This window comes from Salvia hispanica, chromosome 2, assembly GCF_029641045.1.
Source record: "Salvia hispanica isolate PSC_SH4W2 chromosome 2, Shi_PSC_v1, whole genome shotgun sequence".
Classification (NCBI taxonomy): domain Eukaryota; kingdom Viridiplantae; phylum Streptophyta; class Magnoliopsida; order Lamiales; family Lamiaceae; genus Salvia; species Salvia hispanica.
Window position 1 is genome coordinate 5,518,439 of NC_142693.1, and position 69,907 is coordinate 5,588,345.

The 69,907-nt window shown below is 35.4% G+C and overlaps 9 protein-coding genes and 1 pseudogene across 12 annotated transcripts; 5 read left to right on the forward strand and 5 right to left on the reverse strand.

Moving 5' to 3' along the window:
- Positions 1–6,688: 6,688 nt before the first annotated feature.
- LOC125200683 (serine/threonine receptor-like kinase NFP) lies at positions 6,689–9,392 on the reverse strand. Its single transcript, XM_048098417.2, has 2 exons — positions 8,125–9,392; positions 6,689–7,619 (listed from the first exon to the last, which is right to left on the reverse strand). Exons 1-2 carry the CDS (start codon positions 9,223–9,225, stop codon positions 6,882–6,884), a joined length of 1,839 nt encoding a protein of 612 aa, XP_047954374.2. The 5' UTR covers positions 9,226–9,392; the 3' UTR covers positions 6,689–6,881.
- Positions 9,393–11,419: 2,027 nt separating this feature from the next.
- Positions 11,420–13,572, reverse strand: PNSB5 (NAD(P)H dehydrogenase 18). Its single transcript, XM_048106472.2, has 5 exons — positions 13,284–13,572; positions 13,105–13,165; positions 12,153–12,215; positions 12,013–12,071; positions 11,420–11,903 (listed from the first exon to the last, which is right to left on the reverse strand). Exons 1-5 carry the CDS (start codon positions 13,521–13,523, stop codon positions 11,673–11,675), a joined length of 654 nt encoding a protein of 217 aa, XP_047962429.1. The 5' UTR covers positions 13,524–13,572; the 3' UTR covers positions 11,420–11,672.
- A 1,989-nt stretch (positions 13,573–15,561) lies between these two features.
- Positions 15,562–21,972, forward strand: LOC125201938 (acylamino-acid-releasing enzyme 1-like). The gene is made up of 18 exons (XM_048100238.2): positions 15,562–15,723; positions 16,307–16,479; positions 16,600–16,909; positions 17,220–17,441; positions 17,521–17,730; positions 17,858–17,932; positions 18,056–18,191; positions 18,679–18,830; positions 18,922–19,004; positions 19,093–19,214; positions 19,309–19,387; positions 20,146–20,323; positions 20,411–20,471; positions 20,577–20,699; positions 20,886–21,083; positions 21,248–21,316; positions 21,581–21,657; positions 21,752–21,972. The coding sequence occupies exons 1-18, from the start codon at positions 15,566–15,568 to the stop codon at positions 21,816–21,818; spliced, it is 2,493 nt and encodes an 830-aa protein (XP_047956195.1). The 5' UTR covers positions 15,562–15,565; the 3' UTR covers positions 21,819–21,972.
- Positions 21,973–22,535: 563 nt separating this feature from the next.
- LOC125200609 (uncharacterized) lies at positions 22,536–24,914 on the reverse strand. Its single transcript, XM_048098325.2, has 3 exons — positions 24,787–24,914; positions 23,376–24,061; positions 22,536–23,111 (listed from the first exon to the last, which is right to left on the reverse strand). The coding sequence occupies exons 2-3, from the start codon at positions 24,048–24,050 to the stop codon at positions 23,058–23,060; spliced, it is 729 nt and encodes a 242-aa protein (XP_047954282.2). The 5' UTR covers positions 24,051–24,061; positions 24,787–24,914; the 3' UTR covers positions 22,536–23,057.
- Positions 24,915–25,415: 501 nt separating this feature from the next.
- On the forward strand, positions 25,416–29,479 carry LOC125201514 (acylamino-acid-releasing enzyme-like). 2 transcript variants are annotated; one of them, XM_048099662.2, is made up of 17 exons: positions 25,416–25,514; positions 25,611–25,729; positions 25,824–26,136; positions 26,299–26,505; positions 26,577–26,798; positions 26,880–26,954; positions 27,042–27,177; positions 27,242–27,393; positions 27,474–27,556; positions 27,646–27,825; positions 27,913–28,093; positions 28,162–28,222; positions 28,293–28,415; positions 28,513–28,710; positions 28,817–28,885; positions 29,122–29,198; positions 29,273–29,479. In XM_048099662.2, exons 2-17 carry the CDS (start codon positions 25,621–25,623, stop codon positions 29,334–29,336), a joined length of 2,250 nt encoding a protein of 749 aa, XP_047955619.1. In that variant the 5' UTR covers positions 25,416–25,514; positions 25,611–25,620; the 3' UTR covers positions 29,337–29,479. The 2 variants fall into 2 exon arrangements, with proteins under 2 accessions (XP_047955619.1, XP_047955620.1); XM_048099663.2 differs by lacking the exon at positions 25,416–25,514 and having other exon boundaries at positions 25,558–25,729.
- A 157-nt stretch (positions 29,480–29,636) lies between these two features.
- Positions 29,637–31,157, reverse strand: LOC125201515 (uncharacterized protein At5g64816 pseudogene; annotated as a pseudogene). 2 transcript variants are annotated; one of them, XR_016135799.1, is made up of 2 exons: positions 31,034–31,157; positions 29,637–30,217 (listed from the first exon to the last, which is right to left on the reverse strand). The product of XR_016135799.1 is annotated as an uncharacterized protein At5g64816 pseudogene, transcript variant X2 (transcript). The 2 variants fall into 2 exon arrangements; XR_016135798.1 differs by having other exon boundaries at positions 29,637–30,251.
- Positions 31,158–34,904: 3,747 nt separating this feature from the next.
- Positions 34,905–36,433, reverse strand: LOC125185372 (CBL-interacting serine/threonine-protein kinase 7-like). The gene has a single exon (XM_048081902.2). The coding sequence runs from the start codon at positions 36,416–36,418 to the stop codon at positions 35,105–35,107; it is 1,314 nt and encodes a 437-aa protein (XP_047937859.2). The 5' UTR covers positions 36,419–36,433; the 3' UTR covers positions 34,905–35,104.
- Positions 36,434–52,414: 15,981 nt separating this feature from the next.
- LOC148931472 (uncharacterized) lies at positions 52,415–53,803 on the forward strand. Its single transcript, XM_089063936.1, has 3 exons — positions 52,415–52,469; positions 52,561–52,913; positions 53,195–53,803. Exons 1-3 carry the CDS (start codon positions 52,415–52,417, stop codon positions 53,801–53,803), a joined length of 1,017 nt encoding a protein of 338 aa, XP_088920062.1.
- Positions 53,804–58,915: 5,112 nt separating this feature from the next.
- LOC148931473 (pre-mRNA-processing factor 19 homolog 2-like) lies at positions 58,916–62,497 on the forward strand. The gene is made up of 9 exons (XM_089064795.1): positions 58,916–58,982; positions 60,137–60,219; positions 60,522–60,746; positions 60,902–61,018; positions 61,262–61,357; positions 61,461–61,520; positions 61,965–62,039; positions 62,151–62,255; positions 62,369–62,497. Exons 1-9 carry the CDS (start codon positions 58,916–58,918, stop codon positions 62,495–62,497), a joined length of 957 nt encoding a protein of 318 aa, XP_088920921.1.
- Positions 62,498–62,530: 33 nt separating this feature from the next.
- On the forward strand, positions 62,531–63,822 carry LOC148931474 (pre-mRNA-processing factor 19-like). Its single transcript, XM_089064437.1, has 5 exons — positions 62,531–62,646; positions 62,717–62,813; positions 62,939–62,990; positions 63,279–63,373; positions 63,507–63,822. The coding sequence occupies exons 2-5, from the start codon at positions 62,750–62,752 to the stop codon at positions 63,623–63,625; spliced, it is 330 nt and encodes a 109-aa protein (XP_088920563.1). The 5' UTR covers positions 62,531–62,646; positions 62,717–62,749; the 3' UTR covers positions 63,626–63,822.
- Positions 63,823–69,907: the final 6,085 nt, after the last annotated feature.

The following is a 69,907-nucleotide window of genomic DNA, read 5'->3' on the forward strand; positions in this document are numbered from 1 at the left end:
TTTTAGGTAGAGAGCTACCTATATTCTATTTGTGCTTCCATTTGTAGCACTATAACATTTGAGAATTTTGGATGAGTGCAAAAAAAATAGTGGAGTAAATGAAAATGAGAATAACTTGTTAGAACCAATGAGATAAAATTCCCAAGCCGTTACAGGCGGTACTCTAACTATTACAATCGAAGGAAGATAATAACAATAAATGTAATGAAAATTACAACGGAAATAGTAAAACAAACCGAACTATAAGTCGAGTCGAGGGAAACCCTCTTTCCGCAAGACAAATTACGCCCCGGCTAGTGCTCACGGAATGACGTATTGCCCCCAAAGATAAAACGACTTCCTCCTAGCGTGTAGAAGCACCTCAAACCCGCTAGGCACCGGCGAACTTGATGGAGTTCCGAGAATCGAGCTATGCAATGCTCCTAAGATGCACACTATGATGTAGAGCTTGAGAGAAGATGTAATGCTTTTGTTGGTGTATTTTTCCTCTTCCAAACTCCACCTATTTATAGGATAGGGGTGTTGCTAATTTCCTCAAGGAGGATGCTCCAACTGTACCGGAGGAGGAGACGGACTTAAATGTCCGGGCTGCCTATGATGTTTGGCATCAAGGAGATTTCTTGTGCAAGAACTATATCTTGAACGGCTTGGGGGATAGTCTCTATTCCATCTTTGCCGGGGCTAAGACCTCCAAAGCTTTGTGGGAGGCTCTTGACAAGAAGTATCGCGTCGAGGACGCCGGTACAAAGAAATTTGTAGTCGCAAAATTTCTGGACTACATGATGGTGGACTCTCGCTCTGTGGTAGAGCAAGCTGAAGAATTGCAAATCATTATCCATGATGTCCACGCTGAAGGGATGGCCTTGCCAGACCAGTTTGTTGTTGCATCAATGGTCGAGAAGCTTCCTCCGTGCTGTACAGATTTCAAGAACTATCTAAAGCACAAGAGAAAGGAGATGAAGCCAGAAGACCTGACTGTCCGTCTTCGTGTAGAAGAGGATAATAGGCGGTACCATCAGAAGTCAGGAGGTCCTGAACATGCCAAGGCAAATCTGATGGAGAAGGGGGAGGATCTTCCAAGCGTCCCCGCCCAAGGGAAAATGACAAGGGCAAGAGGAAGGTAGCTGCTGTCCGAAAGTTTGAAGGCAACTGCTTCAACTGTGATAAGCCGGGCCACATGGCGAAGGACTGCCGAAAGCCTAAAAGGATGAAATTCAAGAAGAGTGCTAACATGGTCGAGAGAGACTTCAACGATGATGACTTGGCTGCTGTGGTTTCTGAAGTGAACCATGTTGACAATCCGAAGGCTTGGTTTGTTGACACCGGAGTTACTGTGCATGTGTGCTCTGATCGTAGCCAATTTTCGACCTACAAGCAAGTCGAAGGGAATAAGCTCCACATGGGAAACCAAGACTCGTCTGAAGTCGTTGGCATGGGAGAAGTGAAGCTCTTAATGACATCTGGTCGTGAGCTGAAGCTGAAGGATGTGCTGCATGTCCCAGACATCCGCAAAAATCTTGTTTCTGGTAGTTTGCTTGTTAGTCATGGCTTTAAGCTAGTGTTTGATTCTGACAAGTTTATGTTATCCAAGTTTGGTACTTTCCTTGGAAAAGGTTATCTTTCCAATGGCTTGTTCAAACTTAATGTAATGGCCACTGGTCGTGTACCGAATCAAGTGAATGATAATAAGAATGCTTCTTCGTCTTACTTGCTTGAGTGCTCTGATTTATGGCATAAAAGATTGGGACATGTTAATCTAAATGTTATAAAAAGATTAGTAAATCTTGATTTACTAAAAGTTGATGAATTTAATTCACAAAAGAAATGTGAAGTTTGTGTTGAAGCAAAAATGACCAAGCTGCCGTTCCACTCGGTAGAACGGAGCACCAAACCTCTAGAGTTGATCCATACAGATATATGTGATTTAAAATTTGTGCAAACTAGAGGTGGTAAAAAGTATTTCATCACATTCATTGATGATTGCACAAGGTATTGTTATATTTACTTATTAAGAAGTAAAGATAAGGCAATTGAAGCGTTTAAAGACTTAAAAAATGAAGCCGAAAATCAACTTAATTGTCGAATTAAGTGTGTTCGAAGTGATAGAGGTGGTGAATATGTGGCGCCGTTTGCAGAATTATGTCATGCAAGTGGTATAATTCACCAAACCACGGCCCCATATTCTCCTCAGTCGAATGGTGTTGCTGAACGCAAAAATCGAACACTGAAAGAGATGATGAATGCTCTGTTGATTAATTCAGGTTTACCCCAGAACATGTGGGGGGAAGCTTTGCTAACCGGAAATTACATCTTGAACAAGATTCCACTCAAAAATAGGGACGTGACTCCTTATGAATTGTGGAAGGGAAAGAAACCTTCATATACATACCTCAAAGTGTGGGGGTGTTTAGCAAAGGTACAAGTGCCGCCTCCAAAACAAGTTGCAATTGGCCCTTAAACAGTCGATTGTATCTTTATTGGATATGCATTGAACAGTAGCGCATGTCGCTTCTTAGTTCATAAGTCAGCTATACCTGATGTAGCTGAAGGAACAATAATTGAATCAAGGAATGTTGTATTCTTTGAGAATGTGTTTCCTTGCAAGAAACAAGATGATCATTCTAGTGAAAGAATGATGGATGAAACCACTAGTTCTAATTCTCCAAAAGTGACGAGGACAAGTCCCGAGGATGTAGAACCAAGACGTGGTAAAAGAGTTAGAGTTGCTAAGACTTTTGGTCCAGACTTCATAACTTTTATGTTGGATGGTGAACCAAAGTCACTATCAGAAGCACTGTCTGGCCCAGACGCAGTGCGGTAGCTAGAAGCTATCAACAGTGAAATGGAATCCATCATGCTAAATAACACATGGGTGTTAGTAGACTTGCCGGAAGGTTGTAAGGCCTTAGGATGCAAGTGGATTTTGAAAAAGATATATAAACCAGATGGTACTGTAGATAAGTACAAAGCTCGCCTAGTGGTGAAAGGCTTCAAGCAGAAAGAAGGGCATGACTTCTTTGATACTTACTCACCTGTTACGAGAATAGCTTCCATCCGGGTGCTTCTTGCGATTGCTGCGTTGCACAATCTTGAGATTCACCAAATGGATGTGAAAACTGCATTCCTGAATGGTGATTTGGAAGAAGAGATATACATGGAGCAACCTGAAGGGTTTGTTGTGCCCGGGCAAGAACGCAAGGTATGCAAATTGGTAAAGTCTCTTTATGGACTGAAGCAAGCGCCGTTGCAATGACACTTGAAGTTCGACAATGTGATGTTGTCAAATGGATTCACTATCAACGAGTGTGATAAGTGTGTTTATATTAAGAACACAGATAACGGGTTTGTTATTGTGTGTCTGTATGTTGATGATATGTTGATAATGGGCAGCAATAGTGCCATTATTAACGAGACAAAAAACATGTTGAAAAGAGATTTCGATATGAAAGATATGGGTCTAGCTGATGTGATTCTCGGAATCAAAATAGTGAGAACTAATGAGGGAATTGCTTTAACGCAATCTCATTATGTTGAGAAAATGCTTAAGAAATTCAACTCGTTTGATTGTAAGCCAGCAAAGACTCCCTTGGAGCTCAATGTCCATCTAAGCAAGAATATGGGTGAGCCTGTTGCTCAAGAAGAGTATGCAAAGGTCATAGGAAGTCTGATGTTTATCACGAACTGTACTAGACCAGATCTTGCTTGTACGGTGAACAAGTTGAGCCGATTCACGAGCAATCCAAGCAAGGAACATTGGAAAGCTCTGTGCAGAGTTTTGAGATACTTGAAGTACACTATTGACTTTGGACTGCACTACACAAGATATCCCCAAGTACTTGAAGGGTATTGTGACGCAAATTGGATCTCTGATTCTAAAGACTCATTTTCAACGAGTGGGTATGTGTTCACTGTGGGGGGTGGTGTTGTTTCGTGGAAGTCAACGAAACAGACGTGTATTGCTCGCTCCACCATGGAATCCGAGTTTATCGCATTGGATAAAGCAGGGGAAGAAGCCGAGTGGCTCAGAAATTTCCTAGAATGTATTCCATGTTGGAAGAAGCCAGTGCCCACAGTAGTGATACATTGTGATAGCAAAGCAGCTATAGGTAGAGCACAAAGTGGCTTCTATAATGGTAAGTCTCGACACATTCGTCGTAGACATAATACCGTAAGGCAGTTGATCACAAGTGGTGTTATCGCAGTTGACTATATTAAGTCAGTGGATAACATAGCGGATCCATTAACAAAAGGTTTAAACCGTGATCAAATGCATAAATTGCTAAAAGGAATGGGACTGAAAACCACATCTTAAAAGATGAGTATAGTGGTAACCCAACCATACGATTGGAGATCCCATGGGATTGGTTCAATGGGAAACAAAGCTATACAAATCTAGTTGTAACACTCAGAAGATTTTAATCTTCGCCCATTCTTCAGAAAGCGTTGAGTGTTGTAACCTGCACGTGGTAAGAGGTTAAGTCTTTTAACTTTTAATGATTCTTGAAATCTCAGGGAGATGAAGTATGGCAGGATACTCATGAAAGAATCACCTATGTAAGTGAGAAGTAGGGCCGCTTCGTGTGTGTGAATCACTTATGAATTCCAAAGAGGTGTTCCACGGCCGAAACGGACACAAACGTGAGAACTGATGGAGTTGAAACAATATTGTGTTGATGCTATTGACTAGGCATACACCAAGGAGGAATAGTTCAAGGCATCGTGTCCACTAGTCCGCCGGTATGTCCGATAGTGTTGACTATGGAAGGTTCAAAACCACAAGTTACCTTTCCAAATACAGTATCGTTTCTCGAGAACTGAGCAAAGAGTCTGCATACATGCATTTGTGTCTGGTGTTGGTTTGAGCTTGCGGCGCTCTAACCAATGTGGGGGATTGTAGGAAAACATGTAACATGTGGGAAATTCCTAAAGGCTAGGCCTTTGGCCTTTCATATGGTGTAACCTCCAAAATGTTTATGGAGTGCCTTAATACCAAGACCTTTCATGTAGGCTCCCCTATCCTATAAATAGGTGTGGCTTTGAGAGATGAGAACACACCAACAATCATTCTCTCTTCTCTTTAAGCTCAAGCATTCTAGTTCGCATCTTAGGAGCACTACATTGCTCGGTTCTCGCCTCCAATTCAAGTTCGCCGGAGCCTACGAGTTTGAGGTGCTTCTACTCGGTAGGAGGAAAGTCGTTTCATCTTTGGGGACGTTGCGCCAATCTGTGAGCACTAGCTGGGGCGTATCTCGTCTTGCGATTGTTTGAAATAGTGTAGCCTTTACACAGACAACTCTTGCTATTACAAAAGAACCAAAAACTAGAGGTAAATAAAACAAAAGAAATACAATAAAAGAACAAGATGCAAACTATTGTCTTCTTCAAGTTCAAAGGTCTTAACATTAAGGGACATTATAAACCAAATGGAGGTTACAAGAACATGAAAGGCCAAAGGACTTAGCCACATGAAAGGCCAAAAGCCTCTCCTTATTTCACACGTTTTCAACATAACTACATTCCGAAAATATGTAGTATGAATTGAAAATATTGATATGTTCAAATCGACATTCCCAAATTGTGTGATGTAAAGATGATGGGCTGGAATAATATATTTTAAAAAAAAATTCTTTCTACCTCTTTTTTACTTTTCCGATTATGCATTAAAATTCGTGTCGAACTAAATTTTCTTACTCTTTAAAGACGGGGGAATACTATATCAAGAAACAAAAAAATAATAATTTCACATATAGAATTATAGAACACGTTCAAAAGTTACTTGTCCTCATAGATAAAATCGAAACCAAAAGTGGCTAATTTACAACATAGGGTCGCGACATAAGAAAAAAAATCTATAGGAAGACGAACTAATTGTAGATTACCAATGGTAAAATAAAAGTGAAAGGGGAACGGGTCCATTGTAGACCATCCTCCTATCTAACAAAGGGATGACACATTGTGTTACGAGAGGATGAGTTTATCATGCGCATCTCTCAAACCTAACCAAACTTTAAGCAATTTACAAATGTTCTCAATTTTCTTTTACTACTTAGTACTACTACTTGATACCATGTACTAATTGAGAGCAATACTAGAAAAATGTTCGGATTTAAAATCAAACTCTGAATCCAAATTTTCTCAAGTCAATAGTTTAAGTTTTATAGCCAACATACATAATTTGAATTCCAAATTTCCAAGTAGTTGAACACGATATACCAATTACTTAATTTGATCAAACTAAATAAGTGGAGTATAAAATTATACTACTATTAAGTATCCGAATTTGAAATTCAGTTCCATAAAAATCGACATTAGAGCACTATTACAATTTCAGTATATCCAACAACGTGTCAAACTTGTAAATCCGATAATAAAAAAAAAATCAATACATTGCGTCATATTCCACCAGTGTAAACCAGAGGATTTTTGTCAAGCTTTTGCATGGAATATCTGAATAAATGCTTAAGCATGTGTTATTTGATCCCAAGTTTTTTAAAATTAATCGCAAGTTTAAAATAATTCATAACCTTAATTCTAAACCACATTCTAAAACTCAAAACATCAGAATTTCTTCAACACAAGGATTAATGCAAAAAAAATACTATTATTAATCTTTCTTACGAAATTTGATACGTATATTATAGGTAAGACCTCAGTTGCATACACTCGGCATAGATAAAAAATTTACAGATTTACTCACCACACAATACTACAAAAATTACATAAACAACTCCAAACAAAATGCCATATATTTACACAGCCTCAAATTAAAAAAAAACTAGACCTCATCTTCTCAACATTTCACTAATATTGAAACACATCATAAATATACACAACACGAAAACAGAAGAAAAAACCCCGTAAGCAACGACCACCGCATCGCCTCACCTAGCAACAACAGCCCTCGGAGAGAGTCCATTCTCCTCAGACATATCAAAGAAGAGATCATCGCTCTTCGACAATGCATACACTATGTCCACCATGCTCGGCCTCCTCGCAGGATCCTTATGCAGGCAAGCTACCGCCACTGCCATCACGCTCGACACACTATCTGTCGAGCACGACTCTCTCAGAAGACACTCATCCATCCATTCCATAAGCTTCCTCAACTTCCTCTCCTCTTTGCCATCCATAACTCCACTAGCACTGGCCCAAAGCACATTCCCCTGCTCATCCCGGGCCTCCCTCCCCGAGATGAGCTCAAGCAGCACTACACCGAAGGAGAACACATCCATCTTGGTGGAGACAACGCCATCAGCAAGGTACTCGGGGGCAATGTACCCCTGCGTGCCCACAATGTGCATTGTTATGGCGTTACACCCCGACTTTGCAAGCCCAAAGTTCGCGATCTTGGCCCTCATGTTCGAGTCCAAGAGGATGTTGCTGCTCTTTATGTCCTTGTGCACGACTTTAGGCCTCGTGTGCTCGTGGATGTATTGAAGGCCGTTTGCTACATCAATGGCGATCCTCAGCCTTGTTTTCCAACTCAATTTCTCAGCTTCGTTTTCATGAAGCCACGGATGGAGAGAGCCGTTTTCAGCGTATTCGTACACTAAGTAGCAGTTTCCTTCCTCTTGATCTATGCAGAACCCTTCTAGCCTCACTAGGTTCCCATGGTTCACCTGCAATTCAAGAATTCAAACCTTTCTTAGTAGAGACAAACTACAAAAGATAATCTATTGATCAAGACTTCATTTTTTTAGGATTGATTCAATCATGACATATGAACTACCAATCATCTTGCTTGGACCCCTTATTCCAGCTTGAATGGAATAATCCAACGGATATGATTTTTTAATAAGAATACAATCAAAATGCGTTTGCCGTTATTATGCTTCTAAAAATTAAAAGAACCTGTCCTTCTCCTTGAACAAAAACAAATAACAATAAGCCAAGTTGCATAAACTACTCCGAAAATTCATATGATTCTAAACAAGACTAAGACGTATCACATCACCAAATCACTATTTTATTCATTGATTCATTCAAATTACTTGTCTTCCTTCTGCATCACTTCTTCATACTGTATTCACTATGTGAACATAATCCAATTTTAACAAGTGGTTAAACTGAAAACAAAGCTGCACAGATATTAAACAAGAATCAAATTCAAGTAATTTTTTTTACCTTCTGCAAGATCTTGAGTTCTTCATAGGCATTCCACTTCATTTTCTTAATAGCATACAATTCTCCATCAATCTTTCCTTTGTAGACAGAGCCTTGAATAATGCATCTCTCATCAAATCCATCTGTTGCATCGCTCAAATCCTCGACTTGAAAAACTTTATACTTATCCAAACATCCAGAAACATCAGCCATCAAACTCACCTTCTCAGCCTTCAACAATCCATCTCCCTTTCTCTGCTGCTGCTTCTCCACATCCTTAAACCCTCCCCCTCTCTCTCTATACCACCAAGCCGCACACACCAAAATCAGCAGCGCCCCACACACTCCAAGCCCTACCCCAAGCCCGATCACCGCCCCCTTCCTCTCTCTCTCCGGAGGAGAGAGCGGAGGCACCACAGGCTGCGTCAAATTAGGCAAATTCGACACCGGCACAAAAACCGTATCATAAGGATTAATGTCAGCGCCGTTAATTTCAGTTATCATCTGCTCCGACGCTCCGAGCTTCGACGCGACGGAATTGAGGCTATCGGAGGGTTGGAAAACGTAGGTGATTAAGTAATTGACGCCGCTCCGCCGCTGCGCTGAGGTAGGGCACCGGCAGAAAATGGGGAAAACGACGACGTCGCCGACGTCGAGCTGCGTGGGGACTGAATTAGGGTTAACGACCTCCACGGACTGGTAAGTGGTGAGACTCTGATAGCTGATTGTGGAGACTAGGAAGAAGGTGTCGCCGCTTCTGATGGTGTAGTTTTGGGGGGAGTAGGAGATGGTGACGGAGGTGTTGACGGCGTTGCAGGAGCATTTGATCGGGACGAAGAGAGTCTGGTCGGGGAGGAGGCGCGAGGAGGGGGAGGAGATGTTGCTAGGGCTGGCGATCTCGGGGCGGCTGAGGGAGAAGAGGTCGCCGACGGCGGCGAGGTCGAGGAAGGAGGGCGCCGCAGCTCGGTAGAAGACGAAGGTGTCGCAGGGGGAGGAGGATTGGTTGGCGGTGCAGTTGTAGCCGATGGTGGTGGGGAGCTGGGCTTGTACGTTGTGGTGGTGGGGGTTGTACCATAGGAGGAGGAGGAGCAATGGAGGGAGATGGTGGAATTTGATTTTCATTGTTGATCAAAATGGGGAGTGATTAGGATTTGTTTTTCTGTTAAATCAAATGGTTAAAAAGATGCTTAATTTAATTGGTTGTTTAAGTACCTAACAATTTAAATAAGAGAAGCTTTTTATCTTGGTTGGGTCCCACATTTGTAGAAATTCATAGTCAACTTATTTTTCATAATTTAACAATTTTAAGGATTAGATAAGCTTAGTTAAATGATTAATGAAATATAGTTTCATTTCAAAAATAAATATCTTTATTTTACTTTCTTTTTTTAATTTTTGGCAAATGGACTGTTGGAAAATAAACACGCTAAGTAATCACTTATTTAAACAATAGATATATGAATTGTCCGTTCAATTTAATATGTATTTATATCGATTTTAAGGCAGAGATTTCACTATAATTCTTTGATACACTTGCAATGTGAAAAACGTATGTATATAAAGAAAATAGTGAATCATATAGCTTGTAGTAACAATAAAAAAAACATTGATTGTGGCTTGTTTATTTTTTGTTATACTCCACACTTCTCTAAATTATTATACTCCCTTCGTCCCGCTTTAGGAGTCTCGGTTGATCAATTTTGGGCGTCTCACTTTAGGAGTCCCGGTTGAGATAAATTAATAAAAAATGCATACAAAGTGTTAAAAGTGGGTCCCAACATCCACTATAACAATTATTTATTGGACACTCAATTAAAAGTGGGTCCAACATCCACTACAATATTTATTTATTACACACTCAAACACTTTTTTCTTAAAACATGTGTCCGACTCAACCGGAACTCCTAAAACGGAACGAAGGGAGTACAATTTATAAAATTAGTAAGTACTAGTAATACTATATACCCACTCTGTCTTTCATTATGCGTTCCCCTTTCATTCGATATAGTAGTAATTTTTATAAAATGTAAAGTAGAGGAAAAAAGTATGACAATGAATGTTATAATTTTATTATCAAATATGAATAATGTACTCCCTCCATCTTAAGGAAGATTCATTTTCTTGAATGACATGCTTTATTTTGTGTGTTAAGTGGAAAAAGTGAAGGAAAAAAAGACATAAAGATATTTCTAATTTCAGTAATGAATCATTTTAGTTGAAACAAATAAAAAAGAAAAGTGAGTCATTTTTAATATTGGAATATTTAAGTTACTAAAATTTGATAGGTTAACTAAATCATAGTAGTAGTAAGTAAACCTTGTAACGAATCCACTCATATCGGCTGCTTACACTAAAGTCAAGAAATCATAGCCCCACTTTGACTCTACTATTGAATTGTTCATAAAAATTTCTCCACTTGATTTGATTACCTTCTAGATTAACTCTATCAAACACTGGTACCCTATATAAGAATACTCTATGCAGAAACAATAATTTATGTATATTTATGGTTTTTTTCTCCGTTTGATGACAATTTTTGAGAGAATTGATTGATAAGATGATCTCACGCAATACTTCTTCTCTTTTGGAATGCATGCATTTATTGACTCAATTTATTGAAACCGAATTCGTAGAGGTCACTTGTTGAGTAAAGTCCCTAGCCACCTAATAATTTTGAAATTTTAAAGAATTTTTTTGTTAATTAGCAAGGATATCCACGTGCGGATTCAGTGACTTATCATCGCGCTAATTTATAGATACCTCAATAGATGAAACAACTGACCCAAAAAATTAAAAATATTTCATATCCATCCAATGTCAGAGATCAATCCCCCTCGACCTTTTATTTATTTAAAAGATATTTTAGTGGTAGTTTGCTTTAAAAACTATTAGTACGGAGTACTATTATTTATAGATAAATTATAAAAAAACGTAATAACAATATAATTTTGAAGATTTAATTTAAAATATTGATGTCAAATGTTCGGCTATGCCACTAATAGAGGGGACACATAAACGTTATCCCGTGACAAAAAAAATATTTCAAAATAAGACTATTGACTCGAGTAGAGTCCAATATTCGAAAGAAACGTATGTGCTATGCATTAGAAATATTGAATGAAAAAGACAAGATTGGAATCAAATTTCCAAGGCTGGCTGATTTTGGCATATTCACAAGGCAATCCAATCATTAAATTTCCAAATTTCTTTTTGTAAAGACAGCCATCATTTCACATGAATAAACTAAAACACCAAATACTAGTTTGTTTGAACAAGCAAATGGTGTGTCTAAGCACCACTACAATCTGTTGTATGATTCTATTAATATATTCAGATCCATTCATTCATCAAGCTTCATGTAAAGACAGTCCTCTTGGATTGTAATTTGTACAGCACAGATGTAAACAGGATTGTTCAATGTCTCAAATTCTTGATGTTTCTTCAAGTAATGGGGCGGGTTTATCGACCAAAAAAGAGGAAAGCAATAACGAGAGTGTGGGGGGGGGTGAGGGGGACGAGTAGAGATTTTATGTACCTTTTGGATATACAAGTTTCCTAGCACAAGCTTATTATCTCTTTGTGATGTTATCTTTCTTTACTGTGAAGTCCCACAGGTCCCCGTATTTCTCGTTGAATTCCCATATGTCCATGGTGTTGTAATCGGATATCAGCTTGTCGCGAGCTCCTCTCTCCATGTTGTATATTTGAGGTTCGAAGTTGTGTGGCTCACTAGGCTTGTCCATCTCGATAATGCAAAATACCACTGTAAATACAGCTGCACCGATGTAGAGGTATTCCCCCTGCGAGTTTGGTGAGAAAGAAGCATTTATCAAAACAGCAGAGAGAAACAGTTGAACAAAAAATGTGATACGTCAAGGTAGCATAAATGTTGTCTGTGATATTGTTTACCGGAACATTAAAGTACATCCCAGCAGCAATTGCCGGAAGAAATAGCCATGAAATAAGACCTGAGTCATACAGAAACAATTAGTAATCTCATTGTTAAACATCTGTTCACATGTATATTGATTAGTATATGTATTTGATACCTTGGAATCCTGTAGGAGGATCCATTGATGCATAATCTTCAGCGATCGATCCCCAAAAAGAGCCTGAAATATTCAATTTTAAAAGATAAAGCTGGTTTTCAACATGAATAATGCTTTATCTCTGCATCTTCGAACAACAATAAAGCAGAGAATGACGAAGAACATGACTAATTTTAGCTTCAAATGGAACTTTCATCAAAGGCTTCATGCCTGATACAAATCCTAAATACTAGTACTATTAACTTGAGAAAACTGCTACATACACATACCAACTCCCTCTCATAACTATTTTCATACTTCGCGAATGACTTATCATGTACCACGAAGCAAGTCCTAGATACATATTTCTCCAACAATAATAGGCCGTAAACAGCATAAGGTCCTTGGCCAGCTCTCAGATCAACAACTTTGCTCACACAAAGCACTTCACAGCATACATATCTACCATAGATATGGCCCCCAAAAAAATTACATTCACTTAGTTCTTGTTGAATAGGTTTCCTTTTGTGTAGACAAAACCAGCCACATGAACTCAATTCCCCCAACGATAGTTGTTTGTTTTCTTTTAAACTATGACGAGCTCTGTTGGCATTTCATTAATTACTCCATTATACGAAAAAACTAGCATTGACCTATAGCTTACGATTCAAGGAAATACATATAGTAAGAGCATAAACACTAGGATTACTTACGACGATGCCTGTTCTAGCCAAAACAAGCTAACTAATGACACTCAACATCATGAAATGCTAAACTCCTTTGCAACTTGTGAATTGTTAGGTTACAAATTACTTCAAAATGTGCCAACACCAAATATCTTAGTACTATGTAAAAACGACTGCAAAATGTGAATTCTCATCGCAAATATCTATCAGTTCCTTATTCCCAGAATTGCAATTTCTGCATAACAAACTCATAGTAATGCAGAAGAAAATGGGAAATTAAACGCAACCTCTATCATCACTCTCAAAGAATGTGTGATGCCCATCATACTTCCCGTATACATAATCCTCCTGCAATCAATCAACCAACCACCAAAAAAAGCAAAATCGGAACAAAAACGTTAAAACCCCCAAAATCAACGGCAAACAAAATTCGATTATTGTAAATTACTCTAAACTAATTAAATACCTCCAGAATTCCGGGGGTTGCCCATCTGTCCCTGGGATCCTCATTGAGATCGGGCTCCACTTGCGACATCCCGGCCCGCAATTTCGTCGAACACTTCCCGCCCAAATTTGCACCGAGTTTCAGCAAAATCGAGTGTGAGTTTCCGTTAATGAGGTCCCTGGGCTTGGGTGGTTCAGATCTTTGGGAAGATTTGGGGATCGAATTAGAGAGAAGCACTGAGGCTGTTGCTGCACCCGCCATTTGCGAAGCTTTTGATATTTGCTTCAGTTTTCCTTTTGATTATCCAAACGGTCGTGTGGATAACTGAATTTTGATTTATAACTTCTAGTTTTTGCCACGTGTGTCGCATTCGGTGGTTCGACTGGAAACTCTATATTTTTTGGAACTAATTTAATTTGTCCAATCACTTTAATATTAATATAGTAATTTTTTTTTACCAAAACTAATTCATGTTTTAATTATACATTACTTCTCCGTCCCATAATAATGGTCATCCTTATTGGGCACGAGTTTTAAGAAATGTAAAGAAAAGTTGATTGAAAAAGTTAGTAGAACATGAGAACCACCTTTTTATATTGGTTTTATAATAAAATATGAGTGAAGTGCATTAGTGGAATATGTGACCTACTTACAATTTATTGTAAAAATGAAGTATGAAAATTATTGTAAGACATACCAAAATGGAAAAGAGTGACAATTATTGTGGATGGAAGGAGTATATGATAGTAACTGATATGAGCTTTATCTATTTTCATATAACTATATTAATTTTTAGGCAAAATACATTCTTAGGTCCTTATACTTTAGTCAAAATGTTAATTAAGTCCTTGTACAGTTTTTTCGTCTTAATAGGTCCTTATACTTTTCACAATATTTTTATCAGGTCCTCGTACGATTTTTCGTTTTAGTAGGTCCTTATACTTTTATCATAACTTTCATTAGGTCCTTGTATAGTCTTTTATTCTAGGGACTTTTTTTACATTTATCTTGGATAATAATCTAAATTTAATTAAACTTAATGAACTTTTTAATATTCCATTATTTAACTTAGCATAGTCTATAAAGATAATATCATCTTGTTATCCAACAATCTCAATAAGTTGTAGAGAATAATAAAAAGATTAACCGTGATGATTGAATATTAAAATCAAAGTTTTTTTTATAAAATAACTATCCGAATTTTCAATTGATTATTTATATTTATATTGAAAGATACGTTTCCCTGAATATTTATAATCATAAGAAAAGTTAAATTAAAAAATTAAAAGGTTCATTAAAATTAATTAATTAAATATAAATTATCATCTAATATAAAAGTAAAAAAATATCTTAAAATAAAAAATTGTATAAGGACCTAATAAAATTTATAATCAAAGTATAATGACCTATTAAAATGAAAAAATTGTACGAGGATGTGATAAAATTTATGAGAAAGGTATAAGGACCTATTAAAACGAAAAAATTGTACGAGGACCTAATGAACATTTTGATTAAAGTATAAGGATCTAAGAATGTGTTTTGCCTAAATTTTATTTACAGTAACTAATTATTTATACATTTACTAAAAAAATTAATTATATTTTATCATTCACTATATTTAATATTTTTATATTTTATAATTTATAACTTATTATAGTTAAGATTTAATTTTTTTTTGATGTATTTTTAATTGTATTTTATCATTACAAAATTTTAATATATTTTGTATATTATATATTCAATTTTATATATTTATATTAGTAAAATGGATCAATCAGTCCGATCGATTGAACCATGAACCAGTAGCTTTGTCGGTTTCCTCGTCGATCCGATTTTTTAAAACATTAACCATAACTAACTTCTAACATGATTTATGTAGCTGGACAAAATATCTTTTACTATTGAAGTAAATAGAAAGAAGCATGACAGACAATAATTAAATAATCGATGATAATGGTAGTAGGTACTCCTTTTAAACAAAATTGATAATCAAACAATGTAGTAGGTATATTCCTTTTAAAAGAGTAGTATTCTCACCCGTCCCAATTATATTCAGAGTTGTATTACTATTTTTTATTCTAATTAAATTGAGTTATTTAAAAAAAAAAAAAATTATTTTTATTTATTCCATCACCTATTTTAATCTCTGTCTTTCTAATTTTTGAACATAATTTATTAATCTTTGTACAAATTTTTTTTGACTCTTTAACATTTTAGAACGATTCCAGTCCTGCGCAAAGAATCTAGCGAATGAGAGAGAAGTTAAATTAAAAAATTTAAAAAGCCAAAAAAAAAAAAAAGCAATGGTGAAGATGATAACGAATCTTAGACTACTCCGTCTCACTGCATCACTAACAAATCCACATTTATCCTTCAATTTCAACTCCCATTTCTCACTCTCGTTCTTCTCCAAACCTAAACTATTGTCCTCGTCTACATCCTCTCTCTCCCCCTCATCCAGGTACTCCCCAACTCCACTCAATTTGATTGCTTATTACGTATTTGAATGTCTTACTTCATTTCGCGAATTCGCTATGCACCAATTAACCAGTTTGTATATGACGCTGACCTCTGTTTCTTATCGATTTCTGTTTTATTAAAATTGTAAGCAATAGAGCTTCCTGTGGTGTATGTGTTGGTATTGTTTTCCGGCAATTTATCGGATCTTCGTCGCCTCTGCGTTCTGTTAAATTGCTGCCATTTTTGAATTGGATGGTTCTGTAGCTCCAAAGCTTGATCGTGATTATACAATTATGTTTCTTTTCCCTAGTTGAAATGTTCGTTTGAGAATTGTGTCATACATCTCAGCTTCATATGGATATACTTCGTTTTGTTACTGTGGAAACTATTTTCATTTGATTTTGATAATAGGAAATTAAGATTTCTATGTTAAATGATCGTACTCATAAAACAGTTATATGTGGATTAAGATTTTGTAGATTGATAGATTTTACTTTGCTTTTGAGACTTGTTCATTGAGAAATGCTCCACATTTCATATTTTCTGTCCAATTTGTAATCATGATTTACATGTGCTGCAACTAGAGGTTTGTCAGTTCGATCGGCAATGGACAATGCTGGTGGAATCCCCACAAAAGAAGTGCCAGTAGGTGTAGATGCAGCCGCTCAAGAAGAATTTGCTTCTTTGTCTGTGCTACTTCAAGAATTTTCGAAAATCTCCACCATCGATAAAGCATGGACCATCAAACCTCAGAATGGTATGATTGCTTCTGATTCGTCCCATGCTATTCCCTTCTACCTGGTAGTATTCATATATGCCCAAGTTTACTTTTTCGTTGAGTTTGACTTCAACTATTTGTTCATGAAATATGTTGCAGAAGATGCTACCAGTGCAATGTTTTTAATAGGTCAACCAGATCTTTTGTCCAACAAGAGGAGAAAGTCAATACTGACCAGTCATATATCGCAAAAGACTGACAACTCTGTGAGTTTTCGCTGGGCCCCATTCCCTGTTGAAATGACCGGTGTGTCTGCATTAGTTCCCTCTCCGTCAGGATCAAAGCTTCTTGTTGTGCGAAATTCTGAAGGCGACTCTCCAACCCACTTTGAAATATGGGGTGCATCTGAACTTAAGAATGACTTTGCTATTCCACGCAAAATTCATGGATCAGTATATACCGATGGATGGTAAACAAGCACTATATTTTTTTTTGGTTAAAAAAGCAGGCTAAGCCTGAACAAGCACTTTTTTTTCACTATAATGTATTCAGGCTGAGAAATGTGGAATAACTAATTGGAGGGTAAGAGGGTTCAGTCATTATTCTAGCATCCTATACTAATAGTAGGAAAATGTTTTAGCTTACATCAGCAGTCAGTAATGCTAAGTTTTATAATCTAAGAGGGGAAACGGAAGCTCCATGATCTATCCTGAATCCCTGATTGGCTGATTCTAACTTCCTTTCTGTACTTAGTTTAATTTCTTGAGTTATGGTTGCAGGTTCGAGGGTATTTCATGGAACTCAGATGAAACTGCCATAGCTTATGCTGCTGAGGAACAAGACCTCCCTAAACCAACATTTAATGCTTTTGGGTTAAAAAAGGAGGCTTCTACAGACAAGGATTGTGGTAGCTGGAAGGGTCAAGGTGATTGGGAAGAAGACTGGGGAGAAACTTACTCTGGGAAAAGACAGCCGGCACTTTTTGTTATTGATGTTAACAGGTTTACATGGTTAATTATGATTTCTAATGCTTGAGAAGCTGACTGATTCAGACCAAAACTGAAAACAAACATTCTGCAGTGGAGAGGTTCATGGTGTTGCTGGAGTTGGGAGGGAGTTAAGTGTTGGGCAAGTTGTATGGGCTCCATCAGTTGATGGCCAGCAGTATCTCGTTTTTGTTGGGTGGCCTTCAGATACGAGGAAGTTGGGTATCAAATACTGTTATAATAGGCCTTGCGCCCTGTATGCAGTCAAAGCTCCATCCTTTAAATCAGACACCGGTGTAACCAGGTAGCTAAAATTATAATACTACTAGTTTATTTAACTGAAGCCATTCTTTTTCATCTTACATTATGAAAACTTCAATGCGCTTCACTTGGCTTGGCACGCTCATTTGGTTTATTTCTGTTATTTTCAGAAGTGATGCAACTGAAGATTCACTGATAATTAAACTTACTCAGAGCATAAGTAGTGCATTTTTTCCTCGTTTCAGGTTTGTAGGCTGATAAGTACAATATACTGATATTTTAAATGTGTCATCTAGGCTCTATGTTCCTTAGTTTGCAAAACATCCTATAGAGAAGTCATTTCTTAATAATCGCTTTCTATTTTTCAGTCCAGATGGGAAATCCCTTGTGTTTTTGTCGGCAAAATCTTCTGTTGATTCTGGGGCACACTCGGCCACTGAATCACTTCACAAGATTGAGTGGCCTTTGAATGGGAAACTCGATCCTTCGAAAATTACGGAAGTGGTATGCTCATATTCTATTAGTGTCAAGTAACAAAAAGAATAAGCGAAGTAATGTGAATCTCATTGAATTTCAAATGTGTTGATATGTTCCTGTAGTTGATTAGAATATTCTTATATCCATTATGCCATGTTCATGGGAGGAAACTCTTGCATTATAATAAAGCTGTAAAACATTAAATTGCTGGAATACAGAAAATCAAATATTGCTTATGTTGAAGTCTTCATTTCGGGATCAAGAAGGAAATTTGGGGGCAGGAAATTTTGCTCGAATGCCAGCATTAACTCATTATTCTTCAATATTCTTAAAGAAATCTACCAGTTTAACTATATGAACTATTAAAACCAATGACTATTTATTTAAATGTCTTGGATAAAGTTGAATGAGCAGACTCAGTTGAAAACATCAACCGAGTAGAAGTTGCGGAAATCATGTGTATTATGATCTGCTCCCCGAAATTTATTCTTTGCCTATTCTTTGTTATCTTTAGGTTTCTGTTGTCATGTGTCCTGAGGATGGCTGCTTTCCTGGGCTTTATTGCTCTAAGTTACTCGATCAGCCATGGCTTTCTGATGGTCAAACAATGGTTTTATCTTCCATTTGGGGTAGTGTTCAAACAATACTTTCAGTGAATGTATTAAGGTAACTCAAGAGTTATGATGAATAGTCGATATAAAATACCTAATAATCTCCCTTCTCTGGGATAAAAATAATGCCTTTTTCTGATTTACAGTGGACAAGTATCACGAATCAGTCCTAATAATTCAAAGTCTTCGTGGGACATCCTTGCCGTAGATGGTGACAATATTATTGCTGGTAAGACAAAATACTGTATATCTGAAGCAGGCTATCCTTGTTCTGATTTAATCACACAAAATGATCTTTTATTTTTCCTGTGTTCAAGTATGCAGCAGTCCTGTAAGCATTCCTCAAATTAAGTATGGGAGTTTGGTAGGAAAGATATCCACTGATGCAAAATGGAGTTGGTCAGATGTTTCAAGCCCGATTACCACATGCTCTGAGAAGGTATCAGATTCATATATATTATACAAAGTCAAAGTTCTTTTTTATTTGACTTTGCTTCTCAAAGTCATGCTTTTCATGCTGAGATCTTTTGCAGGTTTCATCAGTGTTGGCATCACAACAATTTGACATCTTGAACATTCCAGTCAGGGATGTCTCTGAGAATCTTACAAAAGGTACTTAATAAGATGTTTGTGTATGATATTTATTTGGTTGCAGTCTTGCAGAAAATGGTGTCGATGACTATATATTTTAGCCTGGATAATTTTTCTGATATTGCTTTCTGGTTTATAGTGGATGACTTGTAGCTTTTAGCTGCACACCCGATGCTCATTTAGTCTTTAGTCAGAATGAGCCACCATGGGTATAGTGCAGTGTAGTTTAAAGCCGCATATTAACCAACTTCTGTCTGTTTCCTGGTGCCATGCAACATGATATGTAATTTTAGCATTTACACAGAAAATGAATGAACAGATTCACTATGCATGTTTCTTCTTGTATCCATTTGGAAAAAGTTAAATGTCGACCCAGATTCCATCAATATTTTTTAAGTATATGAGTGATTGATCATGTGCATACAACGTGCTGTGGCAACTAGCTTTTAGGATGCAAGTAGTGTTAGCTTTGAAGTTCATTATGAAAGAGTAGACTGTGTTAACTGAAATAGTGCAGGATCCCATCAATTACACGTAAATACAAAATCTTTTTCTCACTTATTTCTGTCGAGATAGATGATGAATCTGTCTCTACAAATATTAATTAACAAAGTCGTGCTACTCTAACTTATAATGAATGGACAGAGTTAGGATTTCTAATATTTTAGTGTCCGTTATTGCAATTATTTGTCTATGAAAAGTAGATGCTTTCCATTACATTGATTTCGAGATATTCTAATTGAATTATTCATGTCTATGAATTTTCGAATTTGTTCTAGGTGCATGCAAACCATTTGAAGCTATATATGTATCATCAAAATCTAGCAAGTCTGAATCGCCGGATCCGTTAATTGTTGTCATTCATGGAGGTCCCCACACTGTTTTATTGGCAAGCTATGCAAAGTCCTTAGCTTTCCTATCCGCACTTGGCTACAGCTTGCTTATTGTGAATTATAGGTACACCCCCCCCCCCCCCCAAAAAAAAAATTGAAGTTAAAGCTGCTTCTGGCTTGATTGCTCTCTAATTCAACTGTTGCATGGTAGGGGTTCTCTGGGATTTGGCGAGGAAGCATTGCAATCTCTTCCAGGACACATCGGGACCCAGGTACTTTTATTTATCTAGAATCATCAGTCATTCTTCCCCTTAGAAAATGGTTTTTTGATTTGGTGATATGTGAGAGGCTGCTCTGCATTCCTGGTGCTTATGCAGGATGTGAATGACGTACTCACTGCAATAGACTATGTTACTGGCAAGGGACTTGCTGATCCATCTAAAATATTTGTCGTTGGTGGTTCGCATGGTGGATTTTTGACTACACATTTGATTGGTCAGGTAGAATGACTCTTCTGCTACTACGTCTTTTAACAACTCTGGTGATAGGTGGTTGTTCTGAGCTACTCGGGTTTATGATTTGCTGCTTGACCACTACCTATGATAAAAATAATGCATCCCCGACTCCATCTATCTTATTATTTGAAGTTGAGTTACTAAATTTAGAAATTCTTCTTGTCTTATCAGGCACCAGAAAGGTTCGTTGCAGCAGCTGCTAGGAACCCCGTATGCAACCTTGCTCTAATGGTCGGCACATCTGATATTCCGGATTGGTGTTTCTTTGAGACTTATGGAAGTGATGGAAATACTATCTACACTGAATCCCCTTCTGCAGAACACCTGGCTGTTCTTCATAGCAAGTCTCCTATTGCTCATGTCTCAAAGGTATCGTAAAATTCAATCTGTTATTTCAATATTTTTTGGTCCTATTCCTTTTCACCTCGGGTATTTCTAGTCTACACGACACAGCGATGCATCTAGTCACATGTAAATACAGTAGTCAATCTACTTGAAATATTGTCCTCTGCTGAATTCTTAGTTCTTTCCAGGTCAAAACCCCCACGATTTTTCTGCTTGGTGCTAAAGATCTCCGCGTACCAGTATCTAACGGAATACAGGTAAGGCCTCGTGCTACATTCTTAAATTACAATGAAGTATATAAATAAATATGCCCATTGTGAAGTTTTCTTACACGCTTTAGTAAAGTTCAAGTGTAAATATCACGATCTAGCCCAACAAATTGACTGTTTGATGGTCACACTTTTGCGATACATAAAAGCCGTGCCACTAGAAATCTGAGTACAATTTGCATGCAGATTTCAACTTTCTACGACTTTTCTGGTACTGTGTCATCTAATTTGTTCTGATTTTTGGCCATGTAGTATGCGAGAGCATTGAAAGAGAAAGGAGTCGAAACTAAGGTTATCATCTTCCCCAATGATGTGCACGGCATTGACAAGTAAGGCATCTCTCCCTAATAAAGTGGTCAAAACCATGCTTCGTGTCTTAAGAAAGCGCAGTGTTATGAGTCTGATACATTGTTCTTGTTGCAGGCCACAGTCGGACTACGAAAGCTACCTGAATATTGCCGCGTGGTTCAACAAGCATCTCAAATCATAGACAGATTGCATCAAATTTTTCTTCTTATTGTTGGTACATTAATATTCATCTTTGTGAAGGGTTTTGTAATCTTCTGTGTTTTTACCAAATAGTAACAGTTTTATGTAATCATATTTTACAGGTCATTTTTCGAAGTTACTGACATTTTCTCTAATTGCAGTTAGTTTGAGTATCAATGATTTAAGGGTATAATATGTTTTAAATAATAATAATAATAATATTAATAATAAAAACATATCTCAAACGTCCTTGATAATTCAATTTCTATATTGAAACTATCAATTGGTATTTAAATGCATTACGAAAATACAATCTTATTCATACTCATACCACTACCAAAAGAGATTTACCAACGGAAAAGCCTGAGAATCCATTGATAAATAGTCTTACTGAAGGATTGCTGACAGAAGCTGCATGCCATCAATAACCTTGTCGCAAAAAGATTTTATTATTGGAAACATTTTGTTGTAAAATTATCGACAGACACCACAGTCAATCAAATCCGACACCATATGGGGTGTAAACGGCAGTGAGTTAACCGACCACAAGTCCGTTGATATTTCCTTGTTTCCGATTCAGAGCATTTTTCCGACGCATCTATCCATTAGTAAATCTGAGACCATATTTTTGTATTTTTGTTTATTCTGTATAGATATGTTGTTTTAACTGAACCATCATAGCATTTATAACCGATAAACAATAACCAACAAATGGAAATTATAATGGATATGTCTAAAAATTAATCCTTTACTGGATTCAATGTTTCATTTTGACTCAGCCCAAATTTTAAAAAACGTACAAATGAAAATGAGTGGAAAACGTTAACGAATAGAGTGCATGGGTCGATCATAACTTTTTAGAATCGTGAAGGGTGTGACTTGACTGGTGTGATTGTTGGGACATGATGAACTTTTCCACCTTCTCTTGCATCACTGCAATTTCATTTTTCCATTTTTGCGCTCTCAGACTTTAATTCCTTGTCCATTTCCAGGCGCAGTTCCTGCTTAAACTCTTTCCATACTTCTTGTTGCAATTCCTCTCTAAATTCCTCTCGTACTTCCTCCCGCAATTCCTCTCGAAACTCCTCTCTCAATCTCTCTCGCAAGGAAGCAACCAAGTCAGGACTCTCTACCGCAGTATGAGACGAGCTGCTACCTGCAGAGCTTTGTGACAAGCTCTCAATCCCGAGCATTCTTCTCTTCTTGTAAACCTTTACTCCAAAACCCTCATCTATACAGATTAACTCAAATTTGGGTTCTCGCCCTCTGTCGCAACAATCTCTTGCACCCTCACCTAGTTAATAAGAAAGAAAATTTTATGTTAACAAACAATTATATATCTGTATATATTTATGTTATATAATCAACAACAATATTTGCATTTCTTTTATATGTATATCTCCTATCCTTAAAAGTGTGTAGTGCTTTGAATCATTGAATGAGACATACAAACAGTTCCTCACCGAGACACTCCCCTTGGCCACCTATTTATCAAAAATATAATAAAACATAAATTAATTTAAATAATCAACTGCATATCTATGTATAATACACTTACCATCCGTCGGGATCTCTCTGGGACCGACACCGACTTTCCTAGATGCTTGCATTTACTAGACACCCCTATGTGGTATGTAGAAGTTGCTCCCACTTCAACATCCATAGGAGTTTTGGCAGCTGATTCAATGATTTTTTCGCCTTTTTGAGTGTTGGCAGCTGACAATTCAATGATTTTTTCGCCTTTTTGAGTGTTGGCAGCTGATGATTCAATGATTTTTTCTCCCTTTTGAGTGTTGGCCACTGACGATTCAATAGTTTTTTCGCCTTTCTGAGTGTTGGCAGCTGATGATTCAATGATTTTTTCGCCTTTCTGAGTGTTGGAAGCTGATGATTCAATGACTTTTTCGCCTTTTTGATTGTTAGCAGCTGATGATTCAATGATTTTTCCGCCTTTCTGAGCAGTTGATGATTCAATGATTTTTTCGCCTTGGAACCTCCACAAGTGGTAATCCTTTACGAAACCAAACCTAGCAAGGTGATACCGAACTTCCATCGGATCTGTATAGCGCTTGTTATCACATTTTTTACATGGACACCTAATTCTGTGTTTGTCCAGATACGCAGGTTTACTACTTGCAACCTTGATGAATTCCTCAATCCCCTCCAAAAACCTTGGATTCCATCCACCCTCAGGAAGGTAACGCCTATACATCCACTGGCGACTCTCACTCATTGTTATACTTCCTAAACGAAAAATGATCGTTTATAAGATCAGTCAGAAAATTATCATATTTACATATGTATAGCATTAGAGAAACAATACACAACACACAATAGAATAGAACAAAATCGACATTATCTCCGCTGCTTCTTCTCAACAACAAGTCGGAGGAGCCACCCCAAACTTAGCCACCAATGCTCATACAAAAATGAGTGCAGTCATAGGCTTAAATAAGTCTTACCTTTGAAGCTTAAATATTCTCTTGAAACTATGCTCCTTCAATAAGAAACAACAGAGAGAAAAAGTAATGATCAAATGTATTGATCCATTATGCAGGATCTTCCATGTTTGATCACACAAGCATGCAGTTTCTATAGAGATTTCCAGTATTTTGGAAGTAACTAAATATCCAATAAATCTAAAGAAAAACAGAATTTTACAGCAATAAGGATGACCTATTTGATGCAGTTGATAGATTTCTAAAGCATCTTCTCATTTTCTAAAGCATATTCACAAGCATAGCAAAGTTTCCGTCTCAAGCAGTCTGCATTCAAATAATCAGAGTTTCTACGTATCAACCACAAGAAAAATTCGTAATCTAATTGAGTTTCCTACCAAAACCATCACATTCTAAGAAAAAAATACACGAGCAATTAAACTGCATTGAACGAATATAAATCGAATGTACGTAGATTAGAATTCAGAAGTACATTTTATCGGCGTGAAATCGAAAATTGCAGAAGTGTACCTAAAATCAACTTTCAACGGAGGCTTTCTGTTCTTCCGGTGGCGGAGCAATCGTCGGCGGCTGAGGCGGAAGTCGGGAGTGACGACGGAAAAGGGGAAACTGAGTTATGCTAGGGCTAAATGAAGAAGAAATGGAGCGGAACTGAATTAAAACGAACAAAAACACGAAGGATTTTCCGTTGGCGCCAAAGCCGTCGGTAAATAATTTTTTTTTTTAATTGAAAAACTTATTTACATCCGCCTCGGTAAAAATAAATTACCAATTTTATATTTTTTGAAATTATCTCCGTATCCGTGGTTAATTTTATAGTAAACCATAGTCTGCGGGTGCCCGAATCCGATCGGACTATCACCGTCGAGATTAGGTTGTTTTTTATTATTAAATTTTTTTTAAGTTTGCATAAATCATACAGAAAATGTAACAAGTGTGTTAAGTAAGTACTACTACATTCCTTCTTAACCAGTTTTGTTCTTTTTGTTCTCTGTATTTTTTTTTTTTTTTCCTTTGATGTATATAAATCAATTTTGTAGCATTAAGACAAAACAAGATAAGATTCTTTCGAGTAAAAACAAAAGCAGCCATCAAGTAAAAAACAAACAAAAATAATAAAAATTCATAGGCTATGTGAATAATGATGAATGACATTGATTTGTAGCTTCCATCTCCAAAGAAGCCATCTAGAATTGTAGGTGAAGGAAAACAACTACTCTCAACTCTCAATATAAAAGGTAAGATTTGATCCTTTTCCAAATTCCTACAGTCGATACCTTTTCAAGAAACTTATTGCATTTATAACGAGTGTAGAATTTGGTTTACATTTGCAGAAATATAGCTATGGATCATGATGATATGGAAGAAGAATATGCTTCTATGTCTAAGTTGCTACAAGAATTCACAAATATTCCTACCATTGATAAAGCATGGACTTTCGAATCCGAGTCTGGTATTGTTGCTTCATGTTTATTTGCTCTACTTTTCATCCCTTTGCTTAGATTATTTCTGAAACATTTAGTATTTGTTCTTGTAATGATGTGCAGAAGATGCCTCCACTGCAATGTTTTTGATTAGTCAAACAGATCTTTTGTCCAACAAGAGGAGAAAGTCGATCCTATCGACTCATATTTCGCGAAAGATTGGCAGCTCTGTAAGTTTTCACTGGGATCCATTTCCTATAGAGATGACCGGTGTGTCCGCCATAGTCCCCTCTCCATCAGGATCAAAGCTTCTACTCGTGCGAAACTCTGAAGGCGAGCACTCTTCAGCTTGTTTCGAAATATGGGGTCCATCTCAACTTAAGAAGGTGTTTCCTGTTCCATGCTCTATTCACGGACCAGTGTATACCGATGGATGGTAAATATACGTTGTTTAACAAGTTTTTCATTTGCGTAAGGATCATTTAATAGTTAATGATAGATGTGAAATTTTGGAGGTGGATTGTGAGTGTATTGTTTCATTGAGATTGTGGAATTTGTTGACTTTGTAGCGTATCATTTCGATCTCTTGTGGTGGCAGGCTCGAGGGAATTTCGTGGAACTCCAACGAGACCTTCATTGCTTATGTAGCCGAGGCACCAGACCTTCCCAAACCAACATTCAACACTTTTGGTTTAAAAAAAGAGGATCATAATAGCTGGAAGGGTCAAGGTGATTGGGAAGAAGACTGGGGAGAAACATATCCTGGGAAAAAACAGCCGGCCATTTTTGTCATCGATGTTAACAGGTTTTACATAGTTAATCGCACGCTCTAGTGATTGAGAAACCGAATGATTCAGAAAACAAATCATTCTGCAGTGGAGAAATTCGTGGCGTTGCTGTTACTGGAGCTGGGAGGGAGTTGTGTGTCGGACAAGTTGTTTGGGCTCCCCCACTCGATGGAAAGCAGCAGCATCTCGTGTTTGTTGGGTGGTGGCCTTCGGATACTCGAAAGTTTGGCATCAAATACTGCTATAATAGACCATGTTCTCTCTATGCAGTTGAAGCTCCATCTTTTGAATCAGATTCTATTACATCAAGGTCAATTTATTAAAACTTGAGTGTCCTTTTTCATCAAAACAAGAATAATACTTATCAGTTTGTTTCTGTTATTATCCTCAGAAGTGATGCAGCTACAGATTCACTGATAATCGAACTGACTCACAGCATAAATAGCGCATTCTTTCCCCGTTTCAGGTTTGTAGGCCAATAGCTACGTTGTACTGATAAGTCTCATATTATACAGACAAGTCTTTGGTTAACAACTGCTTTCCATATCTTCAGTCCAGATGGGAAATCTCTTGTTTTCTTATCAGCAAAAACTAGCGTTGATTCCGGGGCACACTCAGCAACGCAGTCGCTTCACAAGATTGAGTGGCCCTCCAATGGGAAGCTCGGCCCTCTGACAGTTGCTGATGTGGTATGCTCATTTCCTATTAATGTCATTTAACAGAGAATTGGGAAGTGATGGTGTTCTCATTTAGGTTCCTGTGATCATGTGTCCCGAAGATGGCTGCTTTCCCGGGCTTTACTGCACGAGCTTACTCTGCAATCCATGGCTTTCTGATGGCCACACAATGGTTTTATCTTCTGCTTGGGGCAGTGTCCAAACTATACTTTCTGTAAATATATTAAGGTAACTCATAGTCATTCTGATCAATATCAATAACCAATATCCTTCACAATAAAAACAATGCCTTTTCATGCTCTTTTCAGTGGAGACGTGTCGCAAATCACCCCTGATAATTCGAGGTCTTCATGGGATGTCCTAGCTGTAGGAAGTGACAGTGTTATTTCTGGTGGGAGAAAATACTATTTCTGAAGCATGCTACTATACATCCCTGTTCTGATTCATCACATTTTATTTTTTATTTTTGGTGTGTTCAAGTATGCAGCAGTCCGATTAGTATTCCCGAGATCAAGTATGGCAGCTTGCTCGGAAAATGGAGATGGTGGGATGTCTCAAGTCCCATTCAATGCTCTGACAAGGTTTCATGTCTCTTGGCATCACAACAATTTGACATATTGAGTATACCAGTCAGGGATTTTTCTGAGAATCTTGCAAAAGGTGCTTGATAAGATGTTTAGATGAATCTGTCTTCAAAATATGAATTAACATAGTTTAACTTCTGTGCCTCTGGAGTTTGTGTTGCAGGTGCATGCAGACCGTTTGAAGCTATATATGTATCATCGAGGCATAGGAAGTCGTCTGAATCGCCTGATCCGTTAGTTGTCTTCCTTCATGGAGGTCCACACATTGTTTCGTTGGCAAGCTTCTCCAAGTCTCTGGCTTTCCTATCTTCACTTGGTTATAGCTTGCTTATTGTCAACTATAGGTCTCTCTCTCTCACTCTCCCTCATCCTATTTAAATTTAGGTTAAATCTAATTCAACTGTGACGGTAGGGGTTCTCTCGGATTTGGCGAGGAAGCATTGCAATCTCTTCCGGGAAACATTGGATCCCAGGTAGTAATTCTAGTGTTAGAAGATTATTTAGTAAATCTATTGATATGCTGCATTCTTGGTGCTTACGCAGGATGTGAGAGACGTACTCACTGCATTAGACGCTGTCATTGACAAGGGACTTGCGGATCCATCTAAAATATTCGTCCTTGGTGGTTCGCATGGTGGGTTTTTGACTACACACTTGATTGGTCAGGTAGGTTCTTCTTCTTTTAACAACTCAGGCCATGGTTTTATTGAGTCGTTCGGGTTTTATTGAGTCGTTCGGGTTTATTGAGTGCTCGTCTGTACAGGCACCCGAAAAGTTTGCTGCAGCAGCAACTAGGAATCCCCTATGCAACATTCCTCTGTTGTTTGGCACATCTGATATTCCCGACTGGTGTTTCACTGAGGTTTTTGGAAGCGAACGAAGACCTGCCTTCACGGAATCCCCTTTTGCAGAACACCTGGATCTATTTTATAGCAAGTCTCCTATTGCTCATGTCTCGAAGGTTATACAATGCTAGTTTAGTTAGAAATTCTGCTGCAAAACTCAGTCCATTATCATCTGCTCCTATCATCACCATCTCTGCATCAACTATACATACTCTTTCCCAGGTTAAAACCCCCACGATTTTTCTACTTGGTGCCCGGGATATGCGCCTGCCAATGTGTAACGGAATACAGGTAAGACCTCGTACCATAAAACACCAAATCTCCAACATGAAGTTGTGTTTACGCGTGTTTTAGTAAAGTTTAATGTTCCACGAAAGATGAATGTGATTTTACGAACCGGAGTATAACACTGTTTTCACCAAGTTATGAACAAGTCCAGCATAAGTGATCAAAGATTGAATTGCATCCATGATTCTTCAAATGTGATATCCAGCCACCTAATTTGCTTTAATTTTTCGGATATGTAGTATGCACGAGCATTGAGGGAAAGAGGGGTCGAAACCAAGGTTATTGTCTTCCCCAACGATGAACACAGCATTGACAGGTAAGGCGTCGCACCCTAATAATGTGGTCGGAAACATGCTTCGTGTGCTAAGAAACATGTTCTTGTTTTTGCAGACCACAGTCAGACTATGAAAGCTACCTGAACATTGGTATGTGGTTCAACAAGCATTGCAAATAATAGTATACTCCATTATTGTTGGGACACTATCATTGTTTGTGAAGAGGATTGTTGGGGCATTGTATAATATTGTTTGTCTACATTGATGTGTGGTTCCACATGCGTTGAACAGTTGTATGCATCTCATCTTGTCCATTTCTTTATCGAAGTTTCCTCCATTTGTTCAAAAAAAAGATTGAATGTGACATTTCAATCATGATTCACCAATCCCCACTATGATTTATCAATTCCCAGTTAAAATTTATTAATCACAGTAAGAATTTTAATAGGATTGATGCACCTAACATAATACTCAGAATATGACCTGCAATCAAGGGATTTCACATATATTTGGCAAAGTAAAAAACAGATGATATATCCATCCAATAAAGATAACAGCAAGAACATAACTGTTGTGGAGTTAATCAGATAACACAAAATCAAATAATTCAACGTGCAATGCGAGACTCAGATAATTTGAGGCACTCACTCTGGCATCTCCGGAGGCAAATGTCGTTCCAGTTGGGTACTTGATGTTGGTTGACACACACAGTTCGAGCACAGGCATCAGCACAAGCATCGAGCTCAGAAACACCACATACTGTAATGCAAGTATCAGGGATAGGATCCTTGGCGAAGGCTCCTACTTTCTTCAACATCCTCTTCGACGTGCAAACTCTCTCGCACACAAAAATGTCATCCCCGCTCTTCTCCCGGCTCCACGCACTTCTTAATCTTTGCTCCTCAGCATGTCTTGCTCTCGTTCGCAAAGCTCTACCAGCAATGATAACTGGAACGACAGCAGCCCCCAGCAGGGTCCATGCATCAACCATATTTTACCAACAAAAGATGTAATCTTTTCCCGTTCACTTCCTGGTTCGAGCAGCAGATGGCTTCCTATCCTATAATGATCTTATCAACATCACTGGTATCAAACTGTAGAAAACAAATATCTGCTTATTTCTGTTTATCAGAGTCAGACTAGCAAAGAGCACAGAAACCACAAATACAAGAAGATATAAGCCTACAATTCTCAGACAACGAGACACGAAGATAGTAGTTTTCCCAACTGTCGTAGCAAATCACCAGGTTCAGCTTAGAGTGATAGACCTCTTCTAACTGCCATGCTTTTGGCATTTGATAGATTGCCAATGCATAGTAATCTTAATAAAGAAGAAGCAATTCATAATTTCAAAATCAACTGAATCTACTCTCAAGACCTAGCAACGGGAATAAAAAATACAGCAAATCCCCTCAATTTGACCTAATCTTCCTTAATTCTGCAACATGCTCAGAGTAGCCTACAGAAATGAATGTCTTTGTTAATCCTATCATCTAATTGAGCTGCTGGAGTTAGGAAATCGACAGCTTTTTCTCTTTTCCTAGCCCCAATTTCAGTTTTCATTCAGCAGAGTTGCATTTGATTAATGGTATCAGTAGGATGAAAACAAAATGAAAAATCCCTACTCTCTCCTAAGTTCTTCAGTTAATCGAGAACATAAATTTTCCAGCATAAACTATCAATTCTCAAATGAATAACATAATTTACTGAGCATACACAGATAACAGAGAACGAACCAACAAGACAAAGGCATGCGAGAAAATGAATAGGAAAACGAGGGAAACGGTTGAGTGAAGATATCGATGCCTGAATTAAAGTAAATTCAACAGAAAAGCAAAACAAAAATTGGAAGATTAAAGAAGGAGATAAACCCTACCGGTGAAGATTTAGGTAGAAACAGAAGGGGAGTTGAAGATTTAGGGAGAAGAAGACTTCACTCTTCAATTGGAATTGGGCTTAACGGCTAAAAGGCCTAAATTTGGTGAGCGTATAATTTTTTGAATAAACAGTACTCCCTCCGTCCCGACTAAGATGACACATTGCTTAGCCAGCACGGAATTTTAGGAGTTATTGGTTAAAGTGTTTAATTGGGGAGAGGGAAGGTTTAATTGGAGAGAGGGAAGGTGGGTGTAAGTATTAAAGTAGAGAGATAAAGAAAGAAGGATATTTTAATAGGAGTGAGAAAAAGTGGTTGAGTGTATTAATTGTAGAGAGAAAGTTACCAAAAAAGGAAATGTGTCATCTTAGTTGGGACAAACTAAAAAGGAAAACATGTCATCTTAAGCGGGACGGAGGGAGTAGTACTGCTATAAAATATATCATTCTTTATAGGACATTTGACATAAATATAGAGCAGATGTGTGATCAATTGCTAACTTTCTTAGGTTGTAATTTGCTAACTTCTCAACACAATATATTAAAAATGTCAACACGATGACATTAAAATGTCAACACATAATTTTGTTGAACTTCAATATAATGTGTTGATATTATGTGTTGACATTTTGATGTCACTGTGTTAACATTTTTAATATACTGTATTGATGAGTTAGCAGAGTTAACAATTTAAATAGTTAGCAATATAATGCACCCCATATGAAGTATTAGTTGAGTTTGTGTTTTTTTGGATGGCTAATTGAGCCATTCTTTTTATGGCAAAGAACGCCAATCTAAATGTAATGTCTCGTACTCAAAGGTGACGTTCGGTTTCCTAGATAAAATAATACTAAGATATAATCTAAGATTGAATTGTGAGATTATTTTAGTCATAGGGGATTAGCTATGGCTAATTATCTCATGATTATCCATCTAAGATTGAATCTCATGAACCAAACACACTATCTATTTAATTAGGGAATACAATCTTGCAAACCGAACACCACTAAAGAGTACTCGTCCCAGAAAGATTGTCTCATTTCCTTTTTCACACTCGTTTTGCAAAAATAATAATAAATAGTTAAAGTCGAGACAGAGTAAAGTAAAAGAGAGAATAATGTAGAGAATAGTCTTACCTACATTATTATTTCTCTTATTTACTCTCTTTCAACTTTACCTATTTATTATTATTTTTGCAAAATGAGTGCAAAAATTGAACCGGAACAATCTTTTTGGGACGGAGGAAGTATTATTTTATCATCCCAAATTAGATTTATTAGTTACTCATCCTTAAATCTATAATACAAAATCCTCAAAAAGTACCCTCACTAAATTATTGTTCATTTTGTTTATTCGTGATTTATGTATTTTAATATGATCATAAAAAATCATACTCCTAATTTTTTTTCTTTTAAGATACTATTATAACAATCAATCAATCTAAATTTCAAAATTAAACAATTCAAATAATTAAGTCATCTTATATCATAGTAGTATTAATCTTATCTATGGCGTCCGCTAAACTTAATCCTACAAGTACAAAGATGACTTAAGATTAATTTGGTGCTAAATCCAGAAATGCTCATTGATTATTAATTACTCCCTAGACTATTATTTTATGGTTTCTTTAATACGATTTTATGATTCACTTTTATTTTAACTAACAATTGTTAGTTAGGTCTCATCAATCTATTATTAAGGTTTATAACAACCTATAGTTTTAAATTGATAATTACTTCAGTCCGTAGGCATATAATTATAAGAAGGATTTATTAGTTTGTAGAACATTACATCCTTACAACCATTTTATACTGTCAACGGAATCATTGTCTAATTATTGACCTCTAATTAAATTGATAATGGGATCATTGTCTAGCCATACTAGCCACTTCATCTGGCATTCCAATTATATTAAGAGGAAATAAGTTAGAACTTTTTCTATATTTAATAAATTTGAAATGATAATTAATAAACATCAAAATGGAAGGGAATGTCTCAAATTTTGAATTACTCCCTCCGTCACACTATAGTTGAATCATATTCTTTTTCAGACCATTTCATTATATTTGAATCATTTCTTTTTCTTGATAAAAATCAATATAGTTTATTCTGTATCATACTTTATTTTTTCATATACTTTATTATCTCTTCATTATCTATTTTATCATCTCTTATTTTATTTTATTTTCATCTAACTTATTAAACGTAACATTCTTAATTTTTTTCACTCAAGAAAATGTCTCCACTATAGTCCGGCGTTTGAATAGAGTATCTTTTACTATCACATTCTTAAGTTTCGTACTCAAGAAAATGTCTTCACTGTAGTGAAAATGGATGGATGGAGTATATTTTACTATCAATACTTTGATTATCAACTTATTCTATGCGGATTCGCGAAATTCACTCTGATTCACACTTTTTGTTTTTTCTATAAATAGAAACTTGATTATTGATATATAAATTGTACATTTTAAATAATGAATAGCTTTGTAAATCTCACTGATACATTACAATAATAATGAAAATCTTCTATGTTTGTGAAGTCTCTTCTTTCTCACCCAAATTAATGTAAGGATGGCTTTGTAAAAGAAGTCCAATATTCAAAAGATACATGCCAATTTCCACTTGGATACAAGTTTAATTAATTTCGTCTAGTCAGCAAGATTCAAAACCCTATTCTAATTTATATTCAAATTTTTATATGAAATTAATCTCCAATTTGAAAATTATACTCTCCACTTGGAGGGCAACTGACTTATTTAGGAAGAAAAAATTGGTGTTGTGAATATCATCAATTCATCATTAATAATTTTTCTTTCACCATTTCGGGAAATATCGATTCAATATTTTGGCCTAGAACAACGCACATTAAATTGTGTTAAATTATGCTGATTTGTTGGTTTTTCTATACATGTGAGTTGTGACAAACTCCAATAAGCATACACGGCCGAACAACTTTGAGGACTATCAAAATTTTCTATTCAATTTGGACTTTTGAGATGCTATCGACCCCTCATGTAGGGTTCTCTACCCCACACGAACCAACTTCCGATTGTCTCCATGTGACTACTAGAAATTAAGAAGACGGGAAGGAGAATTATATATACTATATAAGACAATCGCAGCCGAACTTATGCTCGAATTTATAGAAACCTAATAACCCTAATAAAATTGTAGTCTCACACTTTGCACTTGCCTTTCCCTCATATTATCGGACCCCACAACGAACATTTTCTGGATTCGTTACTACTTGGAGTAACTCCTCTTGTGCTTCTTTTTGTGCTAGCCACCAAGTAAGAATCTTAGTAGGCGACATTTCAAACCCCAACCACAACCATGCCATCCACAAATCACATCCATTATTTCTGCAAGTGGCTCAATTTCATCAATTTAGCAAAAAACCATTCACTCTACATTTAACAGAAGTTATTTATGCTACTACAAAACTGAAAACTTGTTACTCCAACACATGGCAATAATTTTAGATTAATTTTCATGCTATCTGCAACAATTATTTTTTGACAAATATTCTCTTAATATTTAATTGACCTTTCATGTTATGATTGGGGTGGTGCATTATTTCTCAGGAGCCACTGAAAGTTTGAGGTTTATGCCCCACAAACTGAGTTGTGAAATGACATAAAATCTATTCATTCATTTCTACATCTCTTCCTTTTTTCCTTCTTTGTTTTTTTCTGGGATCCCTGCTGCCATGTTTCTTGCATCATTGAACTCAGCCACTGTCTTATAGTACTATAAAAATAGGTTGTTTTGTGATTACTAACATGATTCTTGCTTCCCTAATTTGAGATAAAGAGAACAAATTATAGGTTGTACAAACAAATTTGGTTACAAGTTAGGCAGCAAAACAGTTGCATCAAAGGCACAATTTATTTGAAACACAAAAACCAAAGACAGAGACATGAATCAAATCACTTCCATCAAACCAACAAACTATTCACAAATTACACATTTCTATCTTCACTACCTAAAATTTAATCAAAACATTTCTATCAAAAGAAAACAACCCTCCAACCCTGCAAACGACGCCGTTTCGCGGAATGCCTCAATCTCATTGGGCCATGATCGCACCAATCCCCAATCGCAGCTCCCCCCACTGCGACTCGCCCAATTCCGCCGCGCCGTCGACCAATCTCAGCTCCACCAACCACAGCTCCGGCGCCACCCCCCATATCTCCACCTCCACCACCGCCCTCCCTTTGATCAGCCGCATCGCTCCACCCTTTCGCCGCTCTACTCTGTAGAGAAAATCGAGGCCGGTTCTGCTCAATTTCTCCTCAATCTCCGTTACTTCCATTCCAGTGGTAAACCTAATTTCCTTGCTAATCGTAGTCTCCTCCTCGAATAGTCCCGACAGATCGAGCCCCGACGACATTGAAATCAAGTCGAAAGCGTTCACTCTCGGCATGAATTTGAATTGATTCGAATCGAGAAATTCAGATCCGGTTAAATTCTCATCGAGGCTCTGCGATCTTAAATTATCCTGCGAGAACGATTTTTTGAACCAGGAGAGTTTGATTAGCTCGTCGAGGCTGAGCCTGGTGTTAGGGTTTGGATCGAGCAATCTGTAGATGACGATTTTGGCGGATTTGGAGACGAAATCGGGGAATTCGAAGGCGCGGCGGTGCATTGCGCGGTACATGTTCGATAAATTGCCGTCGTCGAAGGGGAGGCTTCCGACGAGGAAAACGTAGAGGAGGACGCCGCAGGACCAGGCGTCGGCCTTCTCGCCGTCGTAGCCTCTCCGGGCGACGACCTCCGGCGCGGTGTAGGCCGGCGTTCCGCAGGCGGTGCGGACGAGGCCGTCGATTTTGTGCTCGGAGAGGGCGGAGAGGCCGAAGTCGGTGATTTTGAGGAGGCCGTTGTGGTCGAGGAGGAGATTCTGCGGCTTGATGTCGCGGTGGAAGACGCCGTTCTGGTGGCAGAAGCGGAGGGCGGAGATGAGCTGGTGGAAGTAGCGGCGGGCGGTGGACTCGGAGAAGCGGCGGCAGCGGGAGAGCTTGGCGAAGAGCTCGCCGCCGGGGGCGAGCTCCATGACGAGGTAGATTTTGGATTTGGTGGCCATGACCTCGTGGAGGGTGAGGATGTTGGAGTGGTGGTGGAGGCGGCGCATGGCGGAGACCTCGCGGACGATGCGGGGCTCCATGGCGGCGTCGACGGTGGCGGCCTTGTCGATGACCTTGATGGCGACTTCCGGGGAGGAGGGGCTGTTGAGGAGGCGGGCGAGGTAGACCTTGGCGAAGCTGCCGCGGCCGAGGAGGCGGCCGAGCTGGTACTTGTCGAGGATGATGGAGCCGGCGCCGCTGGTGGAGCGGCGGATCTTGGCGGCGGAGGGGGGTGGGGTGGTTGGGGTGGGGGGGCCCATTTGGGGTTGAGAGAGGAGGTCTAGCTAGCTATGCTTGGTGGCTGGACAAGGAGTGTGTGATTGTGTGTGTGGTTTATATATAGTGTAGAGAGAGAGAGAGAGAGAGAGGAGAGATCACATGTAGCAATTGTTGGGAATATAAAAATGAAAAATTGTTTAATGGGGTTAATGGTGGCTGTGACCTATGGATTTTCTGGCTTTTTGTTAGGTTATTTAAGTTTTACTCCCTCAGTCGATGAATATTCGTCCCGGTTTGACCGGACACGGGTTTTAGAAAATGTAATGAAAAGTGAGTTGAAAAAGTTAGTGAATTGTAGGTCATACTTTTATATATTAGTTTTATAATAAAATATGAGTAGAAATGAGTTAGTGGAATATGAGGTCCACTATCAAAAATGGTAAAAGTGAAATAGAACAAATTTTGGGGGACGGACGGAAATGGAAAAATGAGACAAATTTTGGTGGACGGAGGGAGTATTTATATAGGTGCATGAAATTTGTTGGGTTTTTAGGGAAGTTTTTAATTTAAAACGGTATTATTAATTAGTTTTAGATTTTGTTATGATTTTTGAAATGATTTGATAATGAAAATGTTATGCTGGGTATTTGATACGAGTAGGGGTGGGTAGGTAAGGTATACCTTACCGAAACCACCATACCGTATACCTTATCGTAAATACGGTATGTGAAAAAGTCATACCTTTACCTTACCAAAGTTTTCGGTATACCGAACTTTGGTATACCTTATTTTCGGTATGATAAATTTTTATACCGATACCGTACCTCATTTTCGGTATATACCGTACCGAAGTTCGGTATACCTTACTTTTGCGGTATACCTGACTTTCAACATCAATTAAAATAGAAAATTAGAGTTTTTAAAATATTATTTATAATTTATAATTTTAAAAATAAATTAAATATAATTTATTCATAATTATATTTATATTTCACAATAGATTTTATAATTTAAAAATATAATTGTGTGTATATTTTTGTGGTATATACCTTAATTTACGGTATATACCGAATTTCGGTATGTAGCGGTATACTGCGGTATTTGAAAATTCATACCGTTACCTTACCGGAATTTTTCGGTAAGGTATCATACCATACCGAAAGTCACGGTATACCGAAAATTCGGTATTTTTGATATTTTTTTGGTACGATAAGGCCGGTATTTCGGTATTTCGGTATTTTTCTCCAGCCCTAGATACGAGGGATATTCTTGTTTGCAGTAGTTAATTTGTTTTACATTTGCAAATTATACGAAAAATCAGTGTTTGATATTTTTATTCGTTTATATAAAGTTGTAGTAGTAAAAATGAATAGTTTGAAGTTTGATTTTTGGAACTGATGAATTAATGATGTGAATAATAGTATTTCTTTTATTTTATTTTAGTTGGGATATTTCTTTTTTAGCACAAATATTAATAAATGAGTATTTGAAGGTTAATGTAGAGAACAAAGTAAAAAAAGAATAAAGTAAGAGATAGAAATAAAGAATAAAATAGGAAAGAATAAGCTTTTATAAAAAAAATGACTCGACTATCAAGAAATACGACTCAACTATTATTTGACATAACCATAATCATGGGTGGAGCCAAGCAAGAAGGGGGAGGGGATTAAGCCATAATTGGTATATTATTTTTTTAACCTTTTTCTATTGATTTTTTTAAAATATTATTTAAATTTAGTTTAAATTATTATGTAAAAATCCCTACAAATAATATAATTTATTCAAAAATATACTTTAAATTAAAATTTAAGAATCCTTAACTCCTACCTGTAAATATTTCTGCGTTCGCCCCGACCATAATCAAACTAAATAAATACTAAAACAAAATGAATAACACTAATGCAAATTAAACGAAAATGATACTCACGTAGTCACATTTAGTATTATCAATGATTAGTTCGGGGCTGATTTTAGGAATAGAAGTTAAGGGGCGTCTATAACAAATTGAATCGATTAATCACTATATAGTTACGGATGTATATAAAGAGCAAATACTCCACTAAACATTTGAAAAAAAAAAATACTCATAAATAAAAAAAGATAGGTATGAGGGTAAAATGCCATTGTGTATTCCCTCACGTCTATATAGGAAAACAAAATTTAAAAGCTTTCCTATTTCATGCACAAAATGAAATTGTATTCTGATTGTCCGAATATATCATGAATGAATAGGCTGGAATAAAATTCAACAGGTTGCAACATTGATTAAATTTACAGATCTGAAGAAAAGTCAAATTTAAAATCTGAGCTATCTATCTTTATTTGCTTAGTCTAACATTTAATTCGATTTTCTCAACAAAATATCAATTATGATTGTTTAGATTCACTCCTTTTGTCCTTCCCGGTTTCAATAATAATTACGGATTGTGTAAATATCGAATTAGCTTCATTGCTAAAATTGGCTGACTTTTTTCTTTTATTTTTTTGGCATATTTTATAAATTATTGCAATACTTACGTAACTTTTCAATTTAGAGTAAAATAAAAATTTCAAAATGATCAATATAACTGACAAGTTGACGTTGCATGATCGTTCTACACAATGGCATAAAATTGGTTATATACTCGCCACGTATCACTCAAAGAACAATGTCACACGTATATTAAGATCGAAATGACATCGCCGGTACTGAGAGTGTTTGAATTTGTTAGAAATTAGAAAATAGATCTGTTGTTGCAGTGAATTTGTCATGTTCTTAAAAGAGAATTAATTATGGAAATTTTATTGCAACTTGCAACTAAATACAAAATCCAATAGCGCAAAATAAGGTCTAAATTTGATTCAATACTACAAAATTTGTTACAATCGGCACCTTTGAGGACAAATATATAGACAGTTAATAAAGAATTGCATGTGATTCAGATATGTCGTCAGTTCAAGAATCGTAAGTTATAATAAAAAAAAATGGGACCCGTAACCAGCTTTCCAAATGAAATGGTGGTTCAAAACCACCAATTTTTTACCGGACTCTCACACAGTTTTTATTCGATGTTTCTGGTTTTCGATTAGAATCTTTAATTAACCGGCGATTACGATTTTAAACTTTTGAAACTGAATTAAAGGTTCTCTTGCAAGATTTCATTTTTCTAGAATCGATTCTTAATCACATAATTAATCCTCCAACTGTTTTCTCAAACTTCACGTAAAAATTAATGAATACTACTAATATTCTTTTGTTTTATTAGCCAGTTTTCTGACCTGTTTGTTTTATATAGAAATAGGATATATTTAGCGGCTGAAGCTAAATGTTAATTTTTGTATTCAGATTCCGAGTATCTTTTGATATAAAATTATGATATGGTAATAATTGTACAGTATAAAAATGGTAATATTAGTTGTCATTTCTCGAATTTATTTAATTTTTTGTATTATGTTGTGGGTTATTCGTTATGCATGATTCATGATGCTCTATAAATTCCACTAACGCATATACTATAGTCGTCTATACAGTGGATTTTTTTAAAATTGAAGAATACTTTATGTCGACAAATATTAGTAGCAGCACTATTTTTGAATCATTTTGTTATATCAGTCTATATTTTTATTGTGGTTTTTTTCTCATCACGCAGTCATGAAAAATGCTAGTAATTTTGATACTAATTTTAACAACACTAAGATTATTAGCAACTCAGCGTCAACATGATTCCAAATCTGACCACATTTTCATTCAAATCCCAAATAATTATAACATTATATCTCCTACTCATACCCTATTTCATATCCCAATTAATCTATAACTTTTTTTATTTCATCTTTTTTAATTGCTCACCATTTTATATTTTTTAGTTTTCATTATTTGTAAAATAAAATTAAAAAATTCTTAAAATACATAATTGAAATTCTTAAATTACTAGAAATTGAGTATGATTTATTGATTTTGAATGAAACTGAATGTGAACTGTAAGTGTATATAAAACTCATCAAATATAGATAAGTGAGGGTGGAGTGAGTGGTGCAATTGATCATATAAATTAATAAATAAAATACGCAAAAAAAATAGAAGTATCACTAATACGAGTATGCGACATTAAAAAATTGTAGTAGCAATTATTATTTTTATCATATTATATGAATAAAAAGCTAAAATTTAGGGTCAAAATCTCGTCAAGTAACTTTCAAATCACAGAGAAAAAGTAGAAAGGTAAAGCATGCACAACCAATAAGATATCCCAATAAAAAATTCAATAAGAAATAATTGGTATACATTTATCATTAATCAATCTTTAAGATAAACAAAAATAAAGTTAATCATTTTGGCTTGTACAAATCGACTTCGCTTCCCATTTTCGAACCGTTAAAAATTCATTAGGAAATAAAAATAAAATAAAATTGAAAGAGTATTCAATTTCAATCTTTTATACTACCATGATTTGATTGGTAGATATTTATAGAAGGACTAGCTAGCATAACATTCATTCCCCACAGTCAATTAAATACAATACCTTTATTTTAAATTTGGTGCAATGATAATATATTTTGTACACCCCACTAGCAAGAAGTTGATTACAGATAATCAAGACTACTTAAGCCCTTATTAATTACAATGATTAAACAGCTCCTTTTTACATTGAAACTATAGAAAATTGTTTTGATAAACCAGTCATCAAACACGTTTATGCGGTTTGTTAATTAGCTGTGTTTTGAAAAAGGTTAGCAAAATTCATTTCACCTTCACAAGATTTTAATGGAAGTTTACTAGTAACTTCTTGGAATTTAGATCTTGCATTTTCATTGTCTTGGTTTGTTTCGTATACTCTCTCTATATAGTATACAACTTGATGCACAAATTAGTAAATTATGAAAGAAATGGAGAATAAAAGTAGTTGAGTTATTATTAGTGGAAGATATGACCAGTTTAATTTAAGAGAGAAATTTATCATACATGAAAGAGGAAACATATGTCTAACTATAAATTGTGGACAAAAGAGTATATTTTTTATGTAAAAAAAAAGGTTAAAGTCTAAAATTGCGGTGAATAGAAAAGTTATTAACAAATAAACGAACATACATCAACCGATAAAAAACACACTAAGAAAAATGTCTTGCTGACGCTCCCACCTAGCTACCGCTTAACCAATAAATCACCAAGCTTAATACCACAAAAAAATTTAGATGATTGAGAAATATGTCTAAGTTTAATATTTGAAAATTATGTTGCTCATCAATTTATAGAAAATTGTCGATTTAACCCATCAGCAAGTCATTCGCTTCACGTATGACAATGCTACAGTTTTAGACATCGCTTAAGTGAATATAATTGGCTAAAACTTATTCACTTTAAATCACATAAGTGTTTCCAACTAGTGCAATATAAGCAACTTTTTCTTGCTCGATAGCACCGACCGGCATAGTTTAGGTCTTTTGTTTAAATATTTTTTATTGGCCTGATTATCATTTTCTTGTTTTATGATTATCAACCATGATTCAATTGTTTGAAGATGTTGTGTAATTTATTGTGGGGTGTACGATCAACACATTTATTCCAAGAAAAAATAGTATGACTCGTGCAAACCATCCACAGGTCAAATTTTTAACAAATAATTGTACCTCTCTTTATGGACTTTCATAAGCATTTCATGTGATACACTTTGATAGTTTAATGTATGAAAAAACAAAACCACTCTTCTCTTTTCATCCCCAAAAAACAAGGCTGAAATGATGATACAAATTTGTCATTATCACGTTGAAGCAAGTAATCAATGAACAATAAGCTATCATTTTGATAGCTTCACTAATTGTATGATTATTAATTTGAAAATAGATAAATATGGACCACAGCTTGATGACCTATCCAACAACCTAGCTAGATGCAGAAATTCCAAGTGTGCCAATCAAAGTATTGCATGTCAATTTGTAATTGCACACTTCAACTTATAGAATGTATCACAAAATCAATTTGAGCCATGAATTTGGAAGGTCCATTTATGTTCTTGTCTCAAAACACACGTTAGTGTGAGTGTCGAATCCAATCGGTTCAAACTGAACCCACGTGGCTGGACTGCTACACTGTTCCAATTACAATGGGCCCACAATTTATATATGTACAATAATTGAATGTATGTATGAAACTAAATATTGTGGGATGGCTTTCGTGATTCACAATTAACATGTTCTAAGTTCTTGGCCTAGAGAGAATAAAAGGATATATGAGTGATTGATCAATGATATAACATACGATGTTAATTTTACATGATGATTGAAAAATGAACCAATACATTTTGTATAAGATGGTTTGGATTTTTATATAATTATTGATGTCTCCTTATTTATCAAACACTATTTTTTTAGACACGTGTATTTAGGAAAATTGAAAATAATGTAAAGTTAAGTGAGAAATAAATGTATCTTAAAAAACGTATCATGTCATTATATGAGATGGACCTAACATGCATGTGTGGCGAATAATGGGATATAATAAGGGGTATCAATACAAAAAAAAAGTAAGGTTTACTAACGGAAAAATCAGTCGATAATCTTTGAGAATTCATCGGCAAATAATGTTATCGATGGATGTGTGCTTTCTTCAATAACCTTGCCGTAAAACATTGTCCAGATGGACGCACGTTAGAAAGTTACTGATGAACTTTAATTCATGATTGCAGATTTTAAGGAGATTTTTTCCGACTACACACCTCTATTACTAAACCTGACTACATATTTCTATTTTTTTTCTTTTGCTTAGATATAAGATCTTATTTCGACTTAATTATCAACAAACAAAGAAAGTATGAAGTTAAAAAGAAACAACAAGTTTGTACTAGTAAACTTGTAATACATAGGCTGATCATATCTCTACAAAATCCTCAGGGATGTGTGGCTCAACTGGTTCATTTCTTAGCACAATTCTTGTCACAAATTCCTCTCATGGGGAAGGATCTTACTCGGAGCATGCTGTGCCAATGCAATCCCTTTTTTAATCCGTGTCAAGTTGCTACTCGCAAGGCTTCGTGCCAAGCATTTAGTTTTGAGTTTTCCTGTCTTTTGGTCTAGCGTGCCTCCTCAAATCTAATCGTTAAAAGTTTGACTTTTGACACTTCCATTGTCTTGCATCGATTTCTTGTATCTTCACCTAATTAATAAGAAAAATATTATATTCAAAAATAAATATACTCCTCCTAAGGCATGAGACATATTCATTATTGTGAATAATTATATCCTGTGTCAAAAAAAATAATTTTTTTTCTTGCAGAGTCAACTTAGAGTAATACCAATCGATTGGGAATTTGGACCACAACTGAGTCCCCTTCATTTGAACTACAAACTTGCAAACAAATTTATATTATTGCATGGTTGAGGTAGGAAATTTGTTGTGTAGGCAAAGAGTTATCGATCTGGTTTCAATTCCAATAATCAATTATCGGACTTGTCCTAATTAAAAAATAAATTGATTTTCTTTTACTAATAGACAGATTAATTTATAGAGAAGAACGATTGTATATTGAGGTATAATTGTGTAATCATAAAGATATAAAATGATATAGAGTGGATTTTCCCCAAACTATACCCATCAAAACCATGATAATTTGAAGACTTTGCTCAATTTCCAACTAGCATTCCATTTATAGTTTCTCTTGGATTTTTATGTTGGTTTCGGTAAATTAAAGGTTTATTCCATTTTTGAACTAAAATTAATTATGTCTAGCTAGCACGAGCCGTTTAATAGAGTTTGTTTTCCATCGTTGAATTTATCATAATGGAATATTCCATTTTAAGATGGAATATTCCATTTTAAGACGGAATATTCCGCCAGTAAAAGAATATTGTCTTAGTATTTTGTAAAGAAAAAAAATCTTTATAAAAAAAGACAAATTATGGAGTATGATAAAACCGTGGGATAGCTTTGATTTTGTTAGGAATAGTATAGTTGCATTTATCGTTTTTATTTACATTGAGTTTAACAGTGGAATATTAAGCCCTTTCGACATTACAGTTAAGGCAGAAATAATCACTTTTTCTACATGTATTTCCATATATCTCAAACGAAACATAATTTCATTGATAAAATATTTCATTTTCAATTAATAATAAATTGAAGATTCGAGTTACCTCAGAGAGTCAGAGGCAACGAGTTGTTAATTAAAAAAAAAAATGTAAAATCAATATTCTTATTAGCGGTTTAGGAATCTATTGAAAAATAGTTCTCTTGTGATGAAATATATAAAAGTATTATATTGTCTTATGCAACAACACAAATTAGATAAGAACGAAAAAAAAAAAAATTAGATAAGAACTCGAAACAAACTTCAATAATATAATGACTTTAAAATATGATTTGACCTATATTTTAAAATGAGAGATGCTTCAATGTGGACTAAAATATCATCTGCATCTTTATTTTTTAAATTTACTCTATTTTCTAATACTATTAAATACCTAACTAACAACCACTTAGGCTACATAAACTTATTAGCTTTTGACACCACTCTCTGGTTTGGTGCTATAAAGAAAAAACAATTATTGTCACATTTGGAATATTAAGTCGCGCGTGGCTCCTTACTTAGTACTATGATTTAATTACATGTTTATAATAATTAATGTCGATAAGGCCATTTTTTTAGACTTTGGGTTCCACGTAGTCCTACCAAAATTAAAATGTGCATGTTTTCATCATTATATTGGGATACTTATACTAATTTATACGTATTCTATTATATTAATATTACCTTTATTTTTTTAGATGGGAGATGCAACGTAGTTTGACCTCTAAATCTCTCTAAAATTGCATGAAACAAGAAAATCAAAACCAACAATTAAACAACACATACATATCATGACATTATCTATCCATCGTTATCCAAAAAAAAATATTTCATCTGTTCCATTAGAAATGAAATGTTTTTCTATTTGAGTTGTCCCAATAAAAATGAAACGTTTTCTTAAATGGAAACAACACTATCTCTATTTTTTCTTCTCTCTTACTTTACTCTCTCTTCATTAAGTCAGAAAACAACATTGCATAAAATCCCATGCCAGAAATTAAATGTTACATATTTATTGGGATGGAGGGAGTAGTTTTCACTGCAATTTTAAGTTGAATTGAGAAGTTCCAATAATAATTTCAAATTAAACATTGAGCGTCACAAATGTTACGACATATGGGTTCAAATTATTGTTTGATACATGACTATCTTTTTTGCTTATGAAAAAGATGAGTCGCAATATATTTTTAAATTAAATTTATCGAAATAGTTTGAGCATCATATATTTTTAGAAAAGTTTGAAATTATGAGTTTTGGTGTAAAAAATTTCTCCAACTATGCATCAAACTGAAATCTATTTTTTTATTTTTCTGTGGAATAACATCAAATATGGTGTTACTGCAAAAAAATTTATGAGACAAAAACTAAAAAATAATGTAAAAATTGAATTTGGTGTAAATGGTTGGAGTAAAACTACTTTATAGTGTGACATATACTAAAGATGAGTTTCTATTTAGTGTAAATAGTAGGAGATGAGCAAAAGCACTAGCATTTCACATCCGAATAATAAATGCACTTATAAAATGCCAAATCTAATTGTTTATTTCCTTTTATGCTATCATCTCGGTAGAACTTTCTCTCTTTGGTACGCTACAAAAATGAACAAATAAATAAAGGAAAATAAAGAAGGAAAGAAGTACCTAGAAATGTCCAAACACATTGTATAACGAGAAAATTATAACTAACACAATTTTTATTGACTTATCTATATTTGCAGATTATATTAATATGTATTGTCCTATTCATGACTAAAATTTGGGGAATGGAAGAAACTCATGGGCGTGAATTAGCCAATTGTCCCAATCACAAAATCGAGTTAGATCCTTCCTCAAATTGTCTCTCTCAATTTCAAATGGGACTATATTATTCGCCAGTATTTTTTATTTTTATTTTGATGTAACGTCTTAAATTAACTTGTTGGTCATAGATCTCAAGTTGATTGTATAATCTAAATTGTAGCTCACCTACCTTAACTTTTTGCTAAAATGTTCGGAAGCATTTTACTTTTATAGAATTCAATAGTTGGATACGTTTAGTGAGAAGAAAGATAGAATGCGACGTTATACTTAGTTCCCCGTGCTTAAGACGAGATCAATATATATACGCGTAAAGTGACTGACATAGTATGTTAGAAGGTATATATAAAGATCTTTCATCAAGGAAAGTACGATGAAAATGCAAGATGTGTTTGTAAATGGAAAAATATACGCTGAGTTGTTTTTTACGAGGCGTAAATTGTAACAAAGCAACGCAGAGTGTAAACAAAAGACTTGTACACTCATCAAAGTCATACTTATTTGTTCATTTTTATAACAAAGGACTTGTCCAAAGTCATATCTTAATTACTAAAATTCTTCAATTATTATGAAGCTATAGAGTTAATTAGAGACTCAATGTTGTCACCTCTTTTAGGTGAACACAACTTGTTCTAATTACAATAATTAACAAATATAATTGAATCATGTTTAACTTAGAAATAAATCGCACAAAGAGCCCCCATATTATTTCAGGGTTGGACTATTAAATTATAGTAGCAAAATATGGTGAATATAGACATCAATAAGATACTTAATCACTTTAATTTATACGATTTTTATTGGATGCCACTATGCATTGATGTGATATTTTGACAAATATAGAATGAATTAGTAGTTATCAACTTATCACCATCTTCGTCGAAACCACGATCTGTAAATTAATAATTTCATATATTACTCAGATTATATTACTATTTTACTGTGTGATCTAATATTTAATTGCCACCATTACTTTGGAACCCTTAAGAAAATTATGTGCGACATTATTACGAGATTGAAACTAGTTTTTCTCATAACGTTTTGAGTGACAACACATGCTAAATTTTGTCATGAATAGATACATTGAACTTCAAATATCAATCATGCTCATAAATTTAAACATATTACAAACTCATCATGTTAGTTGAAATATGGTATTTTTAGAAATTAAATTTGAACGGCTGAATTTTGTGCCGCTCCTATTTCCCCATCTGCAAAGCATTTTCAATTTTTAATTTATATTCTTTAAGTTATGAATATTTATATGGAACTCAAAATTTGAAATTAGTATTGGTAGAAGCATGAACCGAAAAAGTTGATAATAGAATTAAAAAGGGTATATATATGGGGTCTCCTTAGCAAAAGTTTAAAGGGGCAGTTTAAATTGTCGACTATATAATAATAGTAATAGTTTTCAACTATATATCTTGGAATTATTGATATGCCATTATAAAAATATTAGTACTATATAATAGTTGGAAATGCCAAAACTGAAATGGGTTGATAATTAAGCATCGATCAGTTTGGTTGCTACTATATACTAAATTTATAATTTCTTAATAAAATACATTGACTCTTGTCATTTAAAACAAAACTCAAAATAAATAAATTAAAATGTTTAGTCTATTAGTAATACAATTGGACCAATGGAAATTTTTGTTTAGATGCTACAAAGGGACCCGTGCACTAGGAAACGAGCACTAGATTTGCACATCACTTTCACGTTCATAAAGTATTAAACTCATCATGATTAATTAATTATGTGTCTATTTTTCATTAATTAATTATGTGTATTTTTTATTGAACGGCTCTTGTTTGATGGTTACAATGTCTCTGTGATATTTAACATGATTCGTCATAACTCCACTAATGATTGACTTGTTTATTGAGCAACGAATTATATAGTTGAAAACAGTGCATGGAAGAAAGAAATAGTATTAATAATTTATACTTTTACAGATTATACTATCCCACAAATGATGTGATTCTCTACTTTATTTGGCATTTAAAGCTAGCTAAGATTGTTCATCGAAAGATTGCTAAGAACAACCTTAATGAACACACACACACAATCAATTTAAACACAAGTTTAATTCACTATACAATATTATGGCTAAAATTTGTGTCTTGCACTTAAAAAAAAAAAAAATCGGATAAGAACACTTTTTATTTTTTAATGCTATTAAGGATATTAATTTGTGTGTCTAATTTGACTACTGACGCTTCATATCTCAACTAAAATTATGGGACACAAATAGAAACATCCTAAAAAGCAAAAGATTAAGATAATTTGTCTTCAACTTAGGAAAGCTTTCTTTACATCCTAGATTATAATTATTTTTTATAATTTTCAAACGCCAGTAATCATATTTCAATTTTTGTCTCCTTAGAAGATAAGTTTTTTTAGGATTATATTTATACTAAATGGCTCCCGCTGTGCATAAAGGGGCACTGCATTAATCTGCAACTTTTCTAAAAACTGTGGAATCGGATCTGATTTTATCAACAATAATAACAAAAGAAGAAGAATAGAAAATTAGTTAAGTAATCAAATTAGACATTGTAAAAATCATTAGAGTGTACTACTATATTTAACAGGCATGATGAAAATTCAGACTTCCAATCTTTGAACTTTCTAGCAAATCTAGGTGGCCTTAGATTTTGCAACATGAGTGAATCAAACAAACGAAAATCGCCATTGATGTGAAAACCCAATAGCCCAATTTACGTAGATAATTAAGTCTTAGGATTATTGGATATAGATACAAACTAAAAGTTCAGTCAATTTTTTTATGTAAAAGCCCAATAACCCATTTATTAGTTCCTCAAAGCCCAACTTAATTTCTCTGAATATTGTTGCGTCATTGCACGATTATTTGAGGCATTATTGACAATGTCAAATGGTTATACTCCTTCGTCAAACAAAGATTGTCTCACTTTAACCAGACAAGGGTTTTAAAAAGTTAATGGAATGTAGATCATACTTTATATATTAGTTTTATAATAAAATATGAGTATGGATGAGTATGTATGAATTATTTTTAAAATAAAATGTGAGTATGGATGAGTTTTATAATTGAACCATCTCTTGCAACATTATTCTCTCCACAATTAAATTTAGAATAATAACAAACTAAAACAAAAAAAGAAGAATGAGAGATATATATAGATCGGATCAGCTTTCCTAGGAATACATGCTTACAACATTTTTCTTATCGCCACCTTTTGATTTATTCAGAGGTTGAAATTAAACACCAAAAACAAATGGTAGCTAAATCATCAAAACCATATATGTATTGGACAAGAAAGTAAGATGCATGTTTTGTTATTTTTTGGGGTTTGGTTTTATGAGAGAGATTATTAAATGATGAGAGAATGAAAGAAGGGTATTAACTCATGAATTCAATATCATTAATGTGTGGAGGCAATATCCTTAGGGTCCGTTTGATAAGTGGTGTGGAATATACCTAGGTTAGTTAGTGATCTAGATTTAAAGCCAAGTTAGGAAAAGATATAATTTTAATAACACACGTTTGATAACCTAGTTAATTATTTTTCTAAAAAGCCCACTTTGTTTGGTAGGGAAGTTATGAAATAAGAAATAGATATGCAATGACAAATTTGACCTTAATAAATTAATTTATTTCCTAGATTGTCCTTTGTATTGACCTAATCAAATCTTTTAAATTCCATTCAATAAAAGAAGAATATCACATTTGGCTTCTTTTTTCCCCCTTATAATCTCACGGCATATTGCTCAAACCTAAATCATTTGATTTCCTATATATACTCTGCGTGGGAAAAAAAACTGAACTTCCAATTTTCGCTCTCTTTTTTCCCTCCTTAATACTCACGAGCGGCGGCTTTTGTTCTTCTTGTGCACTATTCTTGAAAGGTAAATACTCTTGTTATTGAACCATGTTTTGTAAATAATTTTAACAAGAAGATTATGCACACACTTCATACACGTTAAATCTTCCAAAAAATCTTCAAATTATTTGTATTTTCACTATATGTGCGATCGTCGTGTCCAAACTTGACGTCGTTGGTTTCTAGGCAACATGGCTGATTTTCAAGGTATTTTGAATCGACGTATATGGACTGATCGGGAGGAAGATGTTCTACTGACGACCTTGAAGGAGCTTGTTGTTCAAGGTTGGAAATCAGATCATGGATTCCGTGCCGGATACCTTGTTAGACTGGAAGAGGCGCTACGCCGCGAGTTTCCAACAACGGATCTGAAGGTTTATCCCAATATCATATCGAAGGTGTCTGCATGGAAAAAAAGTTATTACACTCTCGAATATATCCTTAAGCAGAGCGGGGTTGCTTTTAATTTGAATGGAGACCACAGAATCGACTGTGACGACCAGCAGTGGGAAGAAATTGTGGAGGTATGCTTGTGTCTAATGATCTAATTTGTAGTATACATATTACGCTCTTTGTTGGATGGAAGATGTAAAATAAATTTTCTCAATTGTTTATTCAATGTGTCTAGGAAGCGGCTTATTTTATTTCTTTTCTTTTGAGAAAAAAGTGATTCCTATCATTCTCAAATCATCTATACTTCTTTACTTTTGTTTCATTACTGATAAAAACTCTTTTTAATTATAGTAAGTATGATAAGTGATGCAGGATTTTCTTAATTTTTTATTGCAGAAAGATGTATATGCAAGGTTCATGCGTGACCGATCATGGCCTTACTTTGACGATTGGAAGCAAATATTTGGTAAGGACAGAGCCAACGTGGAAGACACGCCATAATGCGGACTTCGGAGATTTCTTCATGCCCAACCAAAGCCTGACCAGCAAGCTCCTTACAGAAACTTAGAATAAGACAAGCGTTTTTATGATGTTTTGAATTTAGTAATGTTTTTGAACCAATATTTATTTTCAGTATGATGAAGCTATTTTGTGATGTTTTTTGTCACTAGGAAATGTGGTTTGAACCAATATATATTTTGTGTTTGCTTATTTTTCCTTGTCATCTGTACATTCTTCTTTCTATCATTTTCTTTCAATAAAATCCAATAGGTGTACTTGATTAGCTAGTGTTTTTATGCTAGCTACGTTGAATATGACCTGTTAATCATGTTGGTTATATTAAAAACTTGTCTTGGCTGAGTATGTTCTGTGATCTGTTCAAGTATTTCTTTGATGACCTGTCATTTGGTGTAGAATGTAGAATACGGCCCAAGCTTTGACAATCTAAGCTGTCAGTAGCAAGCTTTGGATTTAACACTTGTATTTATGTTCCATAAAGTTTGGTTGTGGTTTATAAGTATCAAGATGTGCAGAAGTTTATGACCTTTTGTTGTAAGATTGCAAAATTGTTCTTATTCCTATAAGGTTGTGCAACGGTTCCTGTCTCCCTTAGCTAAATGCTCTCGCAACTTTTTCCTCTTTCTCTTTAGTGAGAATTGCTTTTTTCTTAAACTTTGTGCTACTCCATAATCAAATCTCAATTGTTTTAAAGTATTTCTCATTTCTTAAAATGATGCCATGTGAAAACTCTCTATTATGTGTATTAAAACATCTTTACAAAACAATAATATGTTAGTACGTACTAGCGCCCGAGTATCTTCTCAAGAAATTTACCCGCTTCATGCAACAATATTTGAGTTTCATATTAAAAGAGGTATGTGATCAGAGGATTTTTAACAAAACAATATTTCTATTCAAGTAATATTTAATTATTTGTATTTCGAGAAGTAGCTAACAAATCAAATCTTGTGCATTAATCAAATCCTTTCGTTCCTATATACTGGAAACAAAAAACAATATCAAAAATTTGGCGCTCTTCTTTCCCTCCTTATTTCTGATGGCGGATCCCTCTAAACCTAAATGATTGAATCTGATATCAAAAATTTGGCGCTCTTTTTTCCCTCCTTATTATGGCGGCTCCCTCTAAACCTAAATGATTGAATCTGTTTATTTCCTATATATACTCTACGTGGGAGAAACAAAAAAGAACATCGCATTTCACTCTCCTTCCCCTCCTCCTTATTTCTCAAGCGGCTTCGTTCTTGTGCACGATTCTTCGAAAGGTAAACAAACTTCTGTTACTGGCATTAGGCTCTCTATTAAATCTTACTATTAGGCTCTCTATTAAATCCTACTAAATCTTCACGTGTTGTGTTTTTTCACTATATGTGTGTGATTGTCATGGCCAAACATGATGTAGTTGCTTTTTCTAGGCCACATGGCTGATTTCCGGGGTAGCAAAGCAATCGTGGACTCCTCTTCTGGTGGTCGCGGTTTGTGTTTAGATAATTCATTTTGGCTTCGTTAATTCCGCAGAATCATATGCGCTGAATTTGGTGTGTGTTTGAATGATATTACGACCAGGAACTGGCGGGGGTCTTCGACCCCAACAACCCAAAAGCGAAAGGACTCGGCGTATTTGGACTGATCGGGAGGAAGGGGTTCTACTCGCGACCTTGAAGGAGCTCGTTGCTCAGGGTTGGAAATCTGATAATGGATTTCGCGCCGGATACCTTGTTAGGCTGGAAGAGGCGCTACGCCGCGAGTTTCCGACAACTGATCTGAAGGTTAATCCCAATATCATATCGAAGGTGTCTGCATGGAAAAAGAGTTATTACTCTCTTCAACAGATCCTTAATTTAAGTGGTGTCGGTTTTAATCTGAATGAAGACCACAAAATTGACTGTGATGACCAACAGTGGGCAGAAATTGTGAAGGTATGCCTTTGTATAGAAACTGAATTCTGTAGCAATAATCTATAGTACGAGGCTTGATTAATTTTCTTTTATTTGAGAAGGGAAAGAAGTAAACATAAATTTTGCCAATTTTTATTCACCATGACTAGGACGTGGCTTGATTAATTTTCTTTTCTCTGAGAAAAAGTAATTTATCATTCTCAAATTTCTTTACTTAGTTTTATTGCTGATAAAACTTTTTCTTTAGTGATTGTGAAGGTATGATAATTGATGCTAAATTTTCTTAATTTATTTTTTTACAGAAAGATGGAAATGCAAAGTTCATGCGTGCCAAATCATGGCCCTACTTTGACGACTGGAAGGAGATTTTTGGTAAGGATCGAGCCAACGGGGAAGGCGCGGAGGACATAATGGATGCAGTAAACAACATATGCTCACAAGAGAACCTCCGGGGGCTTGGCGAAGGTAATAACTATAATGCAGGCTTCGGAGATTTCTTCATGCCCAACCAAGTGCTCGACCAGCAGTCTCCTATTGCTGACTCAGAAGGTGTATTTAATGACGTGGGTGAAACAATAACGCAGAATACATCGACAAAGACAAAGAAGCGCAAGGCTCTGGGAGAAATGGATGATGGTCTCGTTGATATGCTTGGAAAAATGCATGACGCTACCAATGATCGTCTTCAATGCTTGGCTTCTCGTATCGGATATGAGTTTGACCTCACCAAAGCTCGAAAAGAAGTGTTCGATCTTGTTGAAGTTGTGCCGGGCCTAACAATTAGGCAACAGTTTGCCGTGTGTGGCTTTATTCTGGATAAGGTGGAACGCCTCGACTTTTTCATGGGGCTGCGTGAGATAGCAAAGAAGGAGTATGTGCAAATGGTGTTGGAGCAGCTCTCGCCAAAATGATTTCATGTTTTTTATTGGAGAAATAATAGACTAAGAAGCCTTTTTTTAAGATGTTTTGAATTTAGTAATGTGTTTTGAACCAATTTCAATTTTTGCATATGGTGTACTTTTTTTGTGATGTTTTTTTGAACTTGGAAACGTATTTTGAATCATTATCTATTTTGTGTTTGCTTATTTTTCCTTACCATTCATACATTCTTCTTTATATCATTTTCTTTCAGTAAATCCAATAGTTGTACGTGATTGGGTAGTGTTTTTGTGCAAGTTATGGTGAATTGCAGTTAATTGAAAATTTTATGTATAGCTAATAGAAGAAAAATATTATCTCTTCTAGAGAAGAAAAATTATGAAATTCTTTTTATATATAAAGAGGATAAAATCTTCATCATGTCTCCAAGTGATGATGTGTGATGATTGTGCATTGGTCATGGATGTATTCTTTGCCTGCAACAAAACTGAATAGCTTGCAGCCAACTACCTATACATGAGTTTGATGACTGAAATTTTGTTGATTTCTTCTTATTTTTGTCTTCTTTGCTAGCTAGTCGGTTTTCATTTTTCCCACATCATTTATAACTTTTGAACATTTATTCCAATTCTCTGTTGCCTTTATTGTATAATCAACATTTGGAGATTTTTACTGAATATTAGTAACATCAAGGCTTTTGATTCTTAGTAAAACAGAGATTTTTCTGAGAGCAGAGCTCTTATGTAAACCTCACCCTAGCATTTAAGGTAAACCTCACCCTACCATCAGGCAAACACACAAGACAGCAACGACCAATCATTAAAAGCAAAAATAACCATTAGCTACATAGCCGAAAAGGAGAAATAATAACCATCATGCATATCATGTTCAACTTGTTCACCAAAACATAAATATAAAAAAGGAGAAATAATAATACTAGATACCAGTTCCACTACCTATTGCAAATCTAAATAATTCAAGCACAATAGCTATGAAAATTAGAACTAGTTGGACTTCAAATTTTTTCTAGAGTCATTGCACCATGATTGTGCAGCCTTGCTCACACACTAAAGACATTTTTCCCTCCGCAACTGCAATCCAGCACCAACATAGTGTCATCATGCTCCAACACCTTGTCTCTACATATGAAATGAAAATTATTTTAAAAGAAAGACACATCAAAAATTAAAACAGAAACATAATTTAGTGGAAAAATTTGTAAAACACATGTATAAAATTTTAATGCAATAATACGCATTGCAATTGCACACACCTGGTCCCACATGACTTGCGCCATTTCTTCACGTTTTTGGTTCCACTCCGTTGAAGGTTCTACACCATCCACAAATTCTATCCCTTCGTCATCATGTTCAGCATCCTCATCACCTTCAACACCATCTATTTCTTGCTCTATTGGATCAGATGTCATCTCAGAGCGAATAAAATTATGAAGCAAAAAACAGGCCATAATTAATCGAATTTGGACTTTAACCGGGTAGAATGCTGCACTACGCAGAATTGCCCAACGCATTTTTAGTACAGCAAAGGCTCTCTCAATCACATTACGTGCTCTGGTGTGTCTCATGTTAAAAATTTCCTTTGGGTTCTGAGGCATTTCTGCAATAGGGCCCCAATCCTTTAAATGGTAACGTACAGCTTTGTATGGAGTCAAGAATCCATCGCAGTTTGCGTACCCATTGTCGCACAAGTAATAATTCCCTATGTTCATGCCATAAAATTAAACAAAATTCACAAGTGACCAAATATTTAAAAAAATGATGTCAGCCGACAATGTGTGGAGCACTAGGTGTGTGATATGTTAAATTACCTCTTGGTACTCGCAATCCATGAACCCGATTGACTGCGTCACGAAGTACTCTAGAATCTGCAGCCGAGCCTTCCCATCCCGGTAAAACATAAACAAACCTCATATATCGATCACACACACCAATGTGTTTGTCGATATTTGTCCCTTCCGTGTCCGATACCTTGGCTTGTCTGCATTAGGCACAAGCATGTTGATATACGTCCCATCAAGGGCTCCCAGACAACCCTATAATTTTCGACAACAAAGTGAGCAGCATTGAATTGGTTTAACAAGTGCTAGAATCAACATATATAAAGTTACCTTAAACCACTTCCATCGTGGATCAAGGCAATCGTCGGTTATTGGGTCAGGCTTCACCAAAAAAAAGGGTGTGCATCTTTAAAATCGCATGTAGAACACGATGTACATAGTGAGATATTGTCTGTCCCGATCTCAAAAAATCAAATTTAACAATCCTATTCTTTTTATGGTGTGCTAAGATACTTAAGAATATAGCTACTTGCTCCTCCACAACAACATATTTCCCATCCGTAAGACCTCCTATATGTCTAACATAACCTCCCAAATGTGTTACGGTCCATTCGGAGGTTGTTCACACAATCGACATCTGTGGCTCCTACTAACCTATCCATGTGATTAACCTGATTTGGCATCCGACTTATTATGGTGAATGGTTGTCTAGCCGCTGCTCGTCGACTACGCGCTCTGCTACGAGTCCTTGCAGCTATTAGGTAAAGAATACACATTGTTTCGAACTTGTAGTTGTGCATAATGTCCTCAAGTATTAAGGCAATTGATGCATCGGATAATTTACGAGTCTCCATAACACTGTGATCTTGTGATCTGATAAAAAAAAATAATATGATTATATATTACACAACAATTCAGTTACAAATGATTCAAACACCCAAACATATAAGGCAAACGTTGACAAAATTTACAAACAATCCAATAATCTGTCAAATAAAATCTTGTGTTCTATGCTAGATGTGGCCAGATAAATTCACTATAAAAAGCTTTTTTTTTTGGCTAACATCAGGAGGCAGAATATGGAATTGTGGCCAGAACAATTCAATCACACGATTTATATCTATTCAATTGGGGACAGATAAATTCAATCACAATAGACAACAAATATATTTGAAACTCATCAATTACATTGAATTGGGGGTAGAAACATTGTATCAAAATTATTTAAAGACTTCAGTTTGATTGATTAAGTCGATTTAGAGCAATATCAATATCACTGAGAGCCATCCTTTGATCATAAACACAAATAGGCTAAAATTTTAAAATTGAAATAAGGTAGTGAAAGCTAAAACCAATCAATTGAACAGATGAACCCTAATCCACATTTAAATCGAAACTACAACGATCAAAGTACAGAAAAAGAGAAATTGAATAGGAAATAACTAATTACTACCTCGTCACTGTGGTTCTTCAATCCAGCGAGCCCTAATCCCCAAAATTAGGAAAAGATCATAGAAAAATAGAGAAAAAACGGAAAAGGAATACCTGACCAGAAGAAACCCTTGCAGATGAAATTCTACTCAAATCGATGCCCTAGCGTCAACCATGGAGGATTGTTGTGAATGGAAGAGATGAAATTCTAATCAAATCGATGCCCTAGCGTCAACCATGAAGGATTGTTGTGAATGGAGGATTGCCCTAGCGTAGAGAATTTGTTTTGAATAGAAGATGACGGTAGAAGGGTATAGGGGAGATTTTTTATTTTATCTGGATTCATAAATTGAGGTAGGAATAGTATCCCACCAAATTGGTAAGATACATATCTGCACATTTTGAGGCTATATCTGCCGGGCCAAGATGGGCCATAGTCAATAACACGGGCTTTGGGATAGTGTAAATAGGATACCAAACATTTAGAAATGAATGGATATATATCTATATCTTGGCTTTACTAGCTTATCAAACGGACCCTTATAGTATATAGTTTGGTGGGACAACTAGTCAAATCGATTTTATTGGTTGTCCATACGCGTTTCTTACAACCAAATCTTCGGGAGAGGGTGAGAATGAAAACGATCATAAATTAAATGCAATGCTCCTATATAGTATATGTTTTTTGTAATAAAAGAGTAAATGATATACTATAACACAATTCAAGTAGTAATACCATTCTTACAACCAAAATCTTCGGAAGAGGACGAGAATGAAAACGATCATAAATTAAATGTAATGCTCTGATATAGTATATGTTTTTTGTAATAAAAGAGTAAATGATATGCTATAACACAATTCAAGTATTAATACCACTCTGTTAACTATGCAGGACATTCGTATTTTGAAAACGTTTCAATATTCATTCGTTAGAAACATGAACGAATAGAGAGTCCTTTCATTGCGTGTCACCAAATTTTCATTCAACCAAGCGATGAACTAATGGAAACTTTATCTCTCTTGATTAGTTTCAACAATCTCCTACGAAATAAATTTATACTTTGGTTTTATTAGGATGAAATAAACTCACAACGATGAATGAGTAAAGTTGCAAACAATATATAAATATTACCCAAATTCAATTAGTATGAGGCATATTGGGGAGCAACCTATAGGCAAAACCGTGAAGACTTAGCTCAAAGCAGACAATATCATACTAATTTTGGAGTTTTGGGTGAGTTTCGATGAAAAAATTATTTTCGATCATTCAATAAATACACTAAACCACAATTGCTTGCAAATTTGGTAAACACATTTAATCATTATATATATTTTTTGGCATCATATACATTTCACTTAAGTCATTACTCCCTCCGTCCCGCTTTAGGAGTCTCGGTTGATCAATTTTGGGCGTCCTGCTTTAGGAGTCCCGGTTGAGATAAACTAATAAAAAATGCCTACAAAGTGTTAAAAGTGGGTCCCGACATCCACTACAACATTTATTTATTGGATACTCAAGTAAAAGTGAGTCCCAACATCCACTACAATATTTAATTATTACACACTCAAACATTTTTTTCTTAAAACATGTGCCAACTCAACCGGGACTCCTAAGAGCATCCACTATAGTGGAGCCGCGGCCGGGCCACGCCAGAGCCGCGAGCCGCGGCTCCCTATAGTGACGGGGATGGGCGGCCGTGGCAGGGTGGGGGGGGGGGGTGCCCATGGGAGCGCCACGATCGTGGCCTGGCCGCGGCCCTCCTATTGCCGCGGCCCCCCCTATTTCTGATTTTTTGTTTATTTATTTTTTTAAATTTTCGAAAATTTTTCTATATATACCTAAAATTCAAATGTTATTTTTACTCTACTCTCACACACAATTTACCCTATTCCCTTCAATTTGAATTTTTGTGAAATGCAAGGCGGAGACGATCCTGGTTATGGCGTTGATGGTGATGGCGTTGGCGGTGATGATGCAACGGGTGAAGATGAAGCGGCGGATTCTGATGATGACACCGAATAGTCGGCGATGGCGGTGTTTTTTTTAGTTTTTGTTTGAGTGTTCTAAAACAATTTTCGTTGTATAATTTTACCCCGTTCTATAATACAATGGAGATTTGATTTTCAATTTAGTTTTCATTAAATTATGCATTTTATTTAATTATTATAGTCTAACAATTTTTATTATAGTAAAATTAAAATATAAATAAAATGGAAAAAATAAATTTTTTTATGGCTTGGCCATGTCCACTATAGTGGGAAACATGGGCATTGGTGGCCCGACCACGATTTTGTGGCCTGGCCACACTTCGTGGCTTGGCCCGACCAACTATAGTGGACACTCTAAAGCGAGACGGAGGGAGTATTACTTAGAGCATTATAATAATTAAACGAAGAACATTAAGTTGTAGGTAGTTTTAAATATATATATATATACATATTACATTTTCATGCAAATTTCTTCATCCAAACATTTGCGATTGAGATTTCATTAGAATTCTTGTAAAATTGCGTTTTTTTAAGGATTTTTGGAGATTTTTAAGGATGGTTAACTAGAGAGTAATATATGATAGTATTAAAGATTTGAAAAATCGACAATGCATCGAGTTCATTATGCACATCTACGATCACATACATTGAAGAAGAATCTACTTAGTTTTATCAAGTGGAGTTTCTATTCGAGCAACGTTTGTTTTATAGTATGCACATAGAACTTGATCCAATGTAAGTTTCCACACCAATACAAAATTAAATTATATGTGAGATATAAACAATGGTATTAATAGCATGATGTTGTACACAAAATATATTAAAATTGTGTAGACGATATAAATAATGATAGACTATTGTTGTACATAAAATATTCTACAATGTATTAGTGTAGGAGGTATAAATAATAATATTGTACATAAAATATTAGCATAAAATACATACCAATATATATACACTTTTTTATTCTGATGTTTTGAGAATGAATCAAGTAAATGATATTGTACATAAAATATTCTAGCGCATCCAGAACAAATCAGCATCAGCCATGAGATGTTCAAGTAAACCACCATTTTCGTTCTCGCAACCATCACCTTCCTCTACGTTGCATGTATTTTGTAATTTTACGTATGCATTTCGTTCGCAGTTTCTGGCAGGGTGCCGGAGGAACCTGTTATCACAAAATCCGGTTTCCCCTTTGAGAAGCGCTTAATCGAGCGCCATGTCTTGGTTCGTTTTTTTCTTTATTTTTATTTTTTAATTATTGTGGCATTTCTATTCTTCAATATTTAGCTCCTTAAGGAATACTTGGATAATCATTTAATTTAACCTGCATAGGATTTTTGTTTTTCAATCTTTCACACTGCTGGAGAAATGTCTAGATTATGTTAATAAATCTGTTAGTGATGGAATACACTATTTTTGATTTTCTTCTGTCTCATTGCTTTTTTTCAATTCTTTCTTCTTTTTGAATTTGTTCAGGACTTTGGAGAATGTCCCATGACTAGAGAGCCTATGACAATTGATGATATTTTACCTGCCAAAGGGAAAAGTGGTTCTTGATTTCTCAGATTCATGTTCATTCTGTGTTTGAGTTCTTGTGTCGGTTTATTAGATTATCTATCGTGCATGTAGCAATCGAGGACAGTGAGGTGGGTCCCGATGGGAAAAGGATTCACCAAGGAGTCTCAAGTAGCATTATTTCCGAGCTTACAGATTGTAGTTCTGCCCTTTCAAGAGAAAGGAAATGGCGAGAGGTTACTCTAGTCTTGCGCCTCTTGTCAAATAGAGTGGCCTTGAATCTATATATGTTTTTTTTCAGGAACTCCTGTTTTTGATGTTCTATCATAGATGTGTATATGATAATATGATGTTCTTTAATCGATATGTGTTTTTTTATTTCTTTTGCTAGGTACCATCAACAGTGACTCCTATTGATACCGTGGAGAGGTACACTCAACTTACCGTAAATCCTCTTCATGAAACCAACAAACCTGGGATTTTGTCGATGGACATCTTGTTCTCTAAGGTATGGAAACTTCACTTTCTATTTAGATCTTTCTGTCATGGATTTCCTCGGATTATTGTAGAGCTGTTGGCTTTTTATGTTATTGCCAAACTTTGCTATATCCATAGCATATGTTGTTGATTAGTACTCTGCAATTTTCCTTTATGATATTAGTAGGTATATATTTTTCATTACATGTTTTATTATTTATTCGAATTCTTGATATGAAGACATTTTGCAACTTCTTCTGGATGTTTCTCTTAGGATCTCATTGCCACTGCTGGGGCAGACTCGAATGCTGTAGTTTTTGATAGATCATCAGGCCAAGTAGTATCTACTCTCAGTGGCCACTCAAAGGAGGTTGGCACTGAACATTGTCTTGTTCTTCATGTTTTGTTTTTTGATCTCCCTCTGTTTAAACTTGTTTGGACTCTTTCAAAAACATTGTTTAGTTCTTCTCTAGGTTACAAGCGTCAAATTTGCTGCAGAAGGTGAATTAGTGGTTACTGGCTCTGCTGATAAGGTAATAGCAACCATGATTTCAGCCCATTTTAAATCTCTTTTACTCTGTGTTTTGTTAGTTGTTAGTTGCTAACTTTCTCTGAGCATTTGATGCAAACTTCTCCCCTTTTAGGTGACTTAACATTACTATTTGCTCTTATAATTATTGTTATCATAATAATGATTTGAAAGTATGTCAAATACTGTGGGAGAGAGCACTAATAATCACTTCTTCTGTGGGAACCTTTTCTTGTTAGGCATGAACTCTGTTATCCATTATTTTTTGTAACAGCTTTTGGTCGAATTAGGTTCTTTTATGTAAAACTGACACGCGGAAATTGAGTGTTTTGTGATAGTTTGGAACAATGGAGTGCTTGTGAGCTATATGGCTTTACTAACTCCTTTTTAGCATTCTGCCAGTTATATTTGTTTATTCTGCAACATCATATCATTCTACTCATTGCAGTCAGTTCGTGTATGGAGAGGTTCTGAAGGTGGAGATTTTGACTGTTGCCACATTTTTGAGGATCATACTGCTGAGGTAATTAACTTGAATGCTGGTTAGTGAATTTTAAATCTGATACAATTTGATTCATGGCTTCTCATTCCTCACACTCTTGATTTAGCTTTGCTTAATACATTTGTGTGACAGGTGCAAGCTGTTACAGTCCATGCAACCAATAAATACTTCGTCACTGCTTCTCTTGATAGCACTTGGTGCTTCTATGAACTTTCTTCAGGTTCTTGTCTCACTCGGGTACAGACCACGGACACATAAAGGAACCAAATATGTTTATTTCTCTGCCTTTCAATTTTACATCTGTTCTGGCGAGAATTTTACTTCTGACTTGTGCTGTATGGTCTTTGCAGGTAGGAGATCCAACAAGATCTGCTGGGGGATACACATCTGCAGCCTTTCATCCTGATGGTCACTTCCTTGGAACGGGTACATCTAGAGGGCTTAGTATGATTTGGGATGTAGCAGATTCATTTACATAAATTTTCTATCTATCTGGATTTTTTTTTTTTTTGATATTGTGATTAATCTAATCGTCATTGGCAATGAGCAGTCAATTATTAGATTCTTGAAGGGGCATAAAGGGGCTGTAACAGCCATTTCATTTTCAGAGAATGGTTATTTCCTGGCGGTAGGTTTTCCTTTCATAGAAAGTGACATCCAAGTTTTTTATGCCATCAATATCATGTTCGAACTTTCAGACTGCAGCACATGATGGAGTTAGGCTTTGGGATATGCGGTTGAGCACGAACTTTAGGACTTTTTCCCCTTATGATGAGAATACGCCTACACATTCAGGTTATTTTTGTATCCTGACTCAATATATATTGATTGATGGTTCTGCATGTGGATCAACATATGCATAATTCAGAGGTTTATTAGTATTCTCTCATTCCTCACCCTGAGACCTTCTGATTTTGCAGTGGAGTTCGACCATAGTGGAAGTTACCTTGCTCTAGGAGGATCAGACATCAGGTACTGAACTACCACTATTTGGCTCCACTTAACATGTTGAATTCGCCCACCCCATCCACCACCACCAATTAAAGAATAAAGTAAAAAAATTACACAACTGCCACTTGTAAACTTCTCCTTCTTTAGTATAACTGAGTATATCAGAGATATTTTGTTTTCTTCCATTTTTCTGAAGTTTTTCAATCTAGTGGTATACATATATTTGAAGATCTTTAGGTGATAACAATAATTAGTTTTTTCTCTTTCGGTGATTGTGAATGATCCATTTCATTCATGGTAATATTACAGAGTCTATGAAGTTGCAACAGACAGAGTCTATTATGTTAAGAGAGACAAATGTAAATGGAATTGCATAAAAACATTCCCTGACTTGTCCGGCACAGGTATATTCCTCATCCTTGATGATAATGATGCTTTGCCAGTGACTTTGCAGTTTGCACTACAAAGATTAGCTGTATCTTAGCTTTTCACTTGCTCAAACTGTTGGTTCTTATATCACTCACTACACGGGTACAGGCAAAATATTAAGTGTCAAGTTTGGCCCTGATGCAAAATACGTGGCTGTTGGGTCGATGAATAGAAACCTTAGAGTATTTGGGCTGCCCGAGGAAAACGATGATCAGTCCGAGACATGAAGAGTTTACTGCGTCCGGTAAATGGCTGTGGATTTTTTGGGCTGGAGAGCCGAGATAGAACCTGATTTCACACAACCAAGAGGGATACGAAATTTGTAGTATCATCTTAATATTAAGTTCAATGATTGGTTGTTGTGTAAGAATAGAATCTCCCATTCCGAAGAGCTTTCTTTTTTCTATTTCAATTGTTTCCTATTGTTTCACCAGTGTTTTAATGTCACTTTTACTTCTCAAATTTATGCAGTTTATTCATACAGTATATAAATGGAGTACTTAATGTTAGAAGTCCCTGCCATTTTTTTGTAACTTGGTACTTTGAATGCATAGAAAAATAACCTAGAGATAATTAAGCATAAAAGTGGTTACGTCATCTGCATATACTTCAACTTTTAAATGTTCCTCCCTCAGTTCACTAATACAAGTCAAGTTTGATAGGACATGATTTTTAAGAAATGTAGTAGAAAGTGAGGAGAAAATGTTGGTGGAAGGTGGGTTCTATAAGAAAAAGAAGAGAAAAAAATTCAAACAAAATTAACTATATAATTTCCAAAAGAAAATTGGGATCTTGTAAAGGTAGTAGGAGTATAAATTTTACTATACCAAAAACGTCAATTGCGTCTCTTGTGCTTGCGCTTTTAGATACTTCAAAACATATGAAATTCCATTTAATTTTGATATATCATTCAATGGTATACCAAAGTTCGGTACGATATACCGAAATTTCGATACGATAACGGTATAGTTATTATCCATACCAAAATTTCGGTATACCGAAATCCGGTATACCGAAACTTTCGATACGGCAATGATATGAAATTCGTTTATATTGATATTTTCGATACGATAACGATACATAATTTTTGGTACAATATACCGTATCGACCCAGTTAGGGGTGGGTAAACGGTTTTCGGTTAATTGGTTAACCGAGAACCGAACCGAAACCGGTCGGTTATCGGTTCGGTACCGGTTATATGTTTTTTCTCCAAGTCGGTTATCGGTTATAACCGATTATATCTAAATTTTGTCAAAGTCTCGTATTGCAATGTCAAAAAAGTCCATTTCAATTTGTTTCACTATCAATTATAGTATTATACTACTTATAAATTTCTAACTCAAAGTCAATAAAGTGCTTAAGCATTACTATTTCAAAAATAGAATAGCCCTTCACTTATTATTGGAGAAAAGTTTTTAAATTATAGATCATGTAAAGTTTAAGTATTTTAATGTGTCTAAGCAATTTATGTATTACTTGTAAATAGAATAATAATAATGATAATGATAATGATAATGATAATGATAATAATAATAATAATAATAATAATAATAATAATAATAATAATAATAATAATAATAATAATAATAATAATAATAGATGAAAAGTTAAAAATTAAAACCATAAACAATTTTAATAATTATTATACTTTTAGTTAATAATAGAAGAAATTGTAATTTACTTTAAAGCTTTATCAAAATAGAAGAATTTTGTGTATTGTTTTGAGCAATTCGGTTAGTTCGGTTATAACCGATAACCGACTGGTTCTAACCGAGTCGGTTAATTAAATAACCGAACTAGAGATCGGTTCGGTTCCGGTTAGTTTTTTGACAAAATTTTATGATCGGTTGTTTGATAAATGTCCGTAAATTTTATGTCTGTTGCATCCGAGATGGTCCGTAGAATTCATTTTTTTCCTATTATTTTTATGAAATGGTGGAGTATTTAATTTCTCAAGAATTTATTCATCAAATTTCAATCTCAAAGGCCCTTTCCCTCAAACCAAAAAACATCAATCCTGCGTTGCTCATATGGGCAGAGGTAAAAGGAAGATGTGGCAACTTTAGGAAATAGAAAGAAGTTTGGTGGATAAGAAAGTTGGGGAGTTAGAAATAAGTTTGGCAGAGAAGCAAATGGAAATTGAAGAACTCAAAGGTAAGTTGGAGGTACTTGATGTCTATGCCGTTGTTCAACAAAGATGAACCAGTTGATTGAGCAGCTGCATGAGAAGAATGAGAAATTGAATGATTTAGAAGAGTTAAACTGGCGATTGCTAAAGACCTGCAAGAGGCTTACAAGGAACTAATCGCGGTACAGTTTCAGTTTCTAACACAACATTTCTGTTTTCATGATCTCAAATATTTTCAGGGGTTTACTGAAATTTTGAGCAGCAGCCGTGTTATAGGGATAAAATGAATGTGTGAAGTTGATGTGAATGTGTTCAAAAATGCAAGTATGCAAACATACCCACCCGACATACCCACCCGAAGAAGCATGTATCATTACTCTTATGCTTTGTTCCTTGTGGCAAGAAAAGCTTAAGGGTCCTGATTGAAACCCATTTCAAGTAGTTGAAGATAGCAAGGGGATTGCTCAGGTAATTTGAAATGAATTCACTATAGTTGCTTTGCCTATCATAATTTACATTTTATTGCATAATATATTCTACTTCAATATGTAGCGTGTGCTGAAAGAGAATGATAAATTGCTAGTAGTCTAGAAATCTACAATGCCGTTACTTAGAGCCTTGAAGGAAATCCAAGACGTATTGATTTTCGATATATTTCGATATACCGATAATATCGATATGTATCGTATATTCGATATAAAACGGTATACGAAGATCCATATTGTTATCGTATCGAAAACTTACAATACGGTATTGTATCGTACCGAAAATTTTGGTATACCGAAAATTCGATATTTTTTGATATTTTTCAATACAATACGATCGATATACCGAATTTTCGGTATATTTACCCATCCCTAACTACCCACTGCTGAAACAAATACTAACTCATGTAAAAAAAAATATATATTCCACATATGTCAACAATGCCAATACACCATATTGTCGGATTCTATTAATTGGTCAGGTGGAATTTATTATTGAGATCCGAGGAATAATGAAATATACCGTTTTTTCGGTATATTTACCCAATCGGTTAAAAAAAAAGATGAAATCAATTTAGTTTAATTTCGAACTGTTGATGAAATCAATTTTCCAATCGGTAAAAAAAAGATGAATAAACACATATTTGTATGAATCTGTAATATCAGTTCTGGCATCACTCGGTTTGGTCGCGCCTAGGGTGGCCGATCACCTCACTCTTGTGAGGATGTTTGCGGGCAAACCCCCGAAGAAGGGCAAGTGTGTGCTGCCCAAGGCGAAGGAGGAACCGCCGCTGTTCTATATGTGCAATGTGTGCACATTTAAATCACAAGATTTGGATGAGCTTAGTAGTCACTTTCAGAAAGCTCATGGCAACAGTGATGATGGTGACGAGCCGTGCTGGATCTGTGGCAACGGTGGTGTTTCCAAATATCCTTGCTGCACTTTCGGGTGTTCTTGCCCAAGGGTCAAGAAACCTGGCTGGAGGGATATGCGTAGGCTTTGTGCGGTGACGGCCAAGCATCAGTAGTGGATGATTGCGCAAGAGGAGCAGACGATCAAGGATCAGGAGGAGCAGCAGAAGAAGTCTACGAAGAAGAAGAAGAAGGGATTGTGGTTGCCATTAAATAGTTAATGTAAAGATTAAAGAAGAAGAAAAATGATTGTGTTAGACAAACAAAATTAGTCTCACACCCTCCTCTATCGACAGCTGTGAAAGGGTATTTTCCCTTTTCAATTATCGACTCCATTAAGACAACAAATGACGAATTGTGAGCCTTCATATGCCGAATGTATAGGGCTATTTGAGAAAGTAAAATGAGAAGTCAAACGTTTGTTACATATAGGGCAGTTTGAGAAAATAAAAAAAGGGGAGTTGTTTGGTGCCCTTTTAATTTATTCTTTTATAGTATAAATCTAATTAAAACCAAGAAATATAGGTCCACCCGTCATCTATAATATAATAAATAAAGTTTAATGAAAAAACCCACCGGTGGAAAATTGGTCTTCACGGTGATCTTTAGATCTAAAGATTATTTAGATCTAAAGTTCAAAACATTTGATGATGATTATCATGTTTTGATTTTTCAGCGATTAGAAAATTGGTTCTTTTTTTATACTCCCTCTGTCCCAGTTTTATAGTCACATTTTGCCATAAAAGTCCGTCCCACATTTATAGTCACATTTTGAATTTTTCATATTTGGACATAAAATTACCCCATTATTTACTAAAATTACACCCAAATGCCATTATCAACATAAAAAATAAACCAAAACAAAAATAAAAAACCAAAAAGTCAACAAGGGACCCACCTCCAACCAACTCACTTAATTTATTACACACTCTTTCGTCTCACTTCATTTCTTACACACTCCACCATCTCACTTCATTTATTACACATTCCACCATTTCACTTCATTAATTACACACTCCATCAATTCCTTAAAACTCGTGCCCTAACTAAATGTGACTATAAATGTGGGACGGAGGGAGTATTTTTTTTCACTGATTGGAAAATTGGTTTTCACGGTGATCTTATCTATTTAGATCTAAAGATCTAAACTTTTGATGATGATTATCATGTTTTGATTTTTCACCGATTAGAAAATTGGTTCAAAATTGGAAAATTTGTTTTTTTTTTTATATTTTTTCATTGATTGGAAAATTGGTTTTCACGGTGTCTAAATAGTTAGATCTAAGGGTGTCTCCGGTGGCGCCCCTCCCACTCGCCCCTCCTACTAGCCCGTCCCATGCCACGTCAGCACTAGCCCTTCCCATTCCACTGCCACATCACTAGCCCTTCCCACTGCACTAGGACTTCCCGCAATAAAATTAATAAATTTACAATTAAAATTAAAATTTACGGAATTAAAATTTCGACACGAGCCGTATTTATAGAGTTTTTTTTTTAAAAAAATAAAATAAAATTTCGTTGGGACGTCCTACCCACGCCACAGTGGTGCCAGTCAGGTAGGACGTCGAGCTGAGGGGTGAGGCCATCGCAGGGGCACTCAGGACGGGCGTGGGCGCCCTTCCCGCCCACTATGGCGCCCGTCAGGTCGCCCGTCCCCGACGGGCGAGTGGGAGGGGCGTCGTTGGAGATACCCTAAAGATCAAAACTTTTGATGATGATTATCAGATCTGTGGAACAATTTTTTGATGAACAAATTTTTGATATAGTTGATCATGATTTTGTATCGATTAAATTCACCGATTTATCATTGATTTTGAAACTCTATCAAATTCACTCTATGTTTTAACCGATATTTCTTTTCATTTTTTTGCTGTTGTAAGATCTATTTAGATCTAAATATTAAATTATTCTTTTAAATTTTGATGATGAGATCTGGAAAACCGATTTCAATTTATATCCTAGAACAAATTTTTGATCAAGAAGTTTTGGATATAATTGATTTAATTGAATAAATTGTGTTTTTCTATTTTTTATTCTATTTTTAAAATTTTTGTAAAAAATTTGATATTTATGTTATCGGTTTGCCTATTGTGGGAGGAGGCCGAGCTGGTTGCACAAGCTGAGGTTGCGCAGGTTTGTCTCGGTCCTAATGCATAATTTTCCACTATTAACAGTGTTTTATTTGGTTGAATAGTTTTTAGTATTTAAAATTTAAAACCCTTTTCAAAAAAATTAGCAAAAGTAAGGTGCATTACAGATTTAGGCCCAATATTTAAAATTATTCCTAAACCCAAAAGGTTTCTTATAGTAAGATTTAAAGAAGCCCATTTCGAATTTAACCTAAATTTCACTATAAATACAACACTCTTGTCTATTTTACTGTGAATTTGCTGAATTTACCGTGCTTTTTTGAGATCAGTATCAACATGTCGTCCATTTTCAAAGGTATCCTCTCTTCTTTTTCTCGGTATTCTCTCATCTTTTTCTCTCTTTGAGATCTCTATGAAGTTTTGTTAATTCATAGCAAAATTTAGTTTAATTTCGAACTGTTGATGAAATCAGTTTTGGGTTTAGGGCTTCATAGAGACCAGTTTTAATTAGTTCAATAGAGATCAGTATGTTTGAAATTAGATCTTTGTGATCAGATCATCAGATCAGTATGAAGTTCTGTTAATTCATAGCAAAATTTAAATCAGTTCATGTGAGATCTGAACAATTACCTAGGACTGGGTGGGTCGATACGGTATATTGTACCGAAAATTTTGTATCGTTATCGTATCGAAAATATCAATACGAAAGAATTTCATATCATTACCGTATCGGAAGTTTCGGTATACCGGATTTCGGTATACCAAAATTTCGGTATGGATAATAACTATACCGTTATCGTATCGAAATTTCGGTATATTGTACCGAATTTTGGTATACCATTGAACGCTATATCAAAATTAAATGGATATCTATATATGATTTTGAACTTTTA

Excerpts from the sequence above, each read along its gene's own strand:
- LOC125201514 (XM_048099662.2), top strand. The coding sequence starts at position 25,621 with ATGGATCATGATGATATGGAAGAAGAATATGCTTCTATGTCTAAGTTG. Across the intron at positions 26,799-26,879 it reads TCAGATTCTATTACATCAAG|AAGTGATGCAGCTACAGATT; the intron begins GTCAATTTATTA and ends TATTATCCTCAG. Across the intron at positions 26,955-27,041 it reads GCATTCTTTCCCCGTTTCAG|TCCAGATGGGAAATCTCTTG; the intron begins GTTTGTAGGCCA and ends CCATATCTTCAG.
- LOC125185372 (XM_048081902.2), bottom strand. The coding sequence starts at position 36,418 with ATGGGCCCCCCCACCCCAACCACCCCACCCCCCTCCGCCGCCAAGATC.
- LOC125200683 (XM_048098417.2), bottom strand. The coding sequence starts at position 9,225 with ATGAAAATCAAATTCCACCATCTCCCTCCATTGCTCCTCCTCCTCCTA. Across the intron at positions 7,620-8,124 it reads AACTCAAGATCTTGCAGAAG|GTGAACCATGGGAACCTAGT; the intron begins GTAAAAAAAATT and ends CTTGAATTGCAG.
- LOC125201938 (XM_048100238.2), top strand. The coding sequence starts at position 15,566 with ATGGTGAAGATGATAACGAATCTTAGACTACTCCGTCTCACTGCATCA. Across the intron at positions 17,731-17,857 it reads TCAGACACCGGTGTAACCAG|AAGTGATGCAACTGAAGATT; the intron begins GTAGCTAAAATT and ends TGTTATTTTCAG. Across the intron at positions 19,005-19,092 it reads TGGTGACAATATTATTGCTG|TATGCAGCAGTCCTGTAAGC; the intron begins GTAAGACAAAAT and ends CCTGTGTTCAAG.
- PNSB5 (XM_048106472.2), bottom strand. The coding sequence starts at position 13,523 with ATGGCGGGTGCAGCAACAGCCTCAGTGCTTCTCTCTAATTCGATCCCC. Across the intron at positions 13,166-13,283 it reads CAACCCCCGGAATTCTGGAG|GAGGATTATGTATACGGGAA; the intron begins GTATTTAATTAG and ends GATTGATTGCAG. Across the intron at positions 12,072-12,152 it reads TCCTCCTACAGGATTCCAAG|GTCTTATTTCATGGCTATTT; the intron begins GTATCAAATACA and ends TGTATGACTCAG.
- LOC148931474 (XM_089064437.1), top strand. The coding sequence starts at position 62,750 with ATGCGGTTGAGCACGAACTTTAGGACTTTTTCCCCTTATGATGAGAAT. Across the intron at positions 62,991-63,278 it reads CTAGGAGGATCAGACATCAG|AGTCTATGAAGTTGCAACAG; the intron begins GTACTGAACTAC and ends GTAATATTACAG. Across the intron at positions 63,374-63,506 it reads CCCTGACTTGTCCGGCACAG|GCAAAATATTAAGTGTCAAG; the intron begins GTATATTCCTCA and ends ACACGGGTACAG.
- LOC125200609 (XM_048098325.2), bottom strand. The coding sequence starts at position 24,050 with ATGAGTGAGAGTCGCCAGTGGATGTATAGGCGTTACCTTCCTGAGGGT. Across the intron at positions 23,112-23,375 it reads CAGAGAGATCCCGACGGATG|GTGAGGGTGCAAGAGATTGT; the intron begins GTAAGTGTATTA and ends CTTATTAACTAG.
- LOC148931472 (XM_089063936.1), top strand. The coding sequence starts at position 52,415 with ATGGCTGATTTCCGGGGTAGCAAAGCAATCGTGGACTCCTCTTCTGGT. Across the intron at positions 52,470-52,560 it reads CTCCTCTTCTGGTGGTCGCG|GAACTGGCGGGGGTCTTCGA; the intron begins GTTTGTGTTTAG and ends TATTACGACCAG. Across the intron at positions 52,914-53,194 it reads AGTGGGCAGAAATTGTGAAG|AAAGATGGAAATGCAAAGTT; the intron begins GTATGCCTTTGT and ends ATTTTTTTACAG.
- LOC148931473 (XM_089064795.1), top strand. The coding sequence starts at position 58,916 with ATGCAAGGCGGAGACGATCCTGGTTATGGCGTTGATGGTGATGGCGTT. Across the intron at positions 61,019-61,261 it reads TGGACATCTTGTTCTCTAAG|GATCTCATTGCCACTGCTGG; the intron begins GTATGGAAACTT and ends TGTTTCTCTTAG. Across the intron at positions 61,358-61,460 it reads TCAGTGGCCACTCAAAGGAG|GTTACAAGCGTCAAATTTGC; the intron begins GTTGGCACTGAA and ends GTTCTTCTCTAG.